The 72,089-nt window shown below is 41.4% G+C and overlaps 1 protein-coding gene across 1 annotated transcript; it reads left to right on the top strand.

Annotated features, from left to right (window-relative positions):
- The first annotated feature begins 31,257 nt into the window (after positions 1 to 31,257).
- Positions 31,258 to 34,068, top strand: LOC147446321 (uncharacterized). Its single transcript, XM_086526209.1, has 9 exons — positions 31,258 to 31,462; positions 31,571 to 31,636; positions 31,727 to 31,853; positions 32,375 to 32,492; positions 32,805 to 32,871; positions 32,946 to 33,011; positions 33,095 to 33,221; positions 33,580 to 33,697; positions 33,795 to 34,068. The coding sequence occupies exons 1-9, from the start codon at positions 31,396 to 31,398 to the stop codon at positions 33,798 to 33,800; spliced, it is 762 nt and encodes a 253-aa protein (XP_086382335.1). The 5' UTR covers positions 31,258 to 31,395; the 3' UTR covers positions 33,801 to 34,068.
- The last annotated feature ends 38,021 nt before the right edge of the window (positions 34,069 to 72,089 follow it).

The raw sequence follows: 72,089 nt of genomic DNA, 5'->3' as shown, positions 1-72,089 counted from the left end.
GTGTGCAAATGTAAGAAGGCTTTGTATGGGTTGAAGCAATCTCCTCATGCTTGGTATGAGAAATTTAACACTCATTTGGTCAAATGAGGCTTTCGTAACAATCCAACAGAAAGCACATTGTATGTAAAGTGCGAGGCTGATGTACTTCTCGTTTTGTTCTTTATGTAGATAATTTGTTGATCACTGGACCAAATGAGAGACATATTGCTAAATTTAAGGTTGATTTGAATGCTACTTTCAAGATGAAAGATTTGGGGCTGTTGCATCATTACTTGGGTATACAGTTTAACCAGTGTGATGGTGGTACTGCCTTGTGTCAGAAAAGTTACATAGAGACATTGCTATGTAAGTTTGGACTTGAGGATTGCAAACCTATTGCCACTCCCATGGAAACAGGTTTGAAATTGAGTCTTCATGACGCTGGTGATCCTGCTGATGTCATTCTTTACCAAATTGCTATTGGATGCCTCATTTGTGTATGCAACATGAGGCCGGATATTCAGTTTGCAATCTCACATGTCAACAGATTTATGCATAGCCCAGGGTCTAAGCATTGGCAGGCTGTCAAGAGGATTTTCCACTACCTTAGTGGCACTTTATATCTTGGCTTGTTTTATCCCAAGGGGGATCATTGCCGCCGGACTTACATGCTTTTTCGGACTCAGATTGGTATGGTTGTTTTGACACGGGATTGTCCACAAGTGGTTTTTGTTTCATGCTTGGAAGTTCATGTATATCATGGTTGAGCAAGAAGCAACCTAATGTGGCGACTTTGAGTTGTGCGGCTGAGTACATGGTAGTCTTCACAGCTACGGTTGAGTGTGTATGGCTCAGACACCTTATGGCTGATTTGGGTGTTGGACATGACACTGCCAACACTATCTACACTGACAATTAGAGCGCATTGGCAATTGCGAGGAACCCAATTTTTCATGCTCACAAAAAGCACATTGAGGTGCATTACCACTATGTCAAGGAGAGGCACTCAGTAGGAGAGATCAGCTTGGCCTATGTGCCAACACAGGACAACCTTGCAGATGTTTTCACAAAGGCATTGTCTCATGAGAAATTTGAAGCTTTTTGAAAAGCTTTGGGCTTACTCCCCTTTGTTTGGACTGATCATGTCCTCAAGGCATGGCACTTCCCTTTACTCATGTTCCAGCTCTCGTTCACTGCATCTCTCCAGGGGGGATTTGTTACCATATACATGTGGTAGTGATGTGTGTGAACACACTAGGACCGCCGGGGCATTTTTTCCTTCTTTAGGAGCTTTTTCCCCCCTTGCATTGTAAATACGCCCATCACTCTAAGGCTATCTATCTTTGCATTGCACACTAAGTAATATACACTCTCAGTTGTGTACCTTGAGCTTCCTTCGTCTTCTCCAAGCTGTGTGTGTTTTCCTGCAACCCTAATTCCAATAGCTTCTTTGTTTGAAGGAGTTGCATTCCTTTGGCACTCATATGCCCAAGCCGATAGTGCCACACCACACTGTCAACTTCCGTAGCTATTGCACAAGTTGAAGATTGCATGCTAACAGTACACAAGTAAAGTGTACCAACCTTTTCTCCCTTGGCAACCACCAAAGATCCCTTTGAGATCTTCCACCGTTTGTTTCCAAATGCAATGTTGTGACCTTCATCATCCAATTGTCCTATAGAGATCAATTTTTTGCAAAGAGAAGGAACATGCCTAACACCTTTAAGTTTCCATTCATTTCCATTAGCAGTTTTGACACAAACTGTACCTTTGCCGACAATTTCACAAGCTTCATCATCTCCCAAGTATACATACCCAAAATTACCTTTGGTGTAATCTTGGAAATGTTGCTTGTGTGGTGTCGCATGGAATGAAGCCCCGGAATCTACTATCCACGAATTAGAACATCTTGCTCTACTTACCTGCCACATTGGCCTCCGATGTTGGCTTGTTGTCTTGAGAATCCGACTCCTTCTTCTTCTTGGACCAGCAATCCTTCTTGATGTGGCCCTTCTTGTCGCAGTTCCAACATTCAAGAACTGACTTTGTGCATGACTTGCTTCGCCTTGGGCAATCACGACCCTTTTGGTTTTTGAACCTCTCCTTCGGCCTTCCTCTTGTTTCCAATGACAGTGCAGCACTTGATGATTCTCCTGTGCTTCTCCTTCGCATTTCCTCGCTTAGGAGAACACCCACAACATCATCAAACTTAAGAGTATTTGTGCCAGAGATAGAATTAGTTACAGCCATCACAAGGCTGTCCCAACTATCCGGTAGAGATGATAGTATAAGGAGAGCTCTCACTTCGTCATCAAAATTGATTTTCATCGATTGAAGTTGACTTATGTTGGTGTTAAAGTCATTTAGGTGTTCTGCAATTGAACCATTCTCTTCCATCTTTAGATTGAACAAGCGCTTCATGAGAAATACCTTATTGGATGCCGATGGTTTCTCGAAGAGACCGTCAATTGACTTCATCAAGTCCTCCATGGTTTTCATCTCCAAAAGATTGAAGGCCACCGTCGACACCAAGCTTAGCCGGATTGTTCCCAGTGCCTTCCGATCAAGGACAATTCATGCTTCATCTGCCATCATTGCGGGCTTCTTTGCAAGACCGCCTAGTGGCAGAGATAGTCTAAAGGTCCTTCTGGTAGAGATAGTCTTCAATTTGCATCTTCCAGTGTTGGTGGTTCTTGCCGTTAAACTTCTTGATCTTGAGATTCCCTTCCTCCGCCATTACTCCCACTCAATTCAAGGAATCCTTTCCTTGAGATACTTTAGCTACGAGCAAACCTTGCTTTGATACCAGTTGTTTGTTAGGAAATATGACGTAGTTAAGTAGATATTTGAGTAGATTACTTAATGGAGAGAGATAATTTTCACACACGAGAGATTATAGAGTAGAGAGAGAGAGAGTACACATGATATGCATGGTTCACCCAATGTGGGCTACGTCCACGGGAAATCAGTCACTCAATGGCTTTATTACTTCAAACAAGACAAAGGGATTATACCCTTTTGGAGCTCCCGCCTTGCGTCACTCTCACCACCTCACATCAACTTCACAATGCACCACAATGCTTCACAATCCATTACTGTGTGTAGAAGAGGCCTCCTTTTATAGGCCAAAAGGGCTACCCTCTCTCATGAGAGGCAGCCATGTGTAGCTAGCTGCCCTTGTGTAGACAAGTCCAAATCGGCGGACCCTCCAATCAGCCCATGTGTGGCCGCCCTTGAGAAGACAAGTCCTCCTTTGAAATCGGCCACCGGCCATCGGCCATTGACTTTCGACCACCGGCCAACCGACTGGTCATTTTCCGACCACTTTTCAATCGTGAGACTGGCCGTGAAAATTTTGGTTTCTGGCGAGTGATTTTTCTTCACACGATGGCTTCTCCTCATAACGGGGGACTTACAAATGTGCGTTTTTAATACAAAAATTACAAGGGGTAAATCAGGCTCCATACTTAACAAGACCACCATTACTTAAGATTTCTAGGGTACTGTGGGGAGCCTTACCGACTGAGGTGAAGGTTCTAGCCAAGGAAATTGGCTTAGATAGATGCTCTCAATGTAGAACGGCTAGTGAAGACCTCTCTCACCTTTTCAAGGAATGGCCTATAATCAGTGGCCTTGCAGGAAAGATATGCAAATTGGTGCAAAGGACATGGAAGATAGGATTATAAAAGAATGATATGTTTTTGGGAGGGAAGGTTATTAAAATCCAGGGTCAAGAGTTTCTTATTGCAACACAAATTGTTAGATTCTATTGCTTTAAAAAGGTTTGGAAGGCCAAAAATGGTCGTATATTCGACAACACCATGAAAAGAGTGAGGTTCACAAAGATCCTAACCTTTGGGAAACGTAAGGACTTTGATGAATGGAACGAGTTAATTGGCACTGCAGGAACTGACTCTCATTGTTAAGGGCATTGTGTTTGCTGCGGGGGTGGCTTCCCTTTCAGACAATGTATCCTTGAACTTCTAGGGATGTCATGGCTTGCCACGAGCATGACAAGAATTTGTAATTCATTGTGGTTGTCAATATAATTTACTCACCATTGTGAGTTTTGGGAAAAAGATTTCTAGGGTTTTAAATTGTAAAGCCCTTAAAGCTAAGTGTGAATTGACCAAATTGCAACTCAAAGAGGTGAGGAAGGCCAGAATATTATCCAGAGAAACCTTCCTTTAGCTGAGCGAGGCCAATGAAGCTCACTTCTTCAGGGCCCTCAAAGTCAAGAGAAATCAGGGCCTTGTCCATTCTCTCACCAATGGGGGAGGAAATGATATCAAGGACCCTGATGAAATGGCTCAATTGATGCTTGATCACTTACATCAGATCATAGTCCACCATAAGTCCCATGCCTTGGAAGTGGATGAAGCCAAAGCCACTCTTCTTGGAAGTGTTAAAGTAGTATGCCACTCAAGCGCCAATCTCTTGGAGAGTGTGTTCACCAAGGAGGAATGCTCTCAAGCGTTACAAAGGTCTTGGTAAAGAGAATTTCCCTGGGTGGGACGGTTTGACTATCGAGTTTTTCAAAGAATTATGGGACAATCTTAAGTCCTCAATCACGCGATTGGCTAATCAAGCCCTAACAGTGGGAGTTATGGACTCAAGTATTAAAAGTGGCCTTATCAAACCTATCCCCAAACAAATGTGTTTCTCCCAGCTCAAACATTGGTGCCCCATTACTATAATGTCAGTGACCTATAAAATTATTGCCAAAATCGTGGCTCTCAAGCTCTCTCCCCCCTAGATGAAGTTATCACCCCCCACTAGCATGGGTCTATCAAGGGAAGGTCAGTCTGTGTGTAATAACGACCAACTTCTTGCAAAGTTGTTTGGAGATGACTCCCTTCTCTTTCTTAAAGTATGTCCTCAGATGATCAATAAGGATCTGGAGATTGTGCAAACATACGCCATTGCCTCAAGGTTAAAGTGTAGTATTGAGAAAACTATATGAATCTTGCTCTCGTATAGTGATTCGATAGATCTGATTATTTGGACTTAGGAGGTAGTGACAAAAGGGAAGGTGTTCCAACACCTTGGGCCCCCGTTGGGGTTGGACATAACCCACAAGCAAAGATTCCAATGGGTCTTACTTAAAGTTAGGAGCAAGATTCAAAGGTGGGAGTTTGTGCTTATTTTTTTCCCAAGCACAGTGAAGGTGGTCAATTCGTTTATCATCCCCTACATAGCGTTTAATGGTCCTTTACTTAAGCTTTGCCAAATGTAGAGTTCTTGAAATCGCTGAAATTTAAGGTTCGTGTGGAAGAGCAATACTAAAGACTCGACCCCTTGGAGGTGGGCATGATGGGATTCCGTTGCAAGACCTCTTGAGCAAGGTAATATTGGGATCCTTAACCCATGTGTTCATGTGGAGGCCCAGTGTGCCAAGTTTATGGTAGCAATCACAAAGCAAGACCATGCATGGGCTATTATGACTAAGGCCATGATGGATAGTGTCAATCTGTGTTTGCAAGGTGGACAATGGAAAGGGCTAGATTTTCACAACAAGTTGCTTGCCCCTTGGTGGAACTTGAAGCTTGGTGGCACAACGGGCAAGTTAGTTTGGAAATGCAATAAAGGGAAATTTCTAGAAAGCTCAATAACAAAGGACTTTGATGTTGTTGCAGGCAAACTTGGTCTATCAACAAAAATGTCAAAGGAAAATGCCTGGTTTTTAGCAGGGTCATGGTGTAGTGCTCGGGCAGGTGCTAGATGCAGAGAACATAAGATCTTATCATGAAGTGTATGACAAATGTGATAGTTAGAAGATCAAGCTCTTGATGCTCTCTGCCATTCAAGATTTATAGACTTGTATTTGAACCTCTCGGTGAGAGAATATGCCATATGGAAACAATCAGTCAATCATTGCCCAATGGTGTTGGAGCTATGATGTGTATGCAGAGAGCTACTCTATTCTAATAAGATTGAAGCTCTTTGGATGCTTGGAAGGCTAGCAAACCTTTGATTGGAGACCATGTCGGGAATTTGTGGTGCAAGGTTGTTGACACTGTAACGGTGGTGCTCCTCCCAGTGTGTGGAGCCTCGGAGTCAAAGGCATTTGGAGAAAGGAATTGAGGGGTGCCAAATTGGAGTTGTTTTGACATCAACAATCGAGCACAATCAAGGGCAAGGGAAGTGGAGTTAAGTAGGAACTCTTTAATCATGGGCAACTGAAGTTATACAGGAACGTGGGAAACGAGGCCAAGCTGGCATATAATTTTAAAAGAGAAGCCATATTTAGCCTAAAGCTAAAAGTCGTCGAACCTAGAGATGGCGGCGTTGCTGAAGCAGTGCATGAAAGGGCGATGTGGTGGCCGGCTGCATGCAGAAGAGAGAGCACAAATTGAATTGCAAATGGAAGGTCGCCAAGGGAATAAAAGGGGATGTCTCTCTTTTGTAGATCTTGAAGGTGTTTGAAGCTACTTAGCTTTGGAATGTTCAAAGGGTAGGCAGCAACACTAGCTGTTGAAAACGTTCTCCTTCTGTTGAGCTTGAGAGAGGGAAGAGGAAAGTGGATAACTCAGGACTTTCACAACGTATGAATTTGGCTTGTGTGTGTGTGTGTGTGTGTGTGTGTGTGTGTGTGTGTGTGTGTGTGAGAGAGAGAGAGAGAGAGAGAGAGAGAGAGGGAGCACTCACGGTGCTGAGTAGGAATTAGAGTAGCTGAAGCTGATGACATAGCAGGAGCAGTTTTCATTTGGAAAATTTGCATTTTTGTTCTGTGTATGTGCATGCATGTTTGAGAGAGAGAGAGAGAGAGAGAGAGAGAGAGAGAGAGAGAGAGAGAGAGAGAGAGATTAAGTTAGATTTAGAATTAGATTTTGGATTTACTTTTTATATTAAAAATTAATTTTTATATTTTGGAGAGAGAGAGAGAGGGAGAGAGAGAGAGAGGAGGAGAGAGAGAGAGATTAAGTTAGATTTAGAATTAGATTTTGGATTTAATTTTTATATTAAAGTTTAGCTTCAGGATTACGGTTTAAATTTGGAGTTAGGTTTATGGTTATGTTTGTAGTAGTTTGCATGTAGCTCACATGAGTTTAGGTATGTAGCTGTTTGCAAGCTCACAGTGCAAACATCTCTCTCTCTTTCTCCCTCTCTTTCTCTCCAAACTAAACATTGTGGATGTTGTATGCAAGCTCACAAGTTCAAACATCTCTCTCTCTCTCTCTCTCTTTCTCCCTCTCTTCCTCTCCACGGATGCGGCATTAAGTTGGAAAGCTTTTAACGGCATGATACTCAGAATGGAGGCATACATGTAATGTGCACAGTAATCCCTCAAACAAGGAGCTACTGTGAAGAGATGTTAAGCTGTTGTGAATTGCTACAGCTGAACAAGAGGCAAAGGGGTTTTTTCCACTACATGCATTGTCATGTAGGCGTGGGTGTGTAGATTTCTTGTACCCACAAATATAGGCATTGACCAATAAAAACAAGATTATAACCTGGTGGTTCTGATCTCCATGCACCTGTAGACCGAGGTGTGCGAGGATTGGACATGGCTAGAGAATTTGAGGTAGTTTATAGTGTGATCTATGGTTTCTTGATTGTGAGGGAGATTAAGCGAGAGAGAGATAAGTGTTGGACGGATACGCCGCGATGGACGTCAGCACAGCGAGAACTCACCTAACATATAATGTCAGCTAAGGACGAAGCTCGACCCGCAGGCGCGTGGAAGCAAGCATAAGGTGTCAACCTACACTGACCGACTCCTAACTAATTCCTACAGAGGTCTCTACCAATTGGCTAAGTCACAGCCTTCAAGAGTGCATAAGAGGAAACTTCCTACAACGCTTTCTAAAAGGAGACCCTACTAATACCAATAGGTCGCTCTCCCTAAGGTCTATGAACCAAAATCCCAACCTAAAACACCCGGTGTAAAATCACATAGGATGTCTGGCCGAAATTTGCAGGTCTTCGTTTCCGAAATCTAAAGTGCCTAATGTGTATTTCTACTCAATGTGAACGCGTGAATATGCTGCAATGCAAAATCGGACAACGTATGCTCACCCAAACACCATATGAAGCTCGTAGAAGGAGCTCGCAAAACCGGACCATACGCGCGCAATGTAGGTATCAGCGCGTAGCTCTCGTCGGGGGTAACACGCAGCACTTCTCCGCACTCGATTCCGACCATCGGTGCACATGTAGCGTCAAGATGAAGCTCACACTCTTGCTCGCACACAGTACACTCACTCACAGACTTCAAAAACTTGTTTTTAAAAATGACAAAAAGGTGTTTCATTAAGGTCAAAAAGTGGTATATATACCTTACAATTCTCAAACCCTAAAGTTCCAAAATCAACCATCTACTCAATCTAACTATCAAAACTGGGATACAATCTGGAAACTTCTGTAAGTCCCAATATTTACAAGGTGAAAATCAGGTTTTCCTCAATGAATGAATAATTACAAAAAATAATAATCTTCCGAGTAGTTAGTTGCCGTGGGGTGTGTCCAGCTTCTAACACTCCCCCCCTCCTTGCTCATGTCGTCCCCGACATGTCCACTGATCTGCTTCTTCATCATATCGTTTCTCGCATCTTTAGCAGTGATTCGTATCTTGCATGCAGGTTCATCATTGTCGGGCCAAAAATGTCAGTGTTTATTGTGAAGAAGCCTGTGTAGAACGCTTCTTCAAAAGCCTGGAGGTGATAGGATAGTATTATCCTTTGATACAGCGCATGTATCACCTCCTTGGAAGGCTGACCAGACAGATCATAAGCGCATCTGTAAGTATCCTGGAAGAAAAAGATGCTTTCGGTCACCTGGCCTGGCTTGAAAGTCTCAAACACTGCCAAGAGGGTTTTGCAGATTTTCTTTATCATAATGCATGTAAGGTCAGGTGAGCCAGTGAACAACTTTACGGTGCTCGTTAGGGTTTTCACCATGTATTGGACACTTATTCTCTCACTTGCCTTCAAGCCCGGCAGCTTAGGGTAGTTCAGCCAAGTGGGTTGGCTCCTTTGCAAGATTTCCTGCGCTTTCCACGTCCTGATCCTTGGTAGAGGACAAAAGCTGAGGTTGTCTCTGATATTTTTCGGTGCCTCTACCAAGTGTATTAGGTATTGTGGGTACTTTGTAAGCCAGGCCTTCCTCCACTTTGGCTGAGAATCAACAATGAGCCTGACCCCTTCTGGTTGTGAGGTATCTGCATTGTAAAGTGGTAAAGTTGGCTCTTCTCTTATCCACTTGTTTATGGTAGCTGCCTCATATTTCAGCAATGGATATGGGAGAGAGGGTTGTAGCCACTCGCACCTGAGGTGGCTGGTGTCGATCTTCTGAATGGTCATAGACTTGAAAACCCTCTGCTCCCACTCCAAGGCTTCCTTTGTAGTCTCTCTGAGCTCCACCTCTATTGCTTTACGCAATTTTTCTTCCTCTTCCTGTGTTAGATCATGTGGCTCTTGAGAGGATCCTTCTAGGATTTCCTCTTGCATAGGTGTGTCCACCGGATCTGCGACATTTTCTAGGTCAATGCCCTCATTGGCTGCTGGCCCTGTACTCTCTGGCTCTCCTGCTTGCTGTCCTTTCAACTCCTTAATTTGCCTCAGGAGTTTTTTCTTTTCCGTTTCCGCTTCTTCGCCCATATTCACGAGGAGGTCATTTAATTCGGCGTTTATTCTCTCCGCCTCCTCGAGCTTTCCTTTCATGCTTTCTACTTCCTTTTGCAGGGCTTTCTGCTCTTCTTCCATTCTTGTTTGCATGACTATAGATCCTTCTGCCATCATCAATCTCTGCTTTTTCTCTCTAGTCAGCTCTTTCTGAAGTTCTTGCATTTGTTCTTCATAGAGTTGACTCTCAGTCGGGATTTGAGTCGAGAGCTAGTAGCTCTGACTCTGGCAGGTGATGCTCGCAGCCTCTGGATGGTCTAATCTTTTACTTTGAGTTGGTCCTTGAGCTCAAGGACCTCATCCTGGCTTGCTTCGTGATCTATCTCCGCCCTTTCCTTGGCGTTTCTCATGGCTTCTACTTCTTTAGATTTTTCTGCCAGCTGTAGTGTCAAGTTATCTCTTTCCTTCTCGGCATCTAGCAGTGATTTACTGAGCTGCTAACATTCTTCTTCAATTGCTTGCATTCTTTTTGCGGTTGCTTGATTTGCTTCCTCCATTGCCTGGCAGCTTTGTAGTGCCCTTGCTAAGTTGGCCTGTAGCTCAGCTTCCCTCTCCTTTTGCCTTTGGCTTTGTCCTTGCAGAGCGTCTACTTCCATCTTAATCTTTACTTCAGTGGCCTTGAGAGCTGTCATCTCTTTTTCTGAAGCCATGGATTGCACTCGCAACCCGGTTAGCTTTGTCATCACCACGTCCCAGTCGTTGGAGGGCGGGTGCAGGTCCAGGGTGCAGGTCCACTGTATCTGTGGCAATTTCCTTTAATTCCTCTAGCCCGATGCCTTGCATCTGTTCTTTAGGCCATGTCCTCACCAAGTCGAATGTGACTGTGGTGGCTTCTTCCTTCGTGTATCCTGCAGCTAGTAGGTCCAAAAATGAGTAATAAGAATCTTCTAATTCTTTTTGCTCACTTCGAGACTTAGCCTCTTCCTTTGGATTTTGCTCTTGACTCTGCTCTTGCTCACCTGCTTGCCGTTCTTCTGGTTTGTCTTCAGCCTCCTTATCTTCTTGTTGAGGGCTGCTAGGAGGTGGTGAGGGCGGTGGTGATGGCTGTGGGCTGGGTTTAGGGCTGGCCGGTAGAGATGTAGGCTTGCCTTTTAAATCCCTGTCTGCTTTAGTTTTTCTTTCTCTTTCTTGGCTCTCTTGCTCATCTAGCAGTTTCTGCCGTATTTGCTGTACTTCCTCCTCTGTGAAAGGGACATGTGGTATATTCTATGATGCGGCATCAAGAATCTCAAAATTCTTGATGTAGTCCTCAAATCTGTCCCTTTGCACTCTTCGGGACGATCCTGACATAGACTCTAGAGAAGGCTTCCAGACTCTAGCCTTTCGTCATTGCCAAAGTGAATGTCGTGGCAATTGCACCTGGCGGCATTCTGTACTTCTGTGGCCTCTTCGTGCACATGTGGAAGTACTGGTTGTATAACTGGCTCATGATTGCCACTCTTGGGTTGGAAATATCTTCAAAGGTGTAATTCCCTTTCTTCTCATTATTCACCTTGACCTCATCCCTTCTTTTAGTTACACTATCCCCCTCGTTGGATAGGTCTAGTGCATCTGCTACAACCTGATCAGTGATGATTATCTCTGTTTTTGGCCTGCCTTGTAGATCTGTTACTTTGGCCACTCCATCCTCTTTGATGGTTGTCACAAACTCCCAGACTCTCTTGATGTCCACCCCTGCCGGTATTGCTTCAAAGTAGTTGTGGAGATCAATCTTCTCCAAGTATCCGGCCATCTTGCTTCTTGCTAACTCATTGAGTTCTCGCGGCAGCATTGGTAGCTCGATAACATTGCCTTCAGTGTCTTTGAACACTCCTTGGTAGATCTTTAGGTCGTTGGACTCTAACAGATCTTCTTGGATCCATGTGTTGGTGGGCTTTAGTGTTCCTTCTGGAATGACGAAGGGTTCCACTTCTTCCAGGTAATCCTTGATGATCATTCTTTTCTTCTTTGCCGGTGACTTCACGGCTGACATTGATCCTGTTGCACTCAGTAGTCCGAAGTTAGCATTTTTTCCATATTAGCTGCGAAACTGAGTTTTACTTATCCAAATGACTTGAAAATTGAAAATAAAGCTTAAAAGGAACTTGTGAAGCTGTGCATGTGCTCACATTGCAAATCTGGCAAAAAAAATTCATCTAGACATCCTATGCGTAGGATGTCTTTTTCATCAGAATTGGTTCATATTTGACATGTTGGTAGTGCATGGCTCATGGAACATGGCTATATGCTTGGATTTGGATTTGGATATGGAAAAGTGGATTTTTGGGTTGATTCGGGCTTTAGGTCACAAATTGGGTAGAAAGTCCATCATAGGTAGCAATTGATGTCCAAATGGGTTGAAAATTGGTATATGGGCTCATTGCACCATGGTATTGGTTCCCATGATGTCACTCTTTGCACAGAAGGCTTAATTTATGTTGGAGACATCCTACGCCTAGGATGTCTTTTTCATCAAAATGTCATGAAATTTGTTCTGTGGGTAGTCCTTGGCCTATGGAACATGGCCATGTTCTTGGATTTGGATTTGGACAAGGATTGATGCTTGTAAGGGCCTGTGTGGTGTTTTTGGGCTCCAAAAGTGTATCTTGAAGGTGTTGGGGGTTAAAAATGATTAGAATGGCTTCAAACTTGATATATGAGCTCTTGATGATGAGGTGATTGGATCTGGAATGATCAAACATCCTTTGCAAGTCAAAAAAGTCAAATAGACATCCTACGCGTAGGATGTCTACTTCACCATTTTTTGCTTCTGACCACACAGACTGGTTGTTTATGTGTTGTGCAAGTTTCATGTGATTTGGACAAGATTTGGTAGGTCTATGGCCCATTATTGCCTCTATACCCTAACTTTGCGTTTTTCCATGCATATGAGGTCAACTTTGGTCCAAATGTGATGAGACTTGGTGGATAGCTTATAAAAGTCATTCAGAAAATGTGTATGATGAAAAATGTTGGAGTTTGTGCCCAGAAGTGCCCTTGAGACATCCTACGCGTAGGATGTCTCCTAGTGATTTTTTCATGGATGGTGCTCCCAGTGCTTGCCCTTGGTCCCCCTGAGCCCCTTTTGAGCCTAATTTCAACAAAAAAGTCAAATGGATAGAGAATAACTCCCTGTGTGGACTTCAGAGCCTCCGAGCCGTTTTCTGACTTTTGGAGTGCTTTTTGGCGATGAAATTTCTTGATGTTGGTCCCCATAGCTTCCCGATCCCTTGGGGATCCTTGCCGTATGGTTTTTGTCGACTTTGGCTTCATCAGAGCTTCATTTGGCAATTTGTCGCTTTAGAAACACCCGTGGTTGCGTTTACATACCTTCGATGATTTGTGGAGGTCTACCACCATAGGACTTGGTTGTTGATGGTCTAGGAAGGCCGCTCATGAAGTTTGGTGGCAAACGGGCTTGCGGTTTGGCCGCAAGAGCAATTTGATGCTTTTTGTGTCTGATGCCGTTTCTGAAGTTTAGTGCCGCCTCGGGTCACTTTTTGGTCATGCGGGTTACATAGATTTGTTGAGCATGTCGAGATGCTCCTACCCATGAATTTTGGTAGCATTTGGTCGCCGTTTCATCGATTTCTCATTTGGTGGCCTCTTGCGGGTTTCTGGGAATTAGGGTTTTTTCCCGATGGTTTTCTACTGCCTTTGGACATCCAGGACTGGTCTCCTAGGCTAGGGTAAGCTGCCAATGAAGTCTTGTTGCTTTCGGGTTAGCCGTTAGGCCGCCGTCTCTACTTGTAGGTCTCTACCGCCCGCTTTGTGTGTGACCCCTACGCTAGTTTTCGTGACATAATGACAAACATGCGCGAAAAGCTCAAGGTGGTGAGCCTACCTCTCATGTCTGAAGTCTTGTTGCTTTCGGGTTAGCCGTTAGGCCGCCGTCTCTACTTGTAGGTCTCTACCGCCCGCTTTGTGTGTGACCCCTACGCTAGTTTTCGCGACATAATGACAAACATGCGCGAAAAGCTCAAGGTGGTGAGCCTACCTCTCATGTCTGGAGCTTGTCGGGTAGTCGTGCGCGTCGTAGAAGCTGCTAGAAGGTCGGTCCGCTCTAGGTGGCAGAAGCTCTCTCCACAAAGTCAATAGTGAGAATGAGCTAAAAATGAGGTGAAAAATTCTTATAATGGAGGTCCCTGAACCACTTTTCATGAAATTTGACATGTGCTCCTATCTACTTGCGAGATGCGGTTTAGGCTCAAAAATTTCTTGATTTGGACTCCATTTGCTCTGTTTACCAGAAATTTGGCATTTCGGTCAAAACCTGGCTAAAACACGCTTTCCGCTCCAGTTTCATAATTGCACCCCCACTGTACCATAGGTTGTCCTATAGTCACTGATCATCCTCATATTTTTTGTTTTTCATTACGACCGTTTTTCACCTGCTTTTTGTATTTTTGAAGTTTTTCTACCAAAAATTAGTAAAATTAAAAGGAAAATAGCAAATCAAACCCAGAAAATTCCCAAAAATCATAATAAATCACAAACATCACCGCAAAACATTATATACACTCACATGCAATTTTTATGGCCGGATTTCTTCGTTTTACCACTATTTTGCCCGAAAAATGGCTATTTCTACTTATATACACACACCTAGGGGCTTGATTTGGCGTTTGGCCCCATATACCTATAGATACATGCTGTATAAGGGCATATGTACTTGGGTTACTCCAGAAAATTTACGCAATCAAACAACAACCCTTAAAATAGTCGAAAATCATGCCCCTTTTTTTGTTGTTTTTGTTATTGGTTCGTCATTTGAGAATGCCTCCCCCCCTCCTAGCCGGAGTCCTCCCGGACAACAAGGTATCGCCTCGGAGTATGTGTCGTGCATAGGTTGAAAAAAGTTGTGCTAATGCCTCGCCGATTAATGTGGCCCTATTTTATGCATACTCGGTCAATGCATGGAAAAATTAATGTTGTGCAAGAGAAGGGAATAAGCAAGATGCTTATTGACATTCGCCGTTGAGGTTTCCTGTTTTCTTTGCAAGTAACAGGTGTAACTCTACTGCTCTCTGTTTAACAATTTCCTGAGACCATTTGGGTACCATTTCAATATTGAAAAGATAAGCATCTGGTATGTCATCATCTACTCCTTCAGGAGCTTCCCCGTTGTGTATCCTTGAAAGATGATCCGCTCGTAGATGGGTTTTACCCTTTTTGACCACCACTGTGAAGTCAAACTCTAGCAATATAATAAACCAGCGTACAATTCTCCCTGTATTACATGGTTTATTTACCAGATACAAAAGAGCTTGATGATCTGTGAAGAACACAAATTTATTTGCGAGCAAATAATGCCGAAATTTCTTTACAGCATAAATCATTCCTAACCCTTCCCGCTCGGTGGTTGTGTAGTTCTTTTCCGCATTGTTTAGCTGTCGGCTCGCATAGAAAACCGGAAAATCCATTGTTCCGTCTCCAGGTTGAGCTAGAATACTCCCAATGGCATATGCAGAAGCATCAATGTGAACATGGAATATCTTTTCCCAATCTGGTGCCTTCAGTACAGGTGCTGATATAAGGTTTTCCTTCAGCTTTTGGAATGAAGTTTCACACTCCTCGGTCCAATCGAAATTGACTAGCAAACGATGCAGAGGTTGTGCGATAACCGCGTACATGTATATGAATCTTCGATAATATCCGCAGTGTCCCATGAAGGATTGCACTTGTTTCGCATTAGTAGGCCTGGGTAGGTCTACAATGACTTTGACTTTGTCTAGGTCTGTGGTTATGCCATTTCTTGAGACAATGTGTCCTAAGATGCGGCCTTGCTTAACCATGAATACACACTTTTCCGGGTTAAGAGTGATTCGATATGTCCTGCATTTTTCAAAGACCTTTTGCAAATGGTCAATATATTCCTCTCGTAAAAGAGAGTGTACACAAAGATCATCCATGTAAATTTCTAAGAATATTCTTAGGTATTCCTTGAATGCGTGAGTCATTAACCTTTGGAAAGTGGCTGGGGCATTAGTTAAGCCAAATGGCATAACGGGATACGCATAAATCCCCCATTCTGTGGAAAACATTGTTTTGTGTCGATCCTCCCTTGCTATTTCCAGTTGGTTGTATCCTGAAAACCCATCCAGAAAGAAATAAGCCCGTTTCCCGGCCACCCGCTCAAGTACATGTTCTGTGAGATTGGCAAGGGATAATTATCCCTTATGGTGGCTGCATTTACCTTTTTGAGGTTTACACACACTCGCAGTTTTCCATTTTTTTGGGAACTACCACAATGGGTGACACCCAATCTGTATGTTTGGCTTCCATTAGCTTATCAATCTCCTCTTTGATTCGTTTAGCAAATGTGTCATTATATGTATAAGGACGTTGTTTGCTAGGTTTTGCATCCGATTTCAAAGGAATTGTATGTTGGCATATCGATGGATCAACTCCTTTGAGGTCTTTATAGGACCAAGCAAATACATCTTTATACTTCTTTAGAAGTTGTGTTAGCCGTCCTTCCTCTTCAGGCTCTAAATCATTAGCTATATAGACATGCTGAGGCTTTTCACCTGGTTCTACAAGTCTATCTTTTTTGCATTTTCAGGCCCATCGTAAGATTCTTGGTTGGTTCTTTCCCTGACTGGTCATGATGATTTTTATGTCTTGGATAGTAAATTTCCGATAGTGTGATGGTACATTCATGTTCCCCTTTTTCGACTCCCCTTTACCATCACTATCTTCTTCAGTAGTCCATATCTCTCTCAAAGACCGTTTCAGTGCTTGGTATTTCTGTTTACGCTCCAGTTTGGTCCAATCTTGGTCTTTTGTTGTTTCTTTTTTTTATTTTTGAGATTTTTGTGATTTTGTTTCGGTTTTAGCTTTTCGTACCTGTTTTATTTCCTCTCGCGTTCTTTCTTTTCGATCTTTTGAGAATCTTTCTGATATGTGATCTTTCACAAAATCCTCTCCTTTTACAAGCATCATGAGTTTTACCTTTTATCCTGGGCATCAGGTTCTCTATCGCTTTGTTTCCTGCTCGTTTCCTCCTATAGCGTTCTTGGTGTCTAGGGTGTTGATTAGCAAAATCATAAAACTTCATATTCTCGGTTTCATTTCCACGCTCACTTGAGGTGTCTGAACACTCATTATCTGCATCATCATTTACTTCCAGATGTTCAGAGGAGTTGTAAAACTTTTCTTGTTGTGGTGGTTCTATCGTCTCATCTTCTCCTAGTATAACGCTTACCATGTAATAGGGTAACACATCATAGCCATCCTTATCGCAAAATTTTGTTGTTGGACTGTCTGTAATGGTACAGACATCCAATGTTGCTAGTATGTGTTCCCATTCTAGAGGTTCCAAGGCATCTTCAGGGAAAGGTTCCGGAATATACTCCTTGTCTTCTATAGCTCTTTCTAAGATGCATTCCTCTCTTCTTAAGCTTCCACAATGTGAAGCTCCGCACATCCATAGCTCTTTTGGTTGCCCTAACCATGCTGGGAGTTCTGATCCTGCTACTGTAGGTGAATCAAACTCTTCCACTGGTGTTTGGTTCACATCTTTGTAACTATGGTCTTTCAGGTGTATTTTAGTTGTTGTCTCGCCATGTCTGAGGTATATGTGGTCATAACCCCAATCTTGGACCATCTTCAATTGTCACATGAATGGTCGTCCTAAGATGATCTCATAATTGTTCTTTTCGTCGAAATCGACTATTGCAAATGTATGCTCATACTCGATTCCGCACGAAGTGACAATCACTTTTTCTAAGAGTCCTAGAGGCTTCTCCATGAACCCATCTGCCAATTGCAGTTTCATTCTGGTAGCCCTCAAAGCTGGTTTTTCCCATTTTTTCCAGATTTCCTTGGTGGCGATAGCAACTCCCGCTCCACTGTCAAGAATAGCTTTGGAAACTACTCCTTGGAATTCTGCTGGTAGCGTGAAGTTTCTATCTTCTCCCTCGCAGTACTCTCCAACCTTGTTCAATGGTACCGGCCTAGTGTTTAGTTGAGGCCTGTCCAACCCTCTGATCTCTTCCTGTAGCTTCAAGGTGGGATCTTTAACTCCAAATCTTTCTAGGCATTTACCTACTGTGGTCCACATGTTTGGTCGTAACCTTAGGAGTTTTGCCAATGTGATTGTGCATGCCACCGGAGTGGACAACAACTCAATCAATCCTTGTGAATCCATCACTTTGTTAGAGGAAAGTCTTTGAGATGGGATTGCTCTCACTTCGGACTTAGCTTCATACTCTCCTAGGTAAGAGGGTAAAGTTCTCAGCGAGTCTGGTTGGCTGTGCCCCGAACTAATTGATCCTTGGTCTCCCCCTTGTGAATGTATCTCAAAGTTCATTTGTGATCTCGCCTCAAATTCTTCAATAGGAGGTAAGATCACATTCTTTTCTTTTCTCGTGCCATTCATGTGGTTACTCATCCTATTAGCCTCGTTGGCCTCACGGATTTGCTTCCACAGATCGTCTAGACCGTTACAGTCCTTACCCATTTCTGCCAATATTTTAGGCTGGAACCCGTCACTTGTCCCATCTGTGGTATTTGGCACTATGATAGGCTCTCCTCTGGACTCATAGGCATGAGTGAGTCTTTTCTTTGTTTCCACATGTTTCTCTAAAGTTGGTGGGATAGGAGTTGGAGCTGGTGCCTCATGCCAATTTGCAGTTTACCCAGTGGGTCTTCCATTAATGATTGAGCTGTTTCGATCATCTTTTTACACATATCCAACCTCTGTTTTCCTATTTCTGCATATGGATAAGTCATCCACCTTTGCTCCTGGGTTTGGTTCTTTTTAAGTCGAGCTTCATAAGCTTTTAGAAGTGCATCCAACTTCTCATTTACCTTGTCAGCCAGTACAGATCCTCCTGATCCTGCACTTTTGGGCTCTGCTATTTCCTTGGGTGCTATGGTTGCTGTGGTGTGTGACCTTGAGCTAGCTAGATCCTCTAATCGCTCCAATCTATCCTTTGTATGTTTTAACTCCTCGGATAGAGCTGTTTGTTCTCGTTCTTTCCTGGCTTTCCTACGCGCCTTTCTAGCTTTCCAAGTGCTTCTCTGATTTTTCGTTTCTGAACCTTGGGCATCGGTTTTTGGTTCTTCAACTATGGGTTCGTTCGTCCTTCTTTGAGCTTGGGCTCGTGTTACCGCATGAATTGATATGATTGTTTCATTTTCCGACCCTCCACTGGAAGGTACTGTTTCTAGCATGTTCAAGGTGGTTTTTGCTCCTTTGCTCGGGTTTTTAGGGCAATCGGGAATCAAATGAGTAATTCCACATTCTGGGCAATATGCATTGACTCTAATGATTTTATCATGAGGACAGTCTCTCAGCCAATGGTCTCCACCACACTTGTAGCAGGGTCCCTTGGGTTGTTGAGGTGCCCCTTGAGCTCCTCTTTGTTGGTATGCATGTCTCTGTCTGCCCATGCCCTCATTGGCTATGAACATCAGTTTTCGTTCATCTAAGATATATCTTCCTTCTCATGCTGCCTGTGCAGCAGTTGGTGGTCCTGTATTTCCTATCATGCTCCATGGTTCTGGTGTCGAGGGCTCTTCTGGTGGATAATAGACAAGGTTTGCCGCATATCCATTGGGATCTTCATAATATGCATGCATAGGCACTAAAGCCTTATCCTCTGATTCAGTTACGGTTGGTGTATATCTTATACCAACTGGTTGTAATCCTAGTAGGGGTGGTTGTTGCCCTAACACCGGTTGTGGTCTTTCTACACCTACAGGTCCTGGTAGGTTGCCTGCTTGATATCTAGGCATCGGTGGAACTTGAGGAGAAGCTACCGGAGCTTGGGGAGCGTAAGGTGTCTCTCTCACATATCCCTTGTTATAATAACATTCCTCGGTCCCATGGTTTGTCCATTTTTGTTCAATAGCACACCACTTGGGCTGTTTAGCCTGGGGTTTGGCGTACAAGTTGATATTTTTTAGCACTTCATCTACAAGCTGCTCTTGGTTTACAACTACCTCTCCTTTCGGTGCTGTCTTAGAAGACTTGCTTTCACTTTGTTGTGAAGACGAATCGTCATCAAGGTCCTTGAACTCCCCCTCTTTGTAGACCGCACAATTGTCCACCAGGTAAAGAGCCTCCTTGGTCAACTCATTCAACGTTGTGCTCCTCTTCATATATAAATCTTTCTGGAGATCCGCATTCCTTAGTCCTTGGATGAATATCAGCATCAGTCTGGACTGAGTTGACAGTTCTTCAACAGGACAGAACTTAACATATCTTTTAAGTCTTAGGGCTGCCTTTCGTACAGATTCTCCATCTTTCTGTTTGAATTTATGGATCTGTGAGACGATATTATGAGCTATCCCCCTTTGTGAGAATTCCTCGATAAACTCGTCAAACACTTCCTCCATAGACTCAAAGTCTCTACGCTCTACGGAGTCAAACCAAGTGGCAGCATCATACTCTAGGGTTAGTCCAAACCCTGCAAATTGGGTAGGAAAGTCTAACACCTCTTTGGCTCTAATTACATGCACAAAGGCTGCTACATGATCTCTTGGATCTCTGCTTCCTGTGTATTTCTTGTTTACCCATTTTTGCACTTGAGAAGTTCTAATTCTTCGATGGTCTACAAACCTCATCATTGGATCTCCACGTCCTAATCGATATACCTCCTCAGGTCTTCTGTAATAGGCTGGTTCCTCTCCCAGTGGTGCTCCTAAGCCATAATTTCTAACGGTTCTCACTGGAGGTGGCTCTTCTCTTCGAACTCGCTCTATGGGTGGTCCCCCAGGCTCTGTTGACCCTTGAGTCTTTGGCTTACTCTCTCGTTGATACCTTGAATAGAGTGGTGGTTCTTGCAAATCCCTTAGCCCTCGTGCGGCTTGATAACCATTTCGGTTTCGGTCTTGTTCCATTGTTGCACTCTGTCGAAGCCATGCCTGCAATGATGGCTGGTTTGCCGGTTGGTCTTGGTGGTTGAATGCTTGCGGTCGGGTGGAATGTGAGGTAGAGTCATACTCATCTGAAAAAGGATTCGTTGACTTGCTTGGGGTGTAGGTGGTTCTTGGCACTTCTTCAGGGGCATATGCTGATGCTCCTGGACCTGTTGCCCTTTCTACCTCCTCTGGGAGAATACGTTGGTATTCTCGTCCGTATCTATGAACAAAAACTATACCCTTCCCCATAGCAATTTCATAAGAGAATAAGTAGAGAACCTTGTCTTTGCTTAATTCGTTTACGTATGGTTCTTTGCTGCGAAAGTAAGAGACTATACCCTCACTCTCATGCTTGTAGATTCCCACGTTCTCGTTATAAGTTGGAACCCTGGTTGTTTTCTTATCATACATAAAAATAGCTTCGGGCCAATCAATGTTTGGTGGCGGTTCTTGAGCTTCTGAAACCATTTTCCCTTTCGCCACGTTATCTCCATATCTGTTGTAATCTTCAGGGTTACTCACTATTAGATAGTGGTTCCCCTTTTCGTCTCGGAATCTATCTCCGTCATCATATACTCGGATTATCTCCAATCTTTGAGCTAGCCTCTCTTCGATACAAATGCACTTGCGTCCTCGATAGTCAGAATAGACTAGGGCTCCTCTCGAGTTTGTTCCCTCTAAGAAGATCACAGTGAGCTTGGAATCATTCAAAGGATTTTGGGAGGTGCTTCCTCCTGGCATAGGTCCATCATAGGTGAAACCTCCTGGCTGTTGACTACCCATCATGAAGAAAGATTTGTCTGACGAAGTGTCAGTATCACTACCTTCCTCAATAATCGGTGCTAGCGGATCTAGCCTTGCTTGAGTTACACTCTCTTCGGTGGACACTAAGCTACCTTGGTCACCTGCCACCTTCTGGTCTCTAACAATGTATCTTCCTGATCTTAAATTCATCAAACTTATCAATGCAATTTATCACAAATCCAACCACTCACCTGGCAAAGGGTCAGTTTCTGCACAACTTCTTGCTTTGTTGTTGAATATACCTGTACACAAGCGTTTTAATTTCGGCAATCGAGTCAAAACATTTATCTGCTAGAGGCTATTTTAGTAATGATTGGTATAATTGGAGAGTTAATCTCAACCACTACTATATTTTATACATTGCTGATGTTCTGGATTAGGTCTGTTAATCTGAAACTGTACTTCCCTCGGATATTGGTCAATTTACGCAAAAAAGTCTAAATCAGTCTTTGCTTCGTCAAATGGGCAAACAAGGTCCAATTTCACTTCTGAAAGAAGTTCTGGAACCCTTAAGCCAAATGGAATCTCAGTGTCTATGCCCAATCAAATTTTCTCTTCAGTAGGCCCCAATAGACATCCTACGCGTAGGATGTCTCCTGCTTTGTTTTGCTTGGATTTTTGCACTGTGGTTTCCCCTTGTTGTACTGAGCCTACAGCTGCTTTTACTTTTTGATTTGGACACCTATTAGCTGGTCAATGCGTCAGAAATATGTTCCGACAGCCTATTGCTGATCTTGATCAGTCTAATCAACTCCAATTTGGACCAAAATTGACTAGGAGGCTTGCCTTAGGCTATACAACACCTTGCTATGCTCACTATCAAAGTCTGGCTTCAATTTCTTGCTTTAGACATCCTACGCGTGGGATGTCTTTTTCATCAGAATGGCTTCAAACTCAAAGCCCAGGCTCCCCTTGGGTTGCTGATCACTTTGGTATACTCAAAATTTGGTTTAGAGTCCAAAATCACTCAGAAGATATCCTACGCGTAGGATGTCTTTTTGGCTTGTTTGACCCAGACTTGTCCCACAGTTTCCCCTTGATGTCAGTAACCCAGTGATATGCTTAGATTTTGGTTTGGATTTCAAAAGTCCCAAATTTTAGCTGTTCTTGCTTTTTTCAGTCAAAAGTGCTAAAGTCCGCTTTGAACCCAATTTTCTCACCCAAATGAGGTGAAACCCCTTTCAGTCACTCAATATATCATGCAAGACATGCTCATGCAGCCATCTCATGGTTTTGGTCTCAAAATATTATTTTGGCACAAATTGGGTAGGATGTCTGGCAATTTCAGTCTATCTGGCCTTATCCTGTCAAGATATGGTCAAATTTCCACTTTCCAGTTGAAATTAGGGGAAACCCTACCTTCTGAACACACTGGTTAACTCAAAATCCCAAAATTCCTCCCTGATTAGCCTGTAGACATTCTACGCGTAGGATGTCTCCTGGCTTGAAATTAAATTTTTTTTCTGACAAGAATGCTCCTGATGCTTTGTAGATCTATCAAAAACACTCACAGTAACTTTTGGACTTCAATTAGGCTTTCAAACACACTTTTGCGTCTTTTTGCATCTTCTACAAACTTGTGATGACTTTACCAAGCAAGTATACATGCATGAAATGCTCTAGATCCTGAATCATGATGTTCTACTTACTCTACTTCTACTTATCATGTGAAATGGTGATAATGGTGTTTTTGGTTGCTTTATGGCCTCTCCGGACTCTCAAGCTCTTCTCTCACCGCCTCTACCACTCCAACTCCTACTCAAGAACTCGACTACTACCTAAAACTATCTTGGTCTACCTAATCTACCTAAGTCGAAGGATCTAGGCCAGACACACACTTCCCAGACTCCCCCTAAGACCTAGAGAGTCCTCCACCCTCTGATCCTATCTAAATGTAAGACAAGACTCTTGGCAAGCCAAAAATCCCAATCCTCAAAGATTAGTCTCGGTCACCTAACTAAGGTTTTCGTCCCCGGCAGCGGCGCCAATGTTGGACGGATACGCCGTGACGGACGTCAGCACAGTGAGAACTCACCTAACATATAATGTCAACTAAGGACGAAGCTCGACCCGCGGGCGCGTGGAAGCAAGCCTAAGGTGTCAACCTACACTCGACCGACTCCTAACTAATTCCTACAGAGGTCTCTACCAATTGTCTAAGTCACAGCCTTCAAGAGTGCATAAGAGGAAACTTCCTACAATTCTTTCTAGAGCCAAACACCCATCAAACAATCTCAAAACACCATAGAACTTGAAGGAGACCCTACTAATATCAATAGGTCGCTCTCCCTAAGGTCTATGAACCAAATCCCAACCTAAAACACCCGGTGCAAAATCACGTAGAATGTCTGGCCGAAATCTGCAGGTCTTCGTTTCCGAAATCTAAAGTGCCTAATGTGTAGTTCTACTCAATGTGAACGCATGGATATACTGCAATGCAAAATCGGACAACGTATGCTCACCCAAACACCAGATGAAGCTCGTAGAAGGAGCTCGCAAAACCGGACCGTACGCGCACAATGTAGGTATCGGCGCGTAGCTCTCGTCAGGGGCAACACGCAACACTTCTCCGCACTCGATTCCGACCACCGGTGTACACGTAGCGTCAAGATGAAGCTCACACTCTCTCTCACACACAGTATGCTCATTCACAGACTTCAAAAACTTGTTTTTAAAAATGACAAAAAGGTGTTTCATTAAGGTCAAAAAGTGGTATATATACCTTACAATTCTCAAACCCTAAAGTTCCAAAATCAACCATCTACTCAATCTAACTATCAAAACTGGGATACAATCTGGAAACTTCTGTAAGTCCCAATATTTACAAGGTGCAAATCAGGTTTTCCTCAATGAATGAATAATTACAAAAAATAATAATCTTCCGAGTAGTTAGTTGCCGTGAGGTGTGTCCAGCTTCTAACAATAAGAGACGGAGGATGCCACTAGAAGATTAAATTTATGTTCAGGTTATAAGGTTTTTACATTCATTATAAGTAGTGAGACAACGATGTGGGGCCGTCCAACCGAAACGCCTATCTCTCAACAAGGATCGTATGTCCTTGTAATCAATGCAAACATGCTGTGCGACGGACAAGACGCATTTCTTTGCAGCACTTTTGCAAATTTGGCGAGTTTGACCCATCTATTATAGATCGAGTTGTTGTCAGTTACAACTCGTCAGACTCTAACACTAGCCAACAGCCAGCAATCTTGCAACCCAATAGATGTGCTCGTAGGCTCTTCGGTCAAGCAGCATACATGAGGCCACAAGATGCAGTCTCTGATAGCTCGGAGGGTGATCATGTAGACCACATTCCCAACGAGGCTATGTTTGAGTCCGAGATCGATGAGATGACCGGGACGATCATGGATACAGAAAGGCTTACTTATGATGACATGAAAAGGGAAGCCAATACGCCATTGTATGGTGGATCACGTATGTCTAGATTAAAGGCGCTCCTCGTTCTTCTCAACATGCAGGCAAAGCTTGGATGGAGTGACAATAGCGTCACAACACTTTTTTGGTGATCTATTACAATGTGTTTACTTCAATAAAAAACTCTAAATGTATAATGTACCAAACTACTTACACAAGTGTGTCGCATTTTTTTGTTGTGTAGATTGCTCAAAGAGCACATAATGCCAGCTGATAATGTGATGCCAGATTTCAAAGAGGATCCAAGAAAGATCTTGCAAAACTTGGAAATGGATTACAATTCTATTCATGCTTGTCCTAACGACTGCATTCTTTTCAGAGGAGAATACATAGACATGGAGAAGTGTCCGAAATGTGATTCCGAGAGATATCGAGTAGATCTCCATGGACAAAAAAATCCGCAAAAGGTTTTGCGACACTTTTCTCTGCTACCTTGCATCAAGCATTTCTTTGCCATGGCCGCCCTAGCATCGGGACACGAGGAGAATAGATCTTCGGATGGTGTGCTGCGGATTCCTACAGATTGCACGGCCTGGAAGCAAATAGACAACACATGGCCGGGGATTTTGCCAAGGAAGCTAGAAATTTGCACCTCGAACTAGCTATGGATGGCATAAACCCATTTGGTCAGAGGTCAACATCTTACAGTGTATGGCCAGTTGTCATTGTCAACTACAACATTTTCCCGTGGTTGACTAGCAAGAAGGGCACCTGTTTCTAAGCTTGATTGTATTAGGGCAGTATAAAGTGAAGAATATGGATGTGTATCTTTGTCCACTATTGGAAGAGCTACAACAATTGTATTGGCATAGAAGTGTTGGATATGAGTCGACACACAAGTCGACGCAATGCTTTGATCAGAAGTATTCTAATGTGGACCATGCATGACTATCCCGGACTAACAGAATGCTCAGTTGATATATACTCAAACTCAAACACTATAAATCTTTGTTTTTCTCAAGCTTATCTATTGTCATGTTTATACTATGGTGGCGGAACTCACTTACTTTGGCATGCTACAAGAGATTTTGAGGATCGATAATGAGGATTTTTTGTGGATTTGTTCGACGTGCAATGGTTCAAGATAAAGATGGAGGGTCGCAATGCTACTGTGCGCAGAGGAGAGTCAGGTTTCCTTAAGGTGGACTCAACCAAAAAGTGGACCGACCTTGGAGACACTTTCGTACTACCCAAGCAGTGTGAACAAGTAAGTCTGTAAATATTTAACATCCAAATTTAGAGGACTGGTGATCTGGAAGCACTCATGTAAGTTATGTGGCTCTTGCAGGTGGTATTTCATCCTACAAAGTCTGCACCAAACTGGTGGTATGTCATAGAGGTAGTCCCTCGTAGTGCACGGACGTATGAGGGCTACAATGTGCTAATCACAATGGAATCAGTGGAGGAGATTGGAGAGGATGCTGATTCAGAAGCCATTGAGGTGGTGCCAGACGAGCCTAGCGCTGCTACTCTCTATGGGATGCATGCGGATGACCTACAAAATGAAACGGAGGATATCTGCCTAAACGGAGAGCTCAATATAGACATAGGGGGTTATGCTGAGTTATGCAAGGATGAGAGAGAGACCTCTTAAAGCCATAAGCATTGTATCTAAGAAATTTTGCTCCTTTTTATAATATATATTGTATTCTCGAGGAGTTTTGTCCATTCTTGTCTCTATGCTATACTTGTGAATTTAAATTGTGATTAATCAAGTTATAACTTGTTTAGATTTTCTTCTCCATTCATCATTAAGATTTAATGTTCGTGTATTTAATCCAGGTATATATGATGATTAGTTTCTTTCTTCCTTGGACCCCAAGTAGAGGAGGTGGTACAAGGAGCGCCATCGCTCTAGAGCACTGTCGCGTCGTTCCACTCCTTCAACATCTCCCTCTGCTTCGGAGCGATCATAGCGCTCCAAGAGTTCGGTGTTGACTAGACGATCTACACACTCTTCTAGGCATCGACTCTCTAGTGGTGGCGATGGCGGTTGCTGTGGTGGAGCTGCCGCTGATGCTTTGACACCGCCTCGTAGTCATAAAGGCTCCTTACCTTCCCCTTCTTTTCCGCCCCCACACTAGCCATGACATCGCCCTCTACTCCAAGTTTTGCGTGACTGTCGACCATTCCTATAGCTACACACCACTCGCTACTCCTCTGGGAGACACCCCAGTCGACACTCCTCGCTTCGGGGCCCAAACTCTAGTGGAGACATCTGTCGCCCGTGCCTTCATCGAGATGCCACTTGAGAGGCCACTCAAGACCCCTACCAAGACACCCAGGTTCACGCATCACAAGCGAGAGGGCTTGCCGTACTCGATCGATATTAGCGGCAGCATCATCTTGGATGACGACGCCAAGAAGGTGATCTCGTGCATGCGTGGCCTTTGCTCTCAGGTGTTTTGACACTACATACTAAACACCTGGAGTGAAGTTCCAAATGAATTAAAAGATAGAGTCATCAACATGCTGCATGACGAGTTTCCCATGTCAAATCGGGAAGAGCGCTTCAATGAAGACCTGATGAAGGTGCGTATGCGCGAATAGTGCAAGCACAAGCATTCTGAAGTGCAAAAAGCAATAAAGCGTGGGTGGAACATGCTAGATTGGCTGGCCAAAGAAGATTGAAAGAATGCAAAGTGAACAACGTGCGAGAATCTTGACAAGTGGAAGCAACAAAAGGAGGCAGCCAAAACGTTAGAGACAGGGAGCTCACATCACTTGGGGAGCGGCGGGTGGGCATCATGAGTGGACGACTTTGTAAGTGTTTTTGCATTGCCCTTTAGGCTTGGTAGTTATGGGTAATTGTACTTTTGAATTCTAACATAATGTATTCTTTGTATGTTTTAATGGAACAGTGGTTGATGACAAGACGTGACCCCATACCATACGAGTGTGAGTATGCGGGTAGAAAGGGCTTAAACACCCTTATGGACATTCTCAATTCTCGCTCTGGCATGGTTAGTATTTAACTTGACTCTCTTACATTTGTTGTATTTTAATGATAAGCTAAAAATAGATATGTTTATACTTATAGAAAGTCTTATTGTTTTTTTCTACAAAATCTGACAGATACACCGCTTGGACACGATGAGATGTCGGATTAGACAATGTCAATCTAGCCGTAGTCAGATAGTAGTAGTTTTCTTTTGTCATAGCATGTATAGTGAGATGACGTGTGTACGTCATTTTTGTAACTATTGGTCAACGATGTATTTTCTCAATAATGACAATTGTTTTGTAACTATTACATTTTGGTCAAAGCTTAACAATCAAGTGATTTTGCTTATGAAGTGTATAATTTTGTCATTGTATTACCTTTGTTAATTCACTTTTGTCAAAATACTTTTGTCAGTTTTGCACCTTTATTTTGGAAACTTTATGTTCAAAATGGTCGATGGGTGGCAAGGCATTCATTGCCTTGCCACCATTTTTTTTAAATTCGCGAGTGTCACTATAGGCGTCTCTATTTAAGTTCTGCAACGTCTCTATGAGTATCGCTATAAGCACGGCTATTTACATCGCTATAAGCGCTGCTATATAGCAACGCTTATAGCGACGTTCTCTTTGCGACGCTTGTAGCGACGTTGGGGGAAAAAATAACCCAGTGTATTTTTGTCGCTACAGCCGTCACAAGTGCATATAACCTCTTGTAGTGTTCCTAATGGATGGCTTTTGCGCCCCCTGCACGCGGAAAGTGGTTATTATGAGGCCCAAAATCGATCGATCTTTAGAGTTGATTTTTGCTCATGACTCACTGACGTTCAAAAGCGGACACTCAATGCAGAAAACAAATCTATTGCTATTGAAAGTGAGATCTTTGTCAAAGGCATCAATAGATCTTTTACAATTGTTGCTGACGAACTTGAATATACCGTCTATATGGCCACAAAAACACATCATTACACCCTCACCTTCGAACGGTGTTGAAGAGAATTGCTACTTGATTGGAACCTTGATTATAACCCCTTGGAAATAACATACATCAAACGGACTGACAAATTCGATGTCGTGTTGCCTTGAACTGTAGGTTGATGTGTTGAGAAGTATAACGTGGGGCATTTACAAGTTCTAGTTGGTCATAGCTTGCCATAATGCCTAGTAGGCAGCTGAATGCAAGGTAGTATGAGCTTCATAACTGCTAAATATGACAACATCCCTGCCACTTTTTGGCTCTGTTTTGAAGGTGAATGATATTGAGTGGAACGCCACCCGTACTTATGTCCATGAGCGTCACGTAATAGTAGTTTGCCAAATGCACGTTTAAATTATTGATGAGCGGACTGAATATAGTGTCTTTCGCTATGGGGGTACTGATCTCAAGATTCCCATTATCATTGCAGTTAGGAAGCACGATACATAACGCGGGTTAGTCAGCAAGGAGGCAAGAAGACATAATTGCTGACCGAAGCAGCTTGAGAGAGAGAGAGAGAGAGAGAGAGAGAGAGAGAGAGAGAGAGAGAGAGAGAGAGAGAGAGAGAGAGAGAGAGAGAGAGAGAGAGAAGGTAAAACTCATTAGAGGACATAGAACAAAAAGTCAGATCTGCGTGTTTTGTGTATGGCAGGGGGGATATATATTCACAACACTACACGTTCCAATTGCACAAACGTGACTCCAGCTTGACAACAATGCAAGGTCTGTTATATGCATACAATTATCCCTGCACATGCGTTTGCTTGGCGTAATTCTTAAACGCTAAGGGGCAGGGCACGACTTCCGTTTCTTATAATTTTTTGGAGAGACCACAGTGCCAGCTCTCCACCATACTTTTGTATGGCTCCTCTGTATGACGTGCACTGTATACGTGTTTGCACTTTTCAGTCTGTGACATTTCAGTGCAAGATGATATGTTTAACTATTCACATTGCTTTTTTTCAGCTTGACTGAAGTATCGGCCTATAATTTGGACAATCGAAAAGCATTAGTACAACATTGCAGGTCAGTAAAGCACCTCATTTACTGTTGCAGTTCATTCATGCTTTATCTATTTGCTTGTTTTATAATTTTCCGCATTACTTCCTTTGCTTCGGTTTATTTGGATCTCATTTTTAGAACTATACGCTCGATGTTGATCAACATCTGCACATGTTAGTTACACACACAACTCTTTGCATACAGTTGCTAGCCAATGCATGTGATGTATTACAGTAGTAAATACACAAGTAGTGAGCGCATGTGGTGTATCACAATAGTGAATTCACCTTGTGCATCTTTACTTTAGCTCTAAATAATTGATACGATACTAGGTGTCTAAATAATTGATAACATATTGTATATGTCCTCGTTTCTCCAGTACTAGGTATCAGTATGAAGTTCTCAAGACCTAGAAGGTTACAATCCAAGCGTCAATAAGCTATGGAGCAAACTACAGCCACCTTGAAACTAGCTTATCGTCCATATACTAGGTCATGGTTTGAAATTACTGCATTGTATAAAGATTGGAGCATGCAATGTGACATCTTTGCTCACAATCTAGAAATATGTTCCTTCTGCACGACGGCGCACCTCACGTATATAGCGATAAGTGAGGTTGATAGAAAAAAGAAATAGACACTCCTATTGCCCTCACTTCTGTATTATTGTTGGGCGCTTCGCCATTGGAGCGGCAACAACAAGACTTAGCAGCATTGCATCTACATTCAATTACCAGTTCAAGATACCAACCACAAATCAACAGTATCCCATGAGACCGATTAACGATATTTGGACATAAAAGAGGCAGATATTATAATTATAGATGAACTATCCATGTTAACCCAAACGACTTTTGACCTTATCGTAAGACAAATTGTCAACGTAACAAGCAATACATTGGCAGATCTCTTCAACAACAAATGTGTTATGTTGCTCGGTGATCTTGCTCAACTACCCTTAGTTTGTAGTCACACGCGGGAGCTTTGTTACACATGCCATATCACAAGCTCGGTCCACTAGCTACCTGCAACTTTGTATATGCAACATACATTGTCGATGCCATAACACAGAATACAGAAGGTGAAGTTACATGTATAACTGTTCTCATTCATTATACCGAGAATAACTACAAAAGAAGAAAGGTAAAACACAAGTAAGTTATACCTACAAAAGAAGAAGGTCAAAACACACTCGACATCTACCTTCAAAAATGAGAGCCAACCATTCGACGAAAAATTTCTTTTTGAAATACTTTTCGTTTGCAAGAATTTGCATGTAGCACGTATACTAGAAAAAACATTCATCAATAGACATAGTAGTACAACCTTGCTTGGATATAATCTCAACTGTAATCATCCCTATGATCTCTAATAATTGATACACTTAACTTTGTCTCCTCCCGTAAACATTTAGCATTTTTCAAATGTATGTCCATTACAGTGCAGCCCTTGCCAAATTAGTCACTCTCTTGTTCCCTTCAGTGCAGGATGCTAAATTTCAATTTGCATATGTCATGTTATATTCTATAGATGTTATATAGCTTGCAAGGCCCACCAAGCAAGACTAGTTATTATGTAAATTCAGAATTTTAGCAAAGCAAATCATCTCTATGGCGTTGCCTTTGCCAAAAAACAGAGACCCGCAATTCAGTTTCTGTCCGGGTTTCAATTAGACTTGCATCTCCCGCGTCCGCCCTTTTAAACTCCACAATAAGAGCGTGACATGAGGAGGAAGCACTGGCACACAGAAACACACAGACAAATACATATTGCCCTAACAACACAATGCCGGAGGGCACGTTTGAAGTGGAGCTCATCAGGGCGCTTAATCTCAAGGATGTCGAGCTGTTTGGTAACTCCTCTCTCTCTCTCTCTCTCTCTCTCTCTCTCTCTCTCTCACACACACACACACACACACACACACACACACACACATTTCGTTTCTGTGCATCTTGTGCAGGAAAATCAGATCCTTACGTGCTCTGCAATTGCGGTCCCGTGACACATCAAAGCCGCACTATCAAGGGTACGCAAATTGCAATTCATGTGCTGACAGCGCATCCCGTTTGTGGATGGGTTGAAAACTGAAACTTGTTGAGTTGAGTGGTCTGAGCAGATGGAGGGGATAGTCCTACATGGAACCAGAGCTTCTTGTTTGAGATTCCAGATGGTATCATGGAGATTTCGGTTGCAATTTTGGATTTGGAGCGTTACAGCAAAGATGAACTGATGGGCACTGTTGTGTAAGTCGATGATATATCTAGGATGATTAAATGAGCAGCATTATTAAGTGTCCACGGCAGATATTTTTGCATTCCATTTAGACATGCCTTGGGGAGATCATTGGCTGTGAATTGACAATCATTGACCAATGAAAGCTGTCTTTTATGCATTTTCTTTCATCCTTTTCACAAGGTTTTTCAATAGCTAGATACAGAGGTATTAGTGCAACAAGACTTCCCTTCCTTGAGACCCTCCACAATGTCTGCAATGGTCCGATAGGGCATCGATTAGAGCTATAGAGTGTAATCAAAACTCACACCAAAGCGAGGATGGCAAGCAATTTCAAAGCTTAAGTGGGGTTGAAGACTTGATGCATAATTTTCCTGACAGCGCACCATATCGATTGTGTCCATGGTGTGATTTACATAAGAGAACCTATCAGAAATTGTGCATTTACTGCCTCTATCTTTGCAACGGAAAAATGTATCATGGTTTTGAAAAGATATGAGTTTATCGTATGACACGCTTTTGTTTATTGCAGCATTCCTTTGAATGATGTTTATGCACAAAGACAGCTAGCACCTATAAAATATAAAGTTCAGTTGCCAACTGGAAGCTTTCATGGAGAGCTCAAGCTGTGTTTGAAGTTCTTTCCAAAAGTGAGTATGGAGTCTCTTTAGATGCCTGCTAATGAGAAATGGATTGTTTTGCATGTATAGAAAAGTAGAATTGTAACTAATGAAAAAATGTATTTTTTGCATGTATGTATGTATGTAATTAAAATCCATATTACTGGTGGTTTCCCACTTATGGTTTGTTTCCCTATAGTTTTCATGGGTATTAAGCCCCTTTCTGTGCGTGTGTCTGTGTGTGTGTGTGTGTGTGTGTGTGTGTGAGAGAGAGAGAGAGAGAGAGAGAGAGAGAGAGAGAGAGAGAGAGAGAGAGAGAGAGAGGTATATGTGCATGTTCAGGTCCACCATGGGATTTTGGAGTTACATCTCATAGAAGGCCATGATCTTCTCTCCTTGGATGTTTTAGGTATTAATTTCTGAGTAAATTTTCCAGGAATTGTGGCACTAATTGTCGCTCAATCTATATGAATGTTTGAGCAGATAAGTCTGATCCATATGCTGTTATCATATGTCATAAGGAGGTCGTGAAGAGTCGCGTGTTGGAAAGTAAGCTATCGTAAAAAGCAATGTGCATGATACTCACACATTTAGTGGGTTCTCAAGGCTTTGCAAATTTGTTTTTGATACAGATGCTGGCAGTGATCCCAAATGGGATGAAACCTTTGTTTTCACAATCGACAGTGACGTACTCGAAATTATGATCAAAATTCTAGATAAAGATATGTTCAGCGCCGATGATCCCCTTGGAACTGCCATGTAAGTATGGTCTACTTAAGACAACTGCATGCACATGCACGGCTGCCTTCCCAGTGTGTTTGTGCAGGTGATGCATGCAGTAACCGTTGCCTACAGTTTAAAGCCAGTCCCCCGTAACTATAGTGTGCAGTGGGTGCACTCGCATTCATTGTGCATTGGGTGCGCTCGCATGATGCATCTCTGTCATGTCGCCTTTGATAATAATTTGCAGAGTATTTTGACTCCAGAGGCAACATATCTTATTGGATCTATATTTTGGCGGCTTGCATGCGCAGTGATTTGAAGTTGTGTTAAACTCATAGGTGTTGCTTTCTCTCTGATTTTGATACTAAGCATCATATTTTGTTAACTGCTTCAGAGCTCCATTAAACAAGGTATTTGTGGAGGGCTATGTTCCGCCATCTAGCTTCAAAGTTCTAGGCAAAGAGGGTCAACCACAGGGGGAGGTGAAATTGGAGATGAAATTTCTACACAAGGTAATGAATGGCAATGCCATTTTTTGACTGACGCAACTGCATAAGTATCAAATGGCTTTGTGTGGGAGTAATGAGAAATCAATGGTGTTTTCTACAGGTATAGGCAAAAGCTTTGGTGGATCGAATCGAGGCAGAATGTGCCGTAATGTTTTCGTCACAACAGTCACCTAGTTAAACGTGATCAGCTTGAGCATAAATGGGGACCGAGTTCTCTGTCACACATGCTACCCAAGCTTGGCAATGAACAATGGCATTCAATATGCCCACAGAAAAACACACATAGCGAAGAGATGGTTCTTTAATTAATGTCCTCCTTACTGATGCAACTTTCCAGGTCAATTTTTTGAGCCACAATGGAACTTTGGAGCTTTCATGGTGAGCGCAGACTCTAAACTTTGCAAGGGCTTCTAAAATTAAATGTTCTTACAAATAATTATGCTTCTTTGGAAGAGTTGATGAATGAAACCATCGACATAAAATCGTGGAAGATTTGGCAAATAAATTTACTTAGAAAGGCTTTCTGGTCGATTCTAGTGCTTGATCCTTAGTTCTTGAAATCCTGAGATCTTGAAACGAGACTTGTCAAGAGCTAAAATAGCAGTATAGGAAGCTTCCTTGAGATGAGAAGTTGCTTGGGGTTGCTAAATATAACCGTGTTTGTCATAAAAACTATAAAAAGGTCCCTAGCCTTCACATTTTTTCACAGACTCGGAGTTCGATGACAACTTCTCTCTAGTTTAAAGAGAATCTATCCAAAAATCACTAGAGAGCAAAAATTCTAAGTGATTAATTGAGGTAATTAACTCTATTCTCGTTAGATTAGTAAAGGACGTATTAATTTAGGTTTATTTTCATAATTATATGATTAATTAAGAAATATGAAGCATCTCTCTATTAATAATTATTCTCTTATATGTAATTAACATGTGTAATACTAAATCTTTGATTATTAATAGTAATCAATTTAATTATTAACCTATTAGGTCTCTCCAATCTTTGAGTCTTTCAAAACATATTAAGTGTGTAAGTGAAGGGTGAGTTTAAGAAATGAAAAGACAGATGAAGATGGAAAGTCAAAAGATATATGAAGGTAGAAAGTCAAAAGACATATAAAGGTGGAAAGTCAAAAAACCTTTTGTATCTATATAAAGAGGTGTTCTATTTCACATTGTATATTTGTGTTTTTCTTCTCATTTCTTTTGTCTTTAGCGTTTTCTTCTCTTTAAAGTGTCCTCTTTCTCTCTCTCTCTCTCTCTCTCTCTCTCTCTCTCTCGTGCTCGCACGCACATGCACGCAAAGTTGTATTTGTCCTTCTCGTATCCAACTGATAGTGTTGCAAATCTATGTGCTTCGTCATTAGCTCTAGCTGCGTGCTATAGACTAGTGCATCATTTTTGTTGTTATTGAGGGAATCTTTGAGTTAAAAATATATTCTAATTTTTTTGAAGCTATTAAGAATACGTAATATATTAGAACTGAAATTGCACAATTTTGACCTTCATTAAAAAGAAATATACCGAATCAATTTAGATAATATGAATTAGTTTTCAAAGCTTCTACACACTGATAAAAAGTTGTGAAAATTATATTAAATTTTTAAATTAAATTTTGGTATTTTTAAAAGCAAAAATTATTTATTTTCAACTTATAATTAATGATGAATTCAGAAATATAACTTAACAAACCATGAAATAATTTTTAAAGATAGATTATAGTATTGGAAATGTGTGATAATTATCTCATAATTATTTAATTAGTTTTACTAATTATCATTGCTTAAATTCTTTGATTTTAGTAAAAAATTAAGTAACATAATTAGTAAATTAACTTAAAAGTTGATGAGATAACTTTCAGAGCTATACCACAGTGCTAGAAACTCGTGATAATTATCTAATAATTAGTTAATTTATTCTATCATTTATCATTATTTAAATTCTTTGATTTTAATCAAAAATTAAGTAAAATAACTAATAAGTCAGCTTAGAAGTTGATGAGATAATTTTCAAAGATAGATTACAATATTGAAATTCGTAATAATTATCTCATATTTAGTTAATTAATTTTATTAATTACCATTGCTTAAATTTTATGATTTTAGCAAAAATTAATTAAGATAATTAGTAAATCAGCTTAAAAATTGATGGCATAATTTTTCAGAGATCGATTTTAATATTAAAAACTTACAATAATTATCTCATATTTAGTTAATTACTTTTGCTAATTACCATTATTTAAATTGTCTGATTTTAGCAAAAAATTAATTAAGATAATTAGTAAATCAGTTTAGAAGTTGATGATATAAGTTGCAAAGATAGATTATAGTGTTAATAACTCATGATAATTCTATCGTAATTAGTTAATTACTTTTGCTAATTATCATTACTCCAATTTTTTGATTTTACTAGAGCTTAGAAGTTGATGATATAATTTTCATAGTTATATTTATTGTTAGAAACACGTGATAACTACATCTTAATTAGTCAAATGGTTTCCTAATTCTATGTCATAAATTTTCTTTTTTAGCAAGACGTAAAAGGGGATAATTAGTAAATTAGCTTAGAAACTTCTAAGATGATTTCTAGAATTATGGTACATTGTTATAAATTTAGGATAAATATATTTTTATTTGATAATTACTATAATAATATTTAAATAAAAATAAGCTATTTTTGACTATATTTAAAAGAGAAAAATTAGGAAGTTAGCTCAAAAAATCATAGGATAACCATTAGAGTTTAAGTACACCACGAGGAAGCTAAGATAAAATATCTTGCTCAAAACAAGATATTTTACTATAAATCAAAATAAAAAAATTAGCAAATTAAAATTTGGAGATTAGACGCGTATTCATATAGCTAAATTAAGGTATCAAGAATCCACTAATAGTATCACATGAAAAAAGCCTATTTATAATACCATAATCCAATAAAGAGGCTTAGACTCAAGGAAAATTGAAATTAAATTAATTGATAAAAAACACGTTACAAAAATTCTTATGGTAAGTTTTGAGTTTGATACTTTGCCTAATGGCTAAGCATACTTTTATGAGGATAAAATACCAAGAGAGCCAGGGCCACTTTTGACCATGAGGTGGGTCCGAGTAGCATTCTAACGGACGAGAGTGTTCGTGTTCCCAAGTCTCAACATATTTCAAATTAGTCACAGGTGCTTGGTTATGAATTAAGTTTATAAGTAGCATAAATCCTTTTAAAGTTATAACATTGCATCCGTTAACACTAGGGCTGTGTGAACATTTGCCACTTTTGTGGCTGTAAGAAACTTTTTTGTAAATTCTGTTCTCATGGACCACAAAAAAACTCATCAAAACCTTCTAAGGGATTTGTTCTCAAGCCATGTAAGGAGTTGAAAAAAAATAGAAATAAATAATTTTATGTAAAATTGCTTTATTTTAAGAGGCATCTTATAGGTACAATAACAAAAATTGCTCAAAACTTTTGATATCCTATGTAGACCCATTAAAAACCTTCAAAGCACATTAAAACTTTTTTGAAAAATACATGAATATGTATACAATAAGAATCTATGCTTACACTATTTTTAGAAAAAACATTGTCAACTTGTTTTAGGCCTCAAAAACATATATGCTGTTAAATTTAAAAGCCAGTTTTGTGGCTTCTTACTATTTTAAGAAAATTAATTTTGTTTATTTTACACTTTTTTGGGATAAATGGTATAATAGAATTTTCCTCTACGTTATAGGACCTCAATGATATCCTATGATCACAGTTTGTTGTAAAGTAGACAGTTTTAGAGCCAATTTTATAGATTGAGGTGCCAAGCCACTTAAGTGGCTCAAACACAAACCTAGAATAGTTAGGTACTTATGAAAAAGCTGGCTAAAAACGGAAGGGTAACTTCCAAGAAACATCATTCATTTGTTTGATAAACTAAGAAAGAAATGTTTTGCTTAGTCTGATTGAATTAAAAAAGATATGATTGACCATCCTTAAGACAGATTGTCTCAAGACACCTCCGACTCCTTGGAATATTTTAATGAATAAGGATGGATATAAGGGTACTTTTAAGTCGGTCACCCCCATGAATGATGAGTCTCTACTCTGTTCATATCTTGATGTTTCTACATAATTTAGGATACCGTTTTCTTATCATAGGCGAGCCGCTTGATTATATGGATAACTGGTTTGGCGTATGGACACCCCAAACTTTTGGGTGATATTTTTTCATCGCGGATTATGAATAAAGAATGGGTGTTTTTTTTCACCCTTAGGTAATCTTGAGACAAGAAGAGTACTCGTCATGGTTATTATGGTCAATATTTTGGTTGAGAGTACCTTGCCTTAAGTTTAAATATGTTGTTGATAAAGAATGTTTTCAATACTTGTTTTAAGAAATCATTGTTACTAGAAATTAAAAGGAAGCATTATTTTTATAGCCGGGAACTCCTTGAAAAGGTGAGCAGAAATCAAGAGGACCAAATGTTCTTCGCAACTGTCCCTCATTTTGATTCCGGCCATTGCTTGCCCCACTGCTTCCATTGAGAACATTAGGATGTTGTACACATCCTTGGTTTGAGATTTAAGAAAATGTGTGTTCTTGGGCCACCGCCATGCCTTCCACTCGAACCTCGATTCACAGGCGTTAGCCAACCTAGCTAGTTTTAAAACTTTCAATCTTGCAGAGGTGGAACTGGGAGGCCAGTTGATTTGTTCCTTTCCATCTTCTACTGCTGCTATCCCAAAATTGGCTTAGATGTTGGAAAGGGGGAAATGGAAAAACATCCAGCACCCAATATGACTGCCTCTCTAAGCCCAATGATGTGAAAGCACCCCTATCCCCTATTTAACATACACACAGAGACCCAATCTGCTAGCAATTATTGTCCATGCCCATACCCAACCATCCCAAAATGCAAACAGAGACCATAGACATGCAATTCAACACTGATCGATACACCCACATTTGCAAGATTCTCAATATGCAAAATTTTCCCTACGAACTGGCATCCTCTTGGTATATAATACTTCCCCACATGATGCACTCACACACCTAACACGTACAAAAAAAACACCATAGGTATACCAGTACTCCCCTGCACACAAAAGACAGGAGAGAGAATAATCATTTACTCAAGATTAGAGTAGGCAGATATCAGAGCAAAATCTCGTTATACAAGATGTACAATGATGGCACCAATAATGCAAGTGCCTTGGAGCAGGACTACTTCCCTTCTCTTCGATGATCCTTTATGAACATGACAAGCCGCCTCGAACCATTTCTCCTTGATCCACCTGCCTTCGCAAGCCGTATGGCGCTACCTTTTCTCCATAATGACGACCCTGTTCACTATCTTGTAGTGCCATGAAAGAACGCCCAACTTTCCTCTTCTCAACATCTCACCTTCTCTGCATGGCTCATTTGAATGGTAGAGAGCATCAAGTGCTTGATTTGCTAACTATCACATTGGCATACACTTCATGGCAAGGTCTTTTGTTCTCTGCATCTAGCACCTGCCCGAACACTACACCATGACCCTGCTAAAAACTAGGCATGTGCCTATGACATTTTCATGGATAGACCAAGTTTGCCTGCACCATCATTGCCCATCCCCTAGTTGAGCATTTATTCTCAACCACAACATTATTTAGGTAAAATAAGTATGCATAGAGAGAATGATATAAAATAGCTACATAATGAAACCAAATGATATATACAGTGGATGTATAGATAGTTTAGAGAGAGAAAAATTATAATCTGCATTACCCTCCAGGGTCAAATGGAAAGTTTGAAGCTTCCCCAAGCACGGTGTAATCTCCACCTGGATAACAAATAAAGCATTGTTCATGGCCTTCCACCAATATAGCATGCATATTTAAGCCTTTGCCATCACCTTTAGATCCGAAAACAAGCCGCTTCTGCAGCTCTTCATAGTGCAGGTTTTTGTTACCGTGTGTCCACAAGTCCTCGTGCACATTACAAGTATATTTATCACCATTTGTATCCCTTGCATCGCATCCAATACTCCATCCATCTTCTACTACAGAGAATCTCATAGCATATTCCACTTCAAAAAAACCTTGCAACCAATACAAAGATACATGTAAGCAACCTTCAACACCACATGTATCCATAGCATAACATAAAGTAGAAATACCATGAAATTTGCCTCCACCTGCTGTATACCCAAGCAAACATGTTTGCTTGGCATACCTGCATCCAAATCCTCAACAATAGGCTCCAAGACCAACTTTTCATACCCAAGAATATGACTTGCTAGAGCTTCAACCTGTTCTTCAAACACCTCATCACTTGCAAGGTTGGTGGTACCTTCTTCTCGGCATGGAGTCTCGCTCTCATAGGTTGCACCTGTACTAGTTTCCATAGAGTTATCTGCTGGAGCTATCTCTCCACGGCTATACACAAACTCCGAAACTTCAAAGTGCACCTCTACATACCCATCAAGGAAAGGTTGCCCCACCCCCTGCATAGACAAATCAATTTGACATACCTCTGATGTTGTTTTTAGCTCCTGCAAGTCATCCTCAAAAACCTGCTCTTCAATCAAGTCAGATGCACAATCAAACCACACTTCTTCTAGCAAGGACTCACCACCACAAGACACAATAGAAGGCTGCTCGACTAGCAGGTTCACACAAGGTACCTCTACACCTGCACTATTCTTCTCCTAGACATTCAGATGGCTGGCAGGCAACTCGTATACATTGTTCATCACTTCATCCACATGAAAAAAATCATAAGTTTCATACCTTGTGAAGATATAGACCTTGTCTCCCACGTGCTATATGTGTCTAAAACATTGCTTGAGCTTTGAGAACTTTCGGATTCCTCTTTTGAACTCGCTGATTCTTGCACCTTTGCTACCTTCCCCATTGCAGGTTTTGGAATGAACACTTCTTCAAGATCTTTTACCATCCCGTCCTCTTGAGCAAGCAAACTCGGTGGCACTCTGAATATGCCTCTTTGCATTTTTTGAGAGTTTATTGGCACTTGTTGTACCTCCTCTAGCATGGCATCACCTTCACGTACTTTGATCAAATTCATATCAATAAAAGAAGGGGCCCTTACCTCTTGATGTTCACCCACCTGTTCGGGCCTAGGCCCACTGGCTGCTTTGATTGTAGATTGTAGCAATTTTGCCTCCATCTCCTTCTTCATTTTTTGGCTCTTTGCTCTGGCGACTCTGACAGCCTTGTCATAGGTCCTTGGATCTTCATAGTCCACTCTCTCACGAACATAGGGATGCAAGCAAGATAGAAACTTTTCCAGCTTAAAATATCCCGCATTGGTTGCTTGGATAGCAGCCACCATATCCCCTCAATAGGCTTCAAATATATCAACAAAGGTATTGAAATTTGCACTTACATCCTGCTGCAAGCCTTTAATCTTTGCATCTGCTTCTGAAGCCGACACCACCTTTTGGATACCTTTGTAGAAATTGCTCGTGAAGTCCGATCCAATTATGCTTGTGTGCATCTTCTAAGCCATTGAGCCAAACTTTTGCTTTACCTCGCAACACCAAAGGTAGAGTATGGAGCTTTGCTTCATCACCTGGCATCCACAGTATTGTCAGCGCAAATAACTCTTTCCATCTCTCTTTATCTATATATGTCATAGTACGTCTATTTACAAAGACAGACATTGACGAAGCTCTTTACCGAATCGATGCACTTTTTTCTTGGAGAACGTAGACATTATATTAGATCCACAAGGAGTTTATCGGATTGGTCTCATAAATCATTTTGAAAATTTGAAGACATTTAATATAAAATTTCATTTCATATTCTCTCTCTCTCTCTCTCTCTCTCTCTCTCTCTTTGCTTTCTCCCCCCCTTCCGTGTGTGTGTGTGTGTGTGTGTGTGTGTGTTTTCCCCCCCCCCCCCCCCCCCCCCCCCCCCCCCCCCCTCTCTCTCTCTCTCTCTCTGTCACACACACACACACACACACACACACACGAGGAGAGGAAGTATGCTCCTTCCCTCACTCTCCTTCCTCTCCTCGTGTGTGTGTGTGTGTGTGTGTGTGTGTGTGTGTGTGTGTGAGAGAGAGAGAGAGAGAGAGAGAGAGAGAGAGAGAGAGAGAGAGAGAGAGAGAGAGAGAGAGAGAGAGAGAGGCGTAGGTATACCTGTTTTGCTAGAGTGCCAAAACTCAGATATGAGATCTGAGTTTTTGGCGCTCGCGGATTTTTTTTAAAACACTATGGGTGTTGCTATGATCTTCGTTATGATCATCGCTATGCAACAAATAATATAGTGATGATCATAGTGACGCCGTGGATTTTCACATTAGAGCGTCACACTGCTAGTGTCGCTAATATGAAGAACCTCTTGTAGTGAAACTAATATCTCTAGTCAAAAGATGCAACTTGAAGGCTATCAAGGTGCAATCCCTCCAAAAGATGTAGAAGCCAGTGCTTGCGATAGAGGTACTAGTAGTTATGTTAATGATGAAGTTGAGGTGGCGGCATGTAGCTTGCAAGAAATCTATCCCTTTTTTGCACACAACTAGATTCCATATGTTCAGTCTAATTGACATCGCCGCCACCACCCCATGTGGCTCCCTCTCCTTCTCAAGCCCTGGCGGCCCTCCAATCTGTAGCACCCCAGCCAACCCCTCTGTCCAAACAACCCTCCTTGAATTTTTGCTGATGTAATGGATCTTATATGCTAATCCAGTAAGAGATGCAAAGAAAGCTGACTCATCTCTAGAAGAAAATCGAGATAAGATGCGACATCAAGGAATTTATTTGCACAAGAGGACGCTTGGCACCTAACATATATGATATATTGAGTGTATAGCTAAATAAAATAATAATCAAATCTTGAGGTTGCAAAATGCATTTGACAGTAGGTCACAAACTCTATTAAAATTGGTTTCACACTCAAACAATATATTAACAACAGCATGCCTTGCACTATAAAATGTTGTCTTTGTTGGCGATAATTGCACTTGGCCTGTTCGGCATACTATAGCTACTATATGGAGTTTCTACCTCGACCGCCCGTTGCACAAAAGACCTTTGAGGAGATGTGAATCGATTTTCATTGCCCGCCTTGGAGTAGCTTTCCTCCAAGGGAAAATGAGGGTTTGTGTTGGCTACAATACCAAATTGATGTCTGCCATCTGCAGCCATCTAAACTTTATCTGGTAGTTGTACATGGACCTTTGCTCATAGGATCCGCCACCGAATCATGGTTATTGGAAAGAAGGGATCTCCGATGCATTAACTGTTGGGTGTTCAAATCCCCACCACCAGCATTCCTTGCTTCATACGTAGCTACTCAGAGCAACGTGGTAGTATACTGCTGTTGCTAATCTCAACTGCACCCGCATTGGCTATTGCTTGCATGTGGTTTAGCAAAATCTCTTTCCAGGTTGCAATATTGACCATATTGTCTGTAAACTTTCTGCTATCCCACCCAGTTGTTGAATGGCCAGCATTGAACTACTACTGGAGGCTAATAGGTGATGACATATTGGTATACCTGTCTCCAAAAATACCATTAATCCGTAGTCCGTATTCTTCGGCTTCTCCAGCATCAAATCTCTTTATGTGGAAAAAAGAATTAACTTCTGCTTATACTCTTTGGCTATTCTTTGATCCTAGTCGGCAGCGTAGGCACTTGCATGATTGACTACTTGACTTTTAATGCAATGCTATTGCATCTCCTTGGAGCTACATATTAACCAACTCCCGTGGACACCATATTCTTGAATTGGTCATGAGAGATATTTATGTTTGTCTGCAAATCATTTCAAAATTATTGCCTCATCAAATTTTAGATAGGCTATCAACAGAGCTGGACGAGCAGTGTGATTGAAGCCAATGGCTCATCAAACCATGACTTGCACTAGTGGCAATATTGCCCAATGCCTTCCTCTTGACATTGAGCTATGTGTCACTAGTCCCCTCACACTCTATTCTAAAAGCACAAGCAACTAGAACTGAAGCCGTTGGCTTAATTACTTGAGGATAACCATCATAAGATTTGGTGTGATTGATCCTCCTAAGTTTTTTTTCCCTCATGTCCACTTCAACGTTTACTCTTTCCATTTCTTCGGCCTTTGCCATCTGCATCGCCAACAACCTGATAGCATCAAGAGAAAAATGTGATGAATAGGCCTACAAAGGCAATGAGTTTTGGTGATTCAACTCTAGATTAGGCCAACTGATCATCGATTGAAATCTGATATCTTCTATTTTCGTAGCACTACAACAGACCTTTGTCATGGGTTGATTGTACGAGACATCTGATCTTTGAGAGTGCTCATCATGTCCGCAAGAATCCAAAGTACCCTCCAGCTTGATGATCTGCAAAATATAACCAAGGTTTGAAAAGTCTTTGGTACTCCTTTTCGATTCTGCCCGGCTTGCTGCTGCACAGGCAAACAGGGCGGAAAAGAATTGGTATGAATCTTGAAAATTAGGCATGGTAATCTGCTGCATATCATTTCCATGAACATTGAAGGATGACCGAGGGCACAGGGTTGTTGAATCTGCATGAGCTATACTTGAAGCGGCATAATGCTGGCCATAACTAGTTACGCCTGTAGAAACAAGCTGAGTAAGGTAGTTGAAGCTGGATATACTGTTCAGATGGCCACTGGGTCTTGTTGTACACAAAGCTGCTATGATCGCTACGCGGGGAAGGTGCAAGTAGGCTTATAATTAGTTGTTGAGGCTTCATTGCAAAAGAAGGCCGATTCAGAAAGCCAATGGGGCAAACAACGACATTGTCGACCTTGTACTGCTGCAATGAATAGAGAGGAGCTTTCCCTACAAACTCTATGTTATTGAAGAATGCTCTCGTCATGATGAGGAGGTAGGCTTTTCTTCATGGCGCTTCGCTTTCATGTGAATAGTTATAAGGTGCCAGTACAGCTAGCTGGGCGTTGCCACTTCTAGCACCATAGCTAAGAGGATGAGAAGGCAGTAGAGTCCGCGTTTGATGGTTCCATTAAAGCTCACCTACTAGTGTCATAGCCTACTCTCTCTCTCTCTCTCTCTCTCTCTCTCTCTCTCTCTCTCTCTCTCTCTCTCTCTCTCTCTCTCTCTCTCTCTCTCTCTCTCAAACAGTGGACATAGACAAACCTGCAGACAAAGATCCGTGTTGCTTCTAGGGAACCTGCAAACTGTTTGTGGAGAAGATCGAACTGCTTCTAAGAGCAATTGATAAGAAGGGATCCGTTTTGTATCTTGGGACAGGGATGATGTTGACTTGATCGTCTTCAAAGTTGAGACCATTCTTTTCAATGTTGCTCTTGCCCCCACCCACGTTGTCTGTCTTCTCTTCTTTCTTTGATGATGACTCTACATCATTGCGCTCCGGCCAAGCTCTTGCGGGTCATTGCTTTTCTGAAGGTTGACAATCAGCTTAATAAAATAATTGTTCTTGTTTTTTTACTTGTTTCCAGCGAGGCTTCTGGCCGTGCGATTTGAGCGGTGGGCAATGGCTCAAATCATGCCAAGTGGCCAGTTCCATGTTCAAGAAACAAGAAAATCTCCTTTGGCTCACCAAGTAATTAACAGAATTATACAATTGGCAGATAAATAGAAACATGATGAGAAAATCCTTCAAGTTTATTCTCGTGTGCTCTCATGAGTGGTTTTTGACCCACTCAATGCTCACAACAACAACACGCCATGTGACAAACCTAAGTTGCCCGTTTTAAAAAATCCTCGACTTTGTGATGATAACGAGGGGAGGGAAATTAATGCTCTCTCTCTCTCTCTCTCTCTCTCTCTCCTCTATTCCCTCGCCAAGATGTCGGGTGCCAATGACCTATGAGGAGCCCACCTGTTTCCTCTCACTTTTGTTCTTTGTTTGGGGGGGTTTTGCAAATCTAATCATTTTGAATATCTAGAAATTGCACCATAATCCTCATGAAAAGGCAGATCAGATGATACCAAGATTGATATTTTTAGATCTTTTTTTCAATACTCCAATGGGAAAATTCAATTTTGAGGTTTTTTAATGCATTAGAAACACTCAAAACCCAGTTTTGGTACACTTTTCAACAAATCACAACAAAACACATAAGCAAAATTCTCAAAATATGCCAATTTTTTTGTCTCTAAATTGAGGGAGGGTCCGTTCTTAACTTAAGGCTCAAATGTGTTTGTCTCTAAATTGGCTCCTTTACCCTATGTCTCTCTTCATTGTTTGAAAAACCGATGATTGTTACAATGGCCTTAATAATTTTCATCCTTTGTTTTGCTAACATTTGGTTTGGTAGATCAATTCCACCAGAAAAGATTTCCAATCAAAGATGCCTTGCATTGGTTCTAAGTGGATTCTTGAAAATAAATAAAGAAGAGCTTACTCATGCCAAATAAAGACATTCTTTATGCAATCTTCAATGTGTAATAAATCCTATCATAGTTTTAGGTTTTTAACAATCATGTTTCATCTTTAAGCCAACTATTTGTCATTATAATTAACAATAATTTAAAAATAAATAAACTTTCTCATCACTACCAATAATTTATCATTCATTGCTTTTGATTTGGCAAACCTCATGGTTTTATCACTTGTTGAGTGTGGGAAAAACTTCACCAACGAAATGCATATTACCTAGTGGTAAGACCCCTTCTCTTGCACTAAATTGCAGAGCTGGAGTTCTATCCTTTGCATTGTTGCCATGCCCTATGCTTGAAAAGATAGCAAGGGGGGTTGAGGCCACCCCTTTGAGAATCGTGCAAGGCCATGTTTCACTTTTTGCACAACAAATGAATTGTCACCACCTAAGCGTGGTGTTCCCTTGCCCGCACCAGTGTCACAAGGGACTAATTCACATGCATGATGTATGCTGTGAGTCCTAGTGGTACGATTTGAAGGGCTCCCTCTCCCTAGCACTATGTACCATGGGGTATTAAAAGAAGACACATCGGTGGGATCAAGGGAGGGGAAGTCGGGCGCATTTTTTAGGGCAATCTCCACTATTTATGCAAACAAAAAAAAAGTAAACATAAACACATGGCTTGCATAGAGGTCTTGAGTGGTCATGCTAGTATAAAAAAAAAGGCTTGCGTGGTCAAAAATTTCCATGCTGACAAATTTTCATGAGCTACATGAAGATTGCGAAGAGTAGCTCTCGAGTGGTTGACCATCATGCATGCGGTTCTAGGAGCTTATAGATAGTGTGAGCGAGCCTTAGTCAGGTGCTTGTATATAGTCAGATTACATAGTTAGATCTAATATTTACCAGACGTAATTACCACGATAACTATAGAAAAGTACAATCAATTAGAGTCTAGTTTGGGTACCTATAAATAAGACCCGCTACTTCATTTTGGGGGTATGTCACTCCATAGGCTACATGAGTCTTTGTAATCATTGAGTTGTTGCTCTTACTGTCATTTAGCTCTATTATACTCGGCACTTAATGCCAGTTGTACTTTCCTTCGGTATCCATTCTAATTCTTGTGTCTAGTATCTGCCAGTTATACTTTCATTTCAGTCTATGCCCAATTTTTGTAGTTGTATGAAGTCTGGATTTGATTCTCTAACTGGTCTAACATCTAACTCTAAATCTCCAACTTAGAATAGTGTCAAAAGTGCCCAACTCATTCCATTTTTGCAATCACAGTAGTGAGCTAAAGCTCTTGACATGAATCTATCTCCCAATTGGAATTTGGAGTTACCTAAACATCTGAGCGATGCATGATGGAAATTTCCAGTGAGATTTTGCACAAGTTCTTGGCAATATTCATGGATGATGATTTTATTGTATTTTCAGGTAGGGATATGCTCTCCTCTTCTTGAAAATGATTGTCAACTATGGGGAGTTTGCCCAACGCCATGTGCAAGCCACAGGGAATTGCAAGCACACAACTTGTACACATATACAAGCTCTACGACTACAGATGGTGTGTCAATCACCTCCTGCGCTGCTGTTGCTGAGGGAATCCTACGCGTGTCAAGAGTAAGAAGCCGCCACATTGTCAACCACCGTGCTTGTTGTCGTTGTACTCCTCCTGTTGCTCAATCGCATACGCCCTCTCTCTCTCTCTCACACACACACACACACACACACACACACACACACACACACACACACACACACACACACACACACACACACACACACACACACACACACACACACACACACAGACAAAAGAAGAAGACAAGGCAAGAGCAAGCTTCATACACTCAAAATAATCCCAGAGACTAGTTTTACAACCTTATCTATGGGTTGGGTCCGTCCCTTTCACATACGGGCACCCACATTCAGTCAATTGGCACTAAACAAGTTTGTTGTGCAGTCTAGTGTGCCTCTCATCGATGATCACCAGCCGTAGACTATAGACCTACCGGACCGACAAGCCAGGCCCATAACTGAAAAAAAAATTTAATAATAAGGATGATACGTAAAGCTAACATGCCCCCCTTCTTGATGTCAATTCCATCCTTGCAATTTAGGAAGGTCTATCTGAAAAACAAGAACTCCATGGCTCTACTTGTATGGGTCTTGTAGTATTTAACATCTTGATGAGAGTAATGGCCCATGGATGTGCCCTCAATCAAAAAGTTTAACACTACAAGAATTTGCACTTATCCTTAACCAGAGTGCAATCTTGATCTTCACTCGAACACTACATAATCAACAAGAAATAGCACAATAATTGTATTCTCAGAAGAACACGGGTAATTAAAAGTCACATGTAGTGAATAAGCACAAAGAATGATTGGTAACAAAATATTAAACAATTTGTTGATTGTAAACATTATAATTGAGCTCATGAGAAGTTGTGAAGGTCAACAAGTCCAAAAGGCTAGCGTCACTAGTTTAACTATCAATATGCACTAAAGGTCAACTATTAATACCATGGGCAAGCTTCTTAATTCTCTATAGCCAATTGAGTTGTTTAATCGCGAGAGAAATATCCCAAGGCTAACTAGAGGCTATACCTAGAAGACCGTCTAGTTAAGGTACGATAAAGGAAATCGCACATGAAATCATCGCCTGAATTGTTTCCTTTGTTTGACCCCCCAAAGTGTTTATGATATATGCTTTGTTTCCACATAGAGCCTTAATTGAGGCTTTCCAATCAACGAGCAAAGAAAACCAAGCAAAGCCAGGTTTTCGAGCAAATATGAGCAACACCCTTGACAATTGTTGTGAGAGAAAGGTGTATTGGAGAAAATAATCATGTCATACTATATTCAACTAGCATCTCAACACAAAATTACCATAAAATAGTGAAGGCTTCAAAATCCCAAACCTCTTTACACGTTGAGGCCCTAACAAAATCCCAACTCACAGCAGTATATGCAAAGTGATTAATTATGGATACATAAAAAACATCAAAAAAGGTATGGGCATAAAGGTAGCCATAATGTGGATGGGCCTCTGCATGTTTGCTCTTGCACTATCTCTCTCTTCTCTCATTCTTTCTTTTCAATCTATGATGGTATCATCACAGTAATAACCTACAATGATCCTGACACACCTGTGAGAGGAGTGATCCCACCATACCTTTCTGCAAACGAGCGTGCCAAGCCTTCTATGGATGCTCTTATGTGGTAAGGTATCCCAATTTCAAGGCCACTGGTCGCACGACTGCTCAAACCATGCCTTGCTCTTCTGTTAAGGTGGAGACCCTTCTTGCATGTAGATTTTCTTGACCCTCCTCGACATTCCATGTTGTAGATACCGATGTTGATGATGATGCAACCCTCATTGAGGCCTTCCTTGGCAACTTGACTGTTGCAAAACCTATTGTCACAGGCCCTACCCCTTTTAGGTGCTACCTACTTAGCATGCCATGCTCTTGCTACTCCCAATAGTCCTATTGGTGAAGCAGCCTACATGCCTCCAAGCTCTTAGGTGTATGAGCCTTATGTCATCAGAAGAGATGCTCCTGATGCATGATTGAGAAAACCAATCTTCAAGTTTAGGTATTGCACTCATGTATCAAGCATCAAGAGGTCCATCATCTCTTATAAGGTTATGTGGAACTCGAGGCCCTTCATAAGAGGACTTGCTATGGTGACACTCGCTGACTGTATGGGATCCCTCTCACCCTCTCCCTTTCTCACATAAGGCAAGCATACCCTCCATCTCCAGCTACTTGCTCGCTGATGAGCCGTGTTTTTTTGTTTGCTAGTAAGGTGTAGCAGATCAGACAAATTCATAAAATCATACATAATAGAGCAGATTTCGTCGACTTCATAAGGAAAATGGAAGGGGCGAGGGCTAGCGAAGGAGGATGGTAAGAACAGATGCTCAGCACGTAGTAGGCAGCAAGGCGACCAACAGCTTGTCAGAAAACGGGCGCTGGCTATGAGATGATGGCACCTCGCTCACACAGGTTGTGCACTGACGAGGCTGGCAGCGATTCTCTCACAGGGTTCTCTCTCTCTCTCTCTCTCAACCCCAGAGCTGTTAGCATGTGTGCTCTCTCTCGCGTACGAGCGCCAGCGTAGTCTGATATGCAGCTGAGGTTGTCCACACTGATTCATCCTCCACTTGCATCATCGAGTATGAGAAGCTCATGTATAATGATGACTTCTTTAAGTAGAAGCTTTCTGAAATGGGGAGGAAAGGCCCCTCGTAGCATATGGAAATGAGTTTCTTCCTGAACTTCGTCTTCATCTTTCGGCTCGTCTTCATTTGTCGGCTCCTTGCCTGGCTGTAAAGCTGAGGGGCAACCCTCTTTTGAGAAACCCTTCTCTCCAATGATGGGCTTTGCTATGTCCTACAGGTTAGAACGCGCATCGGCCTGTGAAATTGCCAGAAGCATTTCCCGCGTTCCATCTGTTGCATCTTGATGCTAGCTCTGCAGCTCGGGAGGAGACGGCGAAGGCAATGGTTGCAGAATCTCGCCTTGCTCATCCGACAGCTTTTTTCACCGATAGCAGCTTGTTTTGCCTATGACCTAGAAGGCCTTTGTGAACCTCTCGAAACCAGTCCGCGCCGGCGCGGACTGGTTTGAGCATGTTAACTACCCTACTAGCTCGCCATGCAGCGTTTTCGCCTATAACAAGGAAGGGGACTCTCAAGACCTTGTGAAACTGCTGAAACCAGTCCGCGCCGGCGCGGACTGGTTTGAGCATAAGTTTTTGTTTTTTTTATGTTTTAAAATAAGCTCTAGCTACCTATAGAAAGTTAAATAATCTCCATTTGGGTTTTTCCACTAGATTCCTTGGAATCCCTTGGAATCCCGTCCCTCACTTCGGTGGAAGATATTACGTGTAACCACATATCCCAACACATCAAGTTGTGAGGATCAGTGAAACGTAAAGTTCAAGAAAAAATCTCTACAAGCTCAACTGCAAGTTGCAAGGCTACATCACAAGCATTGCACCCCTACCCATGGGTTACCCTCAAGCTTTAGAGTTGACGCACCCCTTGCTTTTCTTTCCCTAAGTTAGTTTGACATCTCACACTCACCTTGCCGTTTTTCTCTCTTGATACACATTTTTTTTAAATAAACTACAGCTGGTACTCCCTAATGGCCTTGGTTAAACTAGTCCAAACCAATCCGCACTGGCCCAGACCAGTTCCAGGATGGTGGGCACCCCACCATTGGTGGTGGCGGATCTGGGCGATGCTGCGATAGATTTTTGGCGTGTTTCATAAATTCAAAGACATTGCTATTTCTAGTGAGGGTCTTTTATAAGATGGCAATGTCTTTTGCATCTATAGCCATAACAATATAGCATCAAACTGACCCCACTCTATTTAAGAAGATAACTCGAACCTACGGCACAAAAGCTATCTACACTCACTACTCCATTGGTGGTCGACAAAAGTGCAAAGAAAATGTATTGCATGCTCTACAATTCCTACTCCTTGACCTACTTGTTTGAAACACAATGTCTACTTTCCTACTTGTACAATGCTCAATTGCTCAAATGCTTCATAAAATCTCACCCAATGTAGTATGGAATGATGAGGACACCCCCTGCATGCACCAAGGAGGAAATGTGTGCATGTTGTTAAATTGTGTGCTACTTACTGTATTCCTACTTTAAAGAAAAACCTTGAGCATAGCCACTTAACACTAGACTTGTAATGAGCCACAAAACTGGCTGAAGCCACAAAAATGGCTCACATCAAGATTTTAGTAAATGAAATATAACTTTTGTATATGACATCAAAATTTCATGAAACTTCTTAATTATGGGTTCAAGAATAATATTAAGAAACTAGAGTTTGCCCACACCTAGTTTTGAGCCCTTTGAGCATCATATAATCACAGAAAAAAATCACCAAGCTTCTTGACCACGTCCTAAAGTTCTCTACCAAAAAAAGGTTCCTACACCTAGTTTTGAGCACTGTGACCATCATATTTAGAAGCAAAATCACCAAGCTTCTTGACCGCATCCTAAGGCTCTTTACCTCAAAGATTAGGGTTACATATTCAGAACGAAATGAGTCATTAATGAATCATGATGACTTAAGCACAATTTCATAGTGGCTTGCATGCAAAATAATAAGAAACTGGTGGCTTCTTGTGGATCTTCACTAACCACTTTAACCCTTGTTCTCCTCTTTTCCTAATACTTCAATCCCTTGTCGCTACTCCACATCTTATCACAATTGTCACACTTATTATGTTTCTTTTCCCTTATCACATTTAAAAGTATCTCTAACTTACAAATAGCTTTTATTGAGAGACTCGCTCGTTTTTTTCATCGCTCAAAAAAACTCGCTCGCCATCTTGTAAGACTCGCCTTAATTGATCTTTTGGGCTCTCTCTATCTCTCTTTTTTCACATTGATTCAAAGTCATTTGACGTGTGTGCTTATTTTGTATGCTCAAGGCTTTTTGCTTCTCAAGGAAAAGCGCCTACATTGGGAACCTCTAGGGCTCATGTGAGTGAAGTGCCAAATCAAGCCGGGATTTCTCTTCTAGCTTAAGATTTTACATTTTTGACACTTGTTTTTTGTTTTTTTGTTTGTTTTTCTTTGATTACATTTCAATTTTGTAACTTTGGGGGGTCATTTTGACATTGTTACCTTCCCCAGGCTCATCACAATAGTCAAACTCCCTTTATAGTACTTGAGCTAAAGGTAAAGAGAAATTAAGCCCACTAGAAAGCACTAGCACATTGTACGCGATGCTTCATAATATCGAGGAAACCCAAAGTCCAAGCAAGCATATCCAAGCGACCAAAAAATCGAGCAAGTTATATAAACTTACCTAGGATATCCAAGAAATATGCAAGAAAGATACATAGTGTTCTCATGTCAAAGCAATTAAAAATTGGCCTTTTTCAATAAAAAAGTATTACCTAATGTAATACATATGCTTGCTTGAAACGTAGGTAACTATTTTTTAATCATTGTATAAAAGTCCTCAATGTATGTGCATCACAAAAAAACTGGACTATAGGACAAAGTACCCCACACTTTTATGAATGGACCTCTCCATAGCATTTTATTAAATACCATAATGATTCTTTCACCAATTGCACTACCGTGTTTGTACAAAAGGTTAATTTTCTATTTAATTTGTTTGCTGATAAGTTTCCCCCCCCCCCCCCCAAGCTTCCCATCCATGAGTAATGAACTTGGAAATCTACCTCCACCTTGAGACTTATTGCTTGTGCAGTAGCCATTTGTCTCTAAAGAACATTGTCGTTGTCTTCTTGTAGCCTTGATTGGATCGCTTCAATTGGTTTTAATTCTCACCACAAATAATTATTCAATTTCACATTTGAAGGATTGAAATGTTTAAGAACTTGTTAGCATTGCCTCCTTCGCAAGGATTGGTAAAGACACTTGAACCTTAGAGCATATTTGTGTTTGTTTCATGATGAGGATTAGACATGGTAGCTATTTTGGATCTTCATTTGGTCTTAGTGAAATCCTTTGAACAAAGGCGAGAGGAATTCTTCACACTTTTATCATCTGCAAAATTAGCATCTGCAAGCTTGCAAGTGAAAAGTTGAAAGAGAAGTGCTCTCTCTCTCTCTCTCTCTCTCTCTCTCTCTCTCTCTCTCTACCCATTTTGTTTTTAAGCTCTTGTACTTTGCCAAAATAGAGAATTGATTACCATGTTTAGCTCTCTCTCTCTCTCTCTCTCTCTCTCTCTCTCTCTCACACACACACACACACACACACACACACCTTTGTCAAATGTTGTAGTGGCTAATGTTTAATAGCCAAGAGAAGAGAGGGAAACAAATAGCTAGAAGCATCTAGAGCCACCTTAAGCGTGAGCATAACAAGGGAAGCCAAAATCCAAAATGGGTATGACTTTTTTGCATAAGAAACAAGTAGGTTTAAGTTGAATGCAAACACTTCTTGGAAAAACATGGAAAAACCATCTCATGCAATCCTCTTGCATGGAAGAACCTTGTTTTGCCTAAGAAATGGGTAGGTTTAAACTGAATGCAAACACTTTTGGGAAAAAACATGGAAAAGCCATCTCAAGCAATCCTCTTGCAAGGTAATAACATGTTACTCAAAGTTCATATAAAAGTACCCCCTGACTAGCAACATCATCAACATGAATACTCTCACCCATGGAAATATCTTTCACAATGCTACAAGCATTCAAGGTGCATACTGTAGAGGTGATTGCATCTACAGAGGGGCCCTCTTGCTTTGTATCTTGTGAAAATAGTCTAGAGCTTCAACCCACTCCAAGAGACCACATTCTAGGCATGAAGCTCATCCGAAACCTTTCTAGCTTAGTTAGAGATGCCACATATGGTAATACATATTGCCCACGATAACATCTTGCATAATGTGAGAGGCCCTCAATGTGCATCATAAGGTGATTGCATCTAGAGAGAGAGAGACCCATTTTGCTTCACGTCTAATGAAAAAAATGTAAAATGCTAAAGGCCTACAAGATGTATGCATCTAGAGAGGGGCCCTTTTTGCTTCACATCTGGTGATGTGGAGCATATCACATGATCAAGAGATGACATCTAGGGAAAGGATTGAAGCTGCTCTAAAACATTTTGAGCTTTCGTATATTTGGCATACATATCGACCAAAACATGTAAAAGCATGGCATGTTTCTGCAATAGCCTCTTATAAGAAACCTTATCGTCAATTCTCTTGCCTAAGGTAACATCCTTCAAACTTTCACAAGCCTACAAGGTGCATGCATACGTGATTGTCTTTGGAGAGGGGCCCCTTTTGCTTAGCATATGGAGAAAATAGTCTAGAGGTTCCTCACGACCATGTTGGTGGACATACCCTACTCCAAGAGACCACATCTTCATTTTGAACGTTTGAGCTTTTTTGAGGAGGACATGTTTCTCTAATAGCCCCTCATTAGAAACTTCATCGTCAACTTTCTTGCCCAAGGTAATGCCATAGCTTCAGCCTGTTGAATCAGAGTGGAAACGAACGTCGCGTATAGACATGGCTAGGTGAGTGAGAGGAGAGAGTACACGGGAGAGGAAATGGGGAAGAAGAGACACACATTGTACAAAGTGAAAGAGAGATCATTTAGATTTTTTTGTGCCTTATAAAGTCTTTACACATAAGAGATGTTCACACCTAGAAGCCCAAGTTGGGCTGGCCCCAACACGGTCGATTACAACTCCCCGTCGACGCATAGGTGTGCAACTGCTACAACTTTAGCCAATTTCTTGCAAGCACATATTAAGCCTAGTTCTTCCCTTTACAACTTCCTGATGTCAAGGTGGGATTGTGTCTTGCAATTGCTACAACTTTAGCCAATTTCTTGCAGGCGCATATTAAGCCTAGTTCTTCCCTTTACAACTCCCTGATGTCAAGGTGGGGTTGTGTCTATAGTGGGATTTCCAATTTCTTTGTACACCCACTCGCTAGCATGCAAGAGCTACTCTGGGTGACATAAGGACAAGTGATCAGATCTACGGATAGCAGCTCATTTTGCAATGGCACTAGAGTTTCTCCCTCTAGATAGTATGGCATCCTAGCACCATTTTTAGCAATGGTCAAACAACAACAATGGGTTTTAAGAGGTTGAGAAACTATCGCTCGCCTGTGAGCGGGTGTAACGGGGTGTTCGTACATGGTTGGTTCAATAGTTCAACATGGTTGCCCATTGAATTTTACTATGTATGCTAATGAGAAACACAAGCTGCTTAACACGTGATTCTTCTCCTTAAGGCGTTGAGGAACTATCACTCATTTTGACGAGCGTGTGTAGATGGCGGAGGCAGTTTCACTAGGTGGGAACCAGCTCTTGGAAAGCCGAGCAGCGGATCATTCAGTAATTACCATGACAGTTACCATAGTAACTCCAAGAAGCTATAAATAGGACCCATTACATTGTAATCGGGTTGGCAATTGTTGGTTGTGCTTTTGGGTTGTTTTATCTTTTGATTTCCTACTCTTAGTGTGTGATTGTAGTCCTAAAGCTGTTCCTAGGCTACATTATCCCCACTTGTACTAGTACTCTGTAATTCGTAATACAGTAGTCAAGTACACTTTAGCCAGATATACTTTGTATCCATTTCATCTGAATCTGAATCTGAATCTGAATCTGAATCTAAACACTAATTCGAGTCATTCAACTTGTCTAATTCTCAGTAGATGTATTCCAGTTCATATAACTGTTCTAGCTCAGTTTCTATCTTTCCTCTAGTCCTACTGATTGAACTAATGAATCACCAGTAGCTGTAAACTCTAACACTGGAATCAGCTATCTAAAGAGATCAGCTCTAATTCCATTTTGGTGATCATGGTGGCTAGAGCTGTTGCTCATTGACATCAGACTCCTCTCCCAGTTTGAGTTTCAGCTGCAGTAATGGCACCCAAACCCAGTCGTGGCCAAAACCATCCTACCGTGTCGACCCTATTCTTGAGGAGTCAGAAAGAGACTCTAATCCCAAGGATGAACAAGTAACTGACACTGAGGCTCAGGAGGAGCACAGTCATGCTGAAGAGGCACAGGACTCTCAACATTCCAGACAGTCCAGACGACGCAGAGCTGAAAGGGAAGAACCCAAGGCCAAGAGTTCTCGGACAAAACAGGGAGACAAAGGTGCCAAAGGCAATAAAGGAGGTCGTCATAGTTTCAGTAGAAAAGCTATAGAGGAGACAACAACTGAGACGGAGGCATAAACTAATTGGGATGTAGACACAAACTATTGTAAGAAGGCTGCAAAAAGGAGTCATGATTCCAAGGTGAGGACAGGAAGAAATGAGGCTGATAGACATGATTACACATCTTCATTGAGAATTTATTTTCCCATGTTCAAATGGGGAAAGAAGGAGGACCTGGATGTTCATATCCAAGCCTTTGAGCAGTATGTTGAGTTAAAAAATATTGATGAAGATGATTGAGGTGACTACTTTCCGCAAACATTAAAGGAGGCAGCAAGGAAATGGTACTACCATTATCCGGCTTGTAAACTCAGATCATATAATATACTACTTAAAACTTTCCGACTGGAATATTCAGACAAGAGAGGGGATGAGGATATACTCTGTGAGCTGGATAAGATAAGGCAGGGAAAATTGTCAGTCAGAAGCTATGTTGAGAAAATCAAGGAACTAACTAGGCAACTGCAGGAACCACCATCCGAAAAGCGGCTGCGAGCATGGTTTTTGAATGGGTTTCATAGTAAGAAGCTTGGGCCCTGAAGCTCGAACAACGAGCTAAGAAGGAAAAGAGTCATAAGAAGAGAAGGTCCAGTAGTAGCAATACTTCTACTGAAGATTCTGAGTCTAGTAGAGCCTCCAATAGCTCTGAAAGCAGTTCAGATGAAAGAACCAAGGACAAGACTAAGAAAGGATCTTGTTGAAATTAGCCAGACCAGACAGCCGATAAGAAGAATGGAAACTTGGTGTTCAAAGTGTAAATCTAAAGACCATGTTTCAAACGAATGTCCACAATGCACTTAGTGCAAAGCCTATGGCCATTTATGGAACAACTGTGGTATTCAAATTCATCATTTTAAGAAGGGTAAAGATTTGTCAGTGGTAGCATTCACCAATGCTGAACCAGTAAGAGTGGAAACTACCAGTGTTTCTCAAGAGGAGAAACCAGGTGCAAGTGGTATTGGAGCAAGGTGCGCCAGATACCAAACGGGTACCAGCCGAGGCCAAGGTCATGGTAATTTTCAAAATCGAAGCCTGAATTGCTATACATGTGGTAAGTATGGGCATTTCGCGGCTCAGTGTTCAGAAACACCTGGAGTTGTGGATACCGAGACAAAGGTTCCAGAACCAGTTCTTGTACGAGCAGTTACACGAAGCAAAGGGGTGGTGATTGAGGAAATTCTAGACAGACCAGCAAAACCAATCAATTGTGAAATTAGCAAATGGGCTCAGCAGAGAGAGGTATGGAAGGCCAAGGGTAAAGAAAATGTGGTGGATGAAATGGCAGGAGCAAAGAGAACTAGCGGCAAAAATCACTGAGGATTTAGCCAAGAAACTTCCAAAGCAACTAGAGAGTTCTGATGCTCGGGTCATTCATAAGATATCTACCCAGTTGTCTGAAACAACACAACCAAATCAGTCGAAGCCTGGGATGCCTGAGACCATGTTGGCTGCAGTACAAGGGTTGATGGAAGAGTTGGGAACTTGTAAAGGAGTTGAAAGCACTAAACCAAAGGAATGGTATTGTGAAGATAATGCCAATTCTTCAAGTTCTGACGACAACTCTGATCATGAGAAAGAGGAAATTCATGTCAAAATTTGTGACAGAATTCAAAAACTCACTGTGGAGTTAGAGGACATTAGAAGAACTCTACCTGAAGCAGCGAAATTCATTAGGTAGTGAATGAAGGCTGAGGCGGAGGCTAGATCAGTCGACCTGACAGCTGTCAGAGATGATGAAGCGCCGGTGATTCAGGTGGACTACAAAGTGAGAAAACAGTGGGAACCACTCTCAAGCGTCATACTAGATGGGGGAGCAGGGGTAAATATTTTGGGAGTACATCTTCAACAAAGGATGGGAATTACTAACCTGAGACCAGCACCTTTCAAAGTCCGAATGGCTGATCATCGAGTGGTGCAGGCAATTGGAATGGTAGAGAATATGCAGATACGAGTGGGAAACAAAGTTCAAAGCCAGTTTCCTAGTACTGGATGTGCAAGGAGCGTATGGGATACTACTAGGATGCCCATGGCTACGAGACAACACAGGCTATTCACGACTATGCTAATCAGACTTTGACAATACAAGGGGCCGGTAGCAGAATCCAGATTCAGATAAATAACACCAGAAGTTGGAGAAAGGAGCTGAGACCCAAAGAGCTCTGCCAAAAGTACAAGGTGAAGAAAATTGAGAAAATTTTGGCAGCTATGAATATTTTTCCATTAATAGAGATAGATCTCAATGCAATTTTAATAACCAAAGATGAAGCTGAAAAACAAAAGAAACAATTTCCAAAACAGTTCAGTGAACTGAATTCAGGAGAAGGTCGAGTGAGGTTAACTGGAAGGCTAGAAGAATTAGTTGAGTTCAGCACATTCGTAGAACCGGTATGCTCTGGAGGAGCTACTGGAAATTAGAATGGTAATTCAGAGCTCAGAGGATTGTCCTGGGATTATGCTGAGGAATCAACCAGGAGAAAGGGTGGAGGACCTAACTAGTTGCTTCCAGATGATCAGGAGATAGAGGAATGGAATTTAGGGTCTGAAGAAAACCCTAGAATGATCAAGGTAAATAAACATCTGAATCCTACAATGAAAGAGAAGGCACGACATATGTTCCAGCACTATAAAGATGTGTTTGCATGGGAGCATACTGATCTCAAAGGGGTGGATCCAGAGGTTTGTCAACACAAAATACCACTGAAACCTGATGCCAGGCCAGTACGACTGCAGCGCTATCGAATGAATCCGAGTTATGCTAAGAAGGTCAAAGAAGAGATTGACAACCTTCTGAAAGCTGGGTTCATTACTAAAATAGCCAGTAGTGATTGGTTGTTTCCTATTGTGGTTGTGCCTAAGAAGAATGGGAAGATGAGAGTATGTGTAGATTATAGGAAACTGAATGCTCAAACCATTAAGGATCCATTCCTATTACCCTTCACAGATATGTTACTTGATGAGATTGCAGGATATGAGATGTATAGCTTTATGGATGGATATAGTGGCTATAACCAGTTACAAATTGCTCCCGAGGATCAAGAAAAGACCACTTTCATTACAGAGTGGGGAGCATTTATGTATCTGGTAATGCCATTTGTCCTTTGCAATGCACCGGCCACTTTTCAGAGATGTATGCTGGAAATCTTCAGTGAATTTCTTCATCAATTCCTCGCCATATTCATGGATGACTTCACCGTATATTCCACAAAGGAAAAGCATTTACTATTTTTGGACATGGTTTTTAAACGTTGTCTGGAGAAGGAATTTGTCTAAATCCATTCAAATCTATTTTCTTAGTCTGGAGAGGACAGCTACTGGGACATGTGATGTCCAGAAATGGAATAGAAATGGCCAATGACAAGATCCAGTGTGTCCAACAGGCCAAGGTGCCTAGGAATGCATCAGAATTGAGTTCTTTTCTGGGATATATTAATTTTTACAGAGGGTTTGTGCATAAGTTTGCTTCTCAAGCATTACCATTGTATGAGCTTACAAAGAAAACCAACAAGTTCATTTGGGCTGCTGATTGTGAGAAAAGTTTTCAAAACTTAAAGAGTGCCATCATCAGCAAACCAGTTCTTTGCCAACCAAATTGGGAAGTCATATTCCATGTACATGTGGATGCTTCGGGACTGGCAATGGGAGCGATACTAGCTCAGCTAGATGGAAGAACTGACTTTCCTGTATACTTTGCTAGTCGCAGATTCAGCCAGGCTGAACAAGGATATACAACCACGGAAAGAGAGGCTTTAGGGTGGTTTTCAGTGCTATAAAATTCCGGCATTATTTGCTAGGCAAATTGTTTCATTTCTATGTGGATCATCAAGCCCTATTATTCTTGATTAATAAAGTCATTATTCAAGGAAGGCTAATTAGGTGGATGATGTTCCTTATGAAATTTGAATTTTGAATTTTCCATAAACTTGGCAAAAACCATTGTGGCGCTGATTTCCTCTCTAGGAGTACGGAGGGCTACTCTGAAGCATCTTTAAGAGACAAACCAGTGGATGCTGAATTATTTCAGTTGGAAGCGGCGGAATCAATTGATCATGAAAGTTATATGAAGTATATTAGCTTCTTTCTCAGGGTGGCTTCCCAGATGACTGGAAGCAGAACCAGAAGAAGGCTTTGGTTATTAAAAGTTTAAAGTTTACCATTATTGGTGGCTCACTCTCCAGATTGGGTGTCGATGGGATTCTTCGTCAATGTGTGTCTATGGAGGGCAAACTGCAAGTTGTTTCAAAAGCACATAATGGAGAATCTGGTGGACATTTTTCTACTGATATTACTTTCAAGAAGATTCTGCAGGCTGGTTTATGGTGGAAAACATTGATATTTGATGTCAGAAGTTTTTGCAAAACCTATGACATATGCCAAAGAATGGGTAGACCCACAACAGCAGACATGACTCCTTTAACACCAATACATCCACTGAGTGTTTTCATGAAATGGGGTTTGGATTTTATGGGACCTTTCAAGAAGGTTACTCTTAGGAAGAATAGATATATATTTATGGCTACTTGCTATGTAACCAAGTGGGTAGAAGCTAAGGCTCTTCCTGACCATACAACAAAATCCATTGCAAGGTTTTTATTTGAGAATATTGTATGCCGATATGGATGTCCTGTGAGATTGTGTCAGACCAAGGGACACACTTCATAAATGACACTATGGATATCGTCATGGATATGCTTTCAATCAAGCATCAGAAATCCACACCATATTTCCTAGATGCAATGGGCAAGCCAAAAGCAGCAACAAGACTATCAAAACTATCCTCACCAAGATTGTGTAGAAAAAGCCAGAACAGTGGGACTTGAAGCTTCAGACTGCTCGATGGGCATATAGAACAGCTTATAAGGTCACTATGGGGTTAACACCATTCAGAATGGTGTATGGAACTGAAGCTGTTGTCCCTGTAGAATTTGTTATACCCAGTCTTAGAATGGCTGTAGAGTATGGTTTGGATTTCAATCACAATCTGAAGAATAGGCTGGAAGAGCTAACCCAGTTAGATGAGCTGAGACAGAGGGCTCTGCTGGAACAAGAAATTGTTCAGCAAAGAAGTAAATAATGGCATGAAAAACGAATTAAGGTTCGAGAGTTTCAGAAAGGCGATTTGGTACTATTATATCTGTCCAAATTAGGCCCTAAGAAACCAAACTTAAAGATAGCCTGGGCAGGACCATTTGAAGTTGATTGGGTGTTCTCAAATGGCACGGTAAGGCTGAAAGATCTATCTGGATTATTGTTTCCGAGGGTATATAATGGAGCTAAAATCAAGCTCTATTATTCAGAAGCCAGGGAAACGGGCATTGATGGTCTGGGAGCTGAAGACCAGGGGAATCCGGAATCAGCTATTTTAGGTCTTTTCCATGTACAACCAGTTCCAGAACCAGCCAAAAAGCCAGAACAGCGCCAGTATGATAAAACCTTGACCAGACCAGAACCAGAAAAGTATGGACACCAATATCAGTTTTTGGGGGACCAATGGTCAGATGGAATATCAGTAGTAATCATTTCAAAGATGAGCGAAATTCTTGTCTAATGCATGTCTGCCACGTCACTTGCGGTGCACAGAACTCTAGGAACGATAAGTGGTGGAGCTTTTATGGCACGAACGAGTATAACAGTAAGGCGAGTAAGCATTTTCTCTCACAAATCTCCTGTGAGACGCTTACCTTCTGTTGTCCATTCACCATCGCTGAGCTCCGAGGTTTCCTCACTGCCCGCAGCCGCAAACCTCTTCTTCTGAGGAGACTGTGGATTTTCAATTGTCCTTGCCAGCCACACCTGGATACGGGTTCAACGAATCATGTAAGTCGTATTCTTCTTTGTCTACTGCTTCATTGTCCTCAAGGTGTATGGGTAGGAAGAAAATGTCAGAGAAGATGCAGAAGGCTATCGACGAAACCCAAGCGCTTATTACTGCTGCAAAGGCAACTCTTCCACTCATTTTGCATAGTAAGATTCAGCGTTATGTGTTTACTGAGCAAGCCAAGGCTTTACTCCAACTATGGGATTTGCGTGTGGTTCTACAAGCTACAAGGATTGAGTTTGACACAGCCATCATAAGGCAAGTCTTGGATTCTTTTAATGCTTAAGATGGAAGTGCTATGGTCTATGGTAGATAAGTGACAGTTACTCCAGAGAACATTGCTTTTGCTTTCCGAATGCCAAATGAGCCAAAGCCATCTGTGGCAACCACAGAGCAGATCAGTGCAGCTTTGAAGGAAGATGACGCTACCAAAAGGAGACAAAAAGCCATTGCGCAAGGGATTCCAGTAGCAGTTCTGGACGTTCCTACTGCTTATCGATTTGTGGCTGAAGCTATGAGCCTGAAAATAATCCGACATATGTGTCAGAGAAACTATTTGCTATGCTTTTAGCAAAGAGATTGGATTCTAAAGTTGATATCAACCTCTATCAGATATTGTCGCACAATGTACTTCAACAAACTGCCAAGTTGAAGTCTCAAAGTGTATTCAAGGCTTGGTATGTTTGGCACTTTCTATAATGGGCAACTTCTCTAGACGCCCATGATCAGGTGAGAATGGCTTAGAGCCAGAAGCCATTTCCAGTATCCCAGAATCTGGAATTATCATCTGATGAAGAAGCCCCAGGAAGCCAGTCACTTCCCACCGGGCAAAAGAGAAAGGCTATACAAGAGGAAGCTGGCAGTTCAAAGAGGCCAAGGACGACACTGACCAAAAGCACGGCTTTCTTGAAGCAATTAGAAAGTCAAATCAAAACAGTGTCTACTAAAAAGACTTCAGCTAACTAGACTGAACAACATATGGTCCAAACCACTGGTGGAGTCAGCCAGCCAGCAGGCCAGATTTCAGCAACCACCAATACTGGACAAGTCCAATTAGAAAGGGCTAGTCCTGAGCAGCCAGTAGACCAGACTGATAAGGGAAAAGGACCAGCATCTCCAAGCCCACTTGGTAGGGTTTCCGTCCCATACATTGAAGCAGCCCTGCTATTGACAAAGAACGATAGGCTACAACAGATGCAGACTCATCCTCTCAAGGGATGCCTAGTTTTGCAAAAATATGATTATTCTGCATTACCCTACCAGGCTCCTGTCATGGTCTATGAGCCAACTGACTCTGACCCAGCAACGATTAAGGATGGTTGTTGCGTACTTATTCAGTCATCATGGAACACTATTATCAATTGCATGGGACAAATGCTGGATACTGCAAGGTCAGAAGATGAACTAACTAAGGTAAAGACTGAACTAAGGGAGTTTGAGGAGAAAATTGAAAATATGGAGCAAGGGAGAGCAGCCCAGAACCTGCACCACAATATCCTTGAAGCTCAATCAGCTAGGACTATTCAACAGTTACAAAGTAAGCTTGACAAGGTGGAGTCTGAGATACGGACCATACGAGAAGAAAAGGCAGATGCTGAAAGAACTGCTGATAGGTTTGAAACTCTGCTGAGAATGAAGAGAGTTGAGTTCAACTCCTTACTGACCATCCACACTGCTCTGAAGGCCACATTAACAAAAAGATATATCTATAATAATCTGGCCGAGATCTTGAATCCAGAAGGGAATGTTATTTTCAACATGGATAACTTGAGGGCTCTTATGGAGACAATGCAGAGTGATTTGCAAGATAAATTTTTTGAATATAACAATGCTCTGGCAAATCAAGCTATCCTTGATTATATTGAACAACAGAAGGATGATGATAAGGAGGAAGAAGAAGTAGAGAAGGAGGATGAACCAGAAGAAGGGCATAATGATAGTGATGATGATTCTCCTCCATCTCCACCTCTAGAACTTGGTACTGGTGGTGCAGGGACAATGGGAGGAAATGATTAGTCTCACGCAGACCAGCCTGAAGGGTAGTAGGTGAGTGATCTGCAACAGCTGGGAAAGCAACAACCCAGCAACACTAGAAAATCACCAGCACACCAGTCACAACATAGTAGAGATGCTAAAGGGAAAGGCAAAGGTGTGACTAAGGGTCTAGCAAGTGATGGGCAACATTCATTACAGCTCATCACGCTGAATAAGAAATTGAGACATTAGCAGGCTCCTATAACGAGGCAATATCTGGAGGATGATGATCTTATCTTTGATTTGGAGCGAATTTAGCGCTATATTTCGGTGCCAGGGAAATAGTTGAGCATTGGAAATCAGCTACTTTCCATGATCAAGAGGTCTGTCAACTACCTGAGCATCCCAATACAATACAACTATTAGAAAGGGTGCCTGAATGGATATTGACTGCTGAAGAGAGAGTATTTAACCCACATTGGCAATGGCATTCTACTGCAGATTGTCGTTCCCTAGCCATGGAATTAGAACTTCTGCTGGGGAACAAGCCAACATATAGATGCATGAAGGATGTCACAAGGAAATTAAAAGAGGTCTTAGTGCAAATGCAGATCGCTAGGGGAGTTCTGGATCAAAGGGTGAGAGCTATTCTTGAAGATCAGACTGCCACTAGCAAGGGACCTCAAACTCAAATGTCAGTGGGAGAACAGGCAACTGCTCTCTGGCGACCGTTTCAGCTGGTTAAGGTAACCAGAAAGATGATGTAGCAAGAGAACTAGGCTGTCCTTAATTTCTTAGAATTTATGCATGATTCCCCAGTTCTTCTGTATGCTTTACCAGCAAGAGAGGCATAGTTGCCAAGATTTTTTCCAGCACTCTATCCTCAACACACAAAATGAGTAGATCGGCTCACATACTATAAGATTACTGATGATCTTCAGGATTGGTATGAGCGATCGACTGTGGCATCAAAAACCTGGCAAAAACTTTTCAATGACACTCTCCAAGTGAATGATTTCCAGGAGCTAAGAGATGAGGTGTAGAGGATCAAACTGTGTATGGGACAATGGAAAATTCAGCTCAGAGGTCTCACTAAGATCACCAACCAACTGCTGCAACTTACTGTGGATGGGACAGTGGAAAATTCAGCTCAGAGGTCTCACTAAGATCATTAACCAAATGCTGCAACTTACTGTTGAGTCCTCTAAAGTGCTTGAAAAGGACATAGGACAATGCTGGCACTGGGACTTCGGAGACACCATCCAGACCTAAGGACAAAAAAAAGCCGGTTTAGTGGAAGTATAATGAGTAGTTCCATCTTGGTACTCGATAGAGGAATTTTCTAGCCGTCTCAGAATCAGACGGTGGATTTTCCCAACCTTTTCAGAATCAGACGACGGATTTTTTTTCAGCAAGGTGTGGATATCTCTTTTGGTGACACCCATGGAATTATAACTATAGGGGGTGTCAAGCACTCAACAAAGCATGAAGTATGGTATAAAGCCATGTTTCAGAAGGATCAGACGATGGATTTTTTCCAGAAATTTTGGAGTCTTACCAAAATTCAAGAAAGGAGGGAAGGATGTAGATAGGGGAGGCAGTTTCACTAGGTGGGAACCAGCTCTTGGAAGGCCGAGCAGCGGATCATTCAGTAATTACCATGACGATTACCCCAGTAACTCCAAAAAGCTATAAATAGGACCCATTGCATTGTAATCGGGTTGGCAATTGTTGGCTGTACTTTTGGGTTGTTTTATCTTTTGACTTTCTACTCTTAGTGTGTGATTGTAGTCCTAAAGCTATTCCTAGGCTACATTATCCCCACTTGTACTATTACTCTGTAATTCCTAATACAATAGTCAAGTACACTTCAGCCAGATATACTTTGTATTCATTTCGTCTGAATCTGAATCTGAATCTGAACACTAATTCCAGTCATTCAGCTTGTATAATTCTCAGTAGATGTATTCGAGTTCATATAACTATTCTAGCTTAGTTTCTATCTTTCCTCCAGTCCTACTGATTGAACTAATGAATCACCAGTAGCTGTAAACTCTAACACCACTAGAATCAGTTATCTAAAGAGATCGGCTCCAATTCCAGCGTGTGTAGCGAGTGTTACTAAACATCAACTTGGTTTTTCCAAATGGCTTCAACTCCAAATGATGTTTACATGGATCACGCGGAATGCGTAGCGTGCTTGCAAAGAAGCACCAGCCTGAAGACCGCCATCACCAGAATCGGTTGCTCTCTCTCTCTCTCTAGGCTCATATATAACTTGATCATTTAAGTTGATATGTGCATCCTAGATGTGACGCCATGATTTTACACTCATGAATTGGTTCCCAACCTGGATGGTGGGTGGCAGTCATATTAACAGGAGGATCTAGGGGTATTGGTGGCAAAGAAGTTTGTCTCATGCTTGCTTGCTTCTATTGTCGTTTTGCTATCAAGAAACGTTTTTGCGAGAAACACGAGCCATATAACGTGGGATTCTTCCTCTTAAGGCGTTGAGAAATTGTTGCTCGTCCACGAGGGGGTGTAATGGGTTGGTTCAATAGTTCACTGATTGGCTTCAACTCTGAATGTTGATGAGAAACACGATCTTCTCAAGGTGCTGACAAACTGCAGCTCGCCGGCGAGCGAGTGTAATGGGGGTTTATTACACGGGATTTTTCTTCTTAAAAGTAATCTTTTGAGATGTTTCAACAAAATCAGCACTAGGTTCCTGTCTAGCTAAATGACTTAGTAATGGGTGTGGACACCCATGTAGCTATGATAGCTTAAGCAACATGATCATTGGTCGCATCATCCTGATTCCTTATAAGCCAGCGTAACAAGAAGTAATTGAGAGGTGTTTGTTGTACCACGACACCTAACCATGTGTTTGTGCTCATTTGTTAGTCAACAAAATTGTGTTGGTAAACGCTTAGCCCGACTGCTATCAACATAACCATCAAGCCAAGTTTCTCTTTACAGCAGCTTTCAACGCGCGTGTGCTGTTGCAAAAGATCCTTAAGGGGCTACAAGTTGGCTATTGCATTTCCAAGCTCTTTGCTATTGAGAAGTTGAGTGTTTCTATTGTCAAGTATTCTGGCTATAACGACGCCTTTGTCGTTTAGTACTTTAGCAATCTACACTTTCTCTACCTTGTGCTTAAAGTACGGCTCCTACATCAATGCAAACTTTGCCTTATGCCTACTTCAAGATTCTTCGATCAAAAAATGGCTGCGTTTTTTGTTGAATGTGTGAGAGAGAGAGAGAGAGAGAGAGAGAGAGAGAGAGAGAGAGAGAGAGAGAGAGAGAGAGAGAGAGAGAGAGAGAGAGAGAGAGAGAGAGAGAGAGAGAGAGAGAGAGAGAGAGAGAGAGAGAGAGAGAGAGATTTTAGCATCATTTTTGCATATCAAAGTCTTTGTGCCAAAGTTAGTTAAGAGACTTAAGATGACTCCTGTGACGACATTCGATGGTTGAGCTTACGTTGAATTCATTTACAACTAGAGAGGCAATTGGTCTATGCTAGATTGATAATACATCAAACTTAGCTTGTCTTCATGGTAGCAAATTACCATCTGGTTGATTTTCTGTTGCAACGCAAGGATGCTCCACTCCCCCATGCCCCTTTGACGAATGAAGAAACGACTACCCTAAAAAAGGTAGAGAAAAGTCTATTTGTGTGGCCTAAAAGCGATCTGATATTATTTTACGGTATTTATAGTGGTTTTAGATTACATTTACCTTGTGTGTAGACTAAAGGTTGAATATTGTTTTTTTAATTTATTAGCAAATTTCGAAGATAGCAAGGAAAGAGCCACAAGAAATGTCTCCATCCGCTAGTGTCTCACTTTCCAAGAGTATGTCAATTAGCACTGTGCCATTGCCATCTATTGCAACCTCAAAAGCAACATCTAAAAAGGGTATGCAAGGAAAAGCAAAAGTGCAGGATTGAGCCTCTTCTAAGGTTGTTGCTAATGTTGAAGACTCTAAAGATCAATGACAAGAAAATGGAGGCATACATGTCAGCGGGAGCAAACGTTGGAGGTGAATTTCCAATTTACAAAGATGTTACAGCTCACCAAGATATGTTGTTGACACATCTTAAAAACTTGAAGGTACATAAGATCATTTGAGTGAAATAGAGAAATAATTGTTGCAAAGTATGGGTTTACAATCTTCTGTACCATGTAGGAGGAGCATGAGACTCCATTACCTTGGGTGCCACTCTATCGATTGACTAAGCTGGAGAAAGTAAGACAAGTTAGTTAGGATCCTAAACAACTAAAACCATTGGCCGCCGATACATTTTTGTTGGAGGGGTATTATGAGCCTAAGGGAAGCTTTATATGCTCTCTTGATGCACCGGGCCATCCATCTACCCAAGTAGACGATGCCATCTTGCAGACATGGGATCCCTTGTGGCAAGCACTTAACAAAGAGTGTGAGTTATATGGTTGATGGTATGAACTTGCATATGTGTTCAATGCACTATTTCTTTTGTTTTAGGTGTTGATTATGAGAGACATGGCAACATGCACCAAGCATTCAAGTTGAGCCTGTGATAGTAGACTCCTTGAATAAGGCTGATATGTTGAGCATTGTCATGAGTATAAACAAGTAAGCTCCTTTGGGTTTTGGTGTCTGAGAATCTTTGAAAGCAGTTTGACTTAATGTTTTCTTTTTCAATCCAATGTAGATTAAACAAAATAAGTTATGTGGCTACCTCTTACACGGACATGCTATGGATGGTGCGAGCAATAGAGCTTGCTTCAAAAAGGCTATCATGGAGAAGCTATCAAGTGATGCAGACAAATATTGACAAGAGAGTTGGGAAGAAATCATGGTACAATGTTCTTGTCGCTATGATGTTGCAGCTTCTACATCCGATAAGTTGCATTAAAGAGTTCCAGATTATAATTAGATCAGTTTATTTCTTTCAAAGACTTAAATCAGCAGTGACACCATGTGTGTAGGAAAAATATACCCTTGCACTTAAAAAGATTATGGCTAAGAAGGATACAATGCCGCCTTAGAGTTTTAGGCCAAATACAAAAAGGCATTCTTTGAAATGGACGGGCCTTCCAGATAAATGACAAAACATGCATTGGTCACTGTTGATCCGGCCTTGGGAGACGATTGGTGGTGAGGTTGGTTGTGCCTAATTCTATAATGGTATATGAAAACATGCATAGAGTACAAATCAATATTGATCCATATGGACGACCATGCATAACATTGCACACAATCAAGTGGATCAGCTGTCCAAAGTGGGTGACAAAAGAACCATTGTGCAGGTTGGCTTGTGCAGTCCTCCCCACAACAACAAAAAAATACTTTCTCCGGGTGATGGCTTCAAGTGACCCAACAGATGTGAAGAGTTTAAACATCCCTCAAATTGGTAACTTGACTATCTCGATGCCTTTCTATTTTTTCACGAGACTACAAGAATATTTGAACTACACATTGTGTAATTGAAATAGGAGAATTCACTATCATTTGAGAGTGGCTACGGATCAAGGTTTTGTGGTCGTCTATTGTAAAAGAGGCAAAAAGTGTTCGTAGGTCTGTCAACAGTCTACATTTGAAATCGATACCTGGTTTGGACCTTGACTCATTCCTAGAGGATGCTAAACATCACCACACTGGGATAAGACCTTTGCTTATGAGCTAGGAAAAATGAAGAAAGGACCGCAATCTGAGGTGAGCAAGGCCTTGTTGGCAAACACAGGGAAAAGATGTCTATTCAGGTATGTACATTACATATTTACATTAAGAATGAACAAGTTATTTTTGGTGATTATAATGAACCACGTTGTGTTAGATGGTTATAGAAGCGGAACTTCAACATTAAAAGTGCCAGCTTGATGTTGAAAAAGCAGATTGCATTTTCAACCCAATGCAGATAGCACGTAATTTCCAAAGCACTGTTTATACGAATTTGCCATAGTTCTTGGAGTATGGTGAGGGGTACTTCCCTCCTAACAAGGAAAAGGCACACAATGACGCTATTAAGGAAAGGGAGGAAAGAGCGGGTGGAGGTGCACATAGTATGCATCACCATATCACCCAAATGCTCGCCACAATAGAGTCAAGTGTGTAGGCATCTCAAAGAGAAGAAATTTCTACTATGTCTCAAGTCTATGATTGGTAGTTTCATACAAAGATTTTTTCTCCAATTTTTTCATAAAAGTTAGTTCTTGATAGCGTTTTCAATTTTGCTGCACAGATGGAGCATTATGGAGATGTTACAAGCTCACCTATTACCTGTTTGTGAGAAGGAAAAATGTAAGTTGTGCTACCGTTCATAGAATAATAAAGCATAATTCACTTTTTGATTGCTATCTTTGTGGTGTTTAGGAAAAAGGATTGGAATGTCTGTGAAGGAAGTTGAATTGACTTTGCAACAAGTCTGGAGACAAAAATATTGCATGTGTCCGACTTGCCATTAGTTTCATACTCATCATTTGGTAAGAACCTTCATAAATGGTAGTTATGCAAGTTGTGTGAATTAGAATCTCCTTGATCTGTTGACATGGCGTGCTCTCATTTGAGGATTTTTACATATAGCAACGACGATCGGATTCAGATTGCGCATTTCAGTTTAGACAAGACAGAGGATGACATGAAGGATGCTTTGATGAGCACTGTGAAGCCACACCTTGTGGAGAAATTCCTTTGTACATTTTGTGAGGGGTCGGCCATTGAGTCTATAGGGAACACTTCTATTTTATTTTTTCCATCCAATACTCATGTGTATGGGCTCTCTGATTTTGATGTGCTAGATTGGAACAAAATGGAAGTATGCCAGTTTGGACAACCTGCTTGACTCAAGCTTGTAACAGCTGACAAAGTTGCGTTTATAGTGGTCTGCCAGTCTGAAAACTATGGCATGGTTCATGATGTCACGGCTGTTGCTGGATGGTGGGAAGACCATCTAAACATAGTTTTTTGTAACACACCAATCTGCAAGAAAGAAAGTAGGACTATGTGCACATTTTTAATGTCCATCGCAATGAGGAAAGAGCACACTTGGACATGGAACACCTTTGCAAGGTACAATTTGGAATCTTCTATTTGAAAACAATGTTTCACTACTTTGTTTAACTTTCTTTTGTTTTGCAGGAGGTATGGAACAAGGCATTGCTTTGTTTGGCAATTGCTTCCATAGTACACAAACGAGTACAACGTTGTCATCCAGTACGGAGGAGACTTTGGGGCGTTGGCTTTGTTGGGGAACCTATATAGTGACAATATTCAAGAGAAACAACAAATCACCACTAAATTGCGCAAGATTTTGGATATGCAAGCCCTTCAGCTTAGAGAGATACAAGAGCAAGACAAGAGGCGTGCAACTGATGTGGATCGTATGCTGAGGGAAGCATCTTTAGTGGGGCCGCTTCCAAAAATTGTGGAGTTAGATCCAATAGCCTCACATTATGTAGACAATGATCTTCTCTGTACACCACTATAAAAACGATCGCTTTTACAAGCTATTTAATAGAGATATGTTTGTTGACATAGAGTAGATATTTTAGGTTGTGCCTCACATTACGTAGACAATGATCGTTTTTGTACACCACTATAAAAACGATCGCTTTTACAA

Source organism: Adiantum capillus-veneris, chromosome 12, assembly GCF_014529385.1.
Source record: "Adiantum capillus-veneris isolate H3 chromosome 12, ASM1452938v2, whole genome shotgun sequence".
NCBI lineage: Eukaryota > Viridiplantae > Streptophyta > Polypodiopsida > Polypodiales > Pteridaceae > Adiantum > Adiantum capillus-veneris.
This window is presented reverse-complemented; position numbering and strand designations above follow the sequence as displayed.

Coding starts and splice junctions, on each gene's coding strand:
- LOC147446321 (XM_086526209.1), top strand. CDS start 31,396: ATGCCGGAGGGCACGTTTGAAGTGGAGCTCATCAGGGCGCTTAATCTC. Junction 31,463..31,570: donor CAAGGATGTCGAGCTGTTTG/GTAACTCCTCTC, acceptor CATCTTGTGCAG/GAAAATCAGATCCTTACGTG. Junction 32,493..32,804: donor GTTTGAAGTTCTTTCCAAAA/GTGAGTATGGAG, acceptor GTGCATGTTCAG/GTCCACCATGGGATTTTGGA.